Source organism: Miscanthus floridulus, chromosome 19 (assembly GCF_019320115.1).
Source record: "Miscanthus floridulus cultivar M001 chromosome 19, ASM1932011v1, whole genome shotgun sequence".
Lineage (NCBI taxonomy): Eukaryota > Viridiplantae > Streptophyta > Magnoliopsida > Poales > Poaceae > Miscanthus > Miscanthus floridulus.
Window position 1 is genome coordinate 87,593,470 of NC_089598.1, and position 71,718 is coordinate 87,665,187.

Sequence of the window (71,718 nt, forward strand, 5' to 3'; positions counted from 1 at the left end):
TGATACTTATGATCTAGCTAATCCCGATCATGAAGATTATTTCTAATACATGTAATACTATGTTATTTTGTAATTACGTTTTGTTTATTTTGCATCTCTTTCTATGTACTTCTTGTTTATCTGTGCATATTGGTTTACTCTTTTTAATTGCAGGTGATTGAACAAAGATGGTGGGCGGTGGGATGAGGAAGCTAGCGTCCTTGTACCAAAGGACAACGACCGCTGCACTAGGGGAGAGTAGGAGGAGGAGCAGCTGTAGGAGGGAGCCATTGCCTGCCGCCCTGTCGTGTGAGGAGGAGGAGGAGGAGCAGGTGCCCCAGGAGGATGCCAAGGATGTGTAGGAGGACGCGCAGGAGGACGATGACGAGGAGGCGACAACAGGGGGTTCTGCTTCCTCTAGTTCATTGAGCGTCTACTTGCGAGGTCCCGCGAGCCTCCCTCAGCGACCGATACCTCATGAGAGACGCCCACTGATTTGACCTGGGGGGGGGGGGAAGTAAGTAACTTTAGATGTTATCACTACTTTATATGATATGTTGAAAATCAAAATAGAAACTAATAATTTTTCTTAATCACTTGGGCAGGAACTGGACGATTGTGGCGAGTGGAGGTGCTCACACACGCCAAGTCAATGGCATCCTCAGTCTTCTGTGCAAGGAGCACTTCCCTGGCCTGGTTGAGTACGTCGGAGTGACGGGGCCGGCCTACTCGTTTGACCACTACGCCACCGCCCCCGATGCTGTAGATCGGGCCCACAGGGTATTCAACAACAAGGCAGAGCGGGTAAAGCAAGAGCTGTGGGTAAGTCTTCCTCGCACTGCATTGCTCAATGCATCGCATTCATTGGACATTCTTGAAATAATGAATTGATACATCATGTTTGTATGCGGGATTTCTTTAGATGCCAGGACGGACATGAGGCCAGGGCGGATGCGGTCGCTACCAAATTGAGCACGGTAGCGGGGGGGTCAGGAGGTTCCACCTCTAGATCCTCATCCTTTCCTGCCACCACCACTGCCAATGACTCACGCTGAGATGATGGCAGAGCTGTTGGCTGCTCACCGAGAGTCAGCCCGTGCCATGGAGATAATGGCACAAGCTGTCGCTGGCTTCGCCCATGGTGGCCACGAGGGCAACGGTGGAAACAGGGGTGGTGCCCACCGTCCTGAGGGACCCTCCTCTTACCAGGACTTCCACAAGACTCACTCACCCACTTTCACACCATCAGATGAGCCCCTGGATGTGGAGCACTGGCTTTGCATTCTAGAGCAAAAGTTTCTGCTGCTCAACGTGGCCGACGAGCAGAAGGTGCGCTTTGTAGCGCATCAGCTTTTGGGGTCCGTGAGTTCATGGTGGGATACCTTCCATGCCATGCAGCAGCTAGATCATCCGGCAACCTGGTAGGAGTTTACCACTGCATTCAGAGAGTTCTATATTCCTGCTGGTGTCATTAATTGGAAACTGACTGAGTTCTTGGAGCTACGACAGGGGAGTATGATAGTGATGGACTATGTGAATAAGTTCAATCACATGGCCCAGTATGCTAGCATTCCTGTGGACACTAATGATAAGAAGAAGGACCACTTCTTTCGTGGTCTCTCTTCCATCCTTCAGGAGAAGCTATACATGGCGAACTATCAGACCTTTGGGGCACTGATGAATGCCGCCATTGCCATGGAGGGCTTTCAGCGAGAGTCCCAGGTAGAGTGGAAGAGGAAATGGGTGGCTACAGGGTCTTCCAGCCACCCTCACACTCAGAAGGTACAGGTTGTCTAGCGGAGGCCCTATCAATCATCAGGTGGGCCTTCGTTTTGGCAGCCCCAGTAGACTTCTCGGACTTCTTACACACAGTACTGTGCACCCCCGCAGCAGGTGCAGCCCCTGCAACCTCAGAGACAGTAGGTCCCACCTCGTTAGGGATTTGGGAACAAGCTCGATGCTTGCTTCAAGTGTGGCAAAGATGGCCACTATGCCCGGGAGTGTCCCCAGAACCAGCCAGCTTAGTCCGCTCAACCATCGATGAACTCCAGGCTTGTTAGGAGGACCATAATCAAGAAGAAAGTGCCCAGCAGATCTGGCCAGGTGCATTTCACATATGCTGAGCAGATTTTGCAGCAGGAGCCGGTGATGGCTGGTATGTTTACCATCGACTCCCATCCAGCTTATGTGTTGTTCAATTCTGGTGCATCATATTCCTTTATGAGCATGGGGTTTGTAGAGCGGCACAACTTACCACTTATGGCCATACCGTATGCCTATAAGATCCATACTGTAGGTTCGCAAATGTTCATCAATACCCGAATGGATATAGTAAGCTTGGTATTAGCCACCCACACTTACCGCCTACAGTTCATGGTAATGCCTGGGCAAGGCATTGATGCTATTCTTGGAATGAACTAGTTACAGGTGTATGGGGTAGTCTTGGATATGAAGAAGAGAAGTGTGGAGTTACGTCTTCCTTCTTCTAAGGATAGGATGTCTCTTATTGTACCCTCAGATCCAGTCTTACCTGTTGCTGCCCATGCTGAAGCCTCTCCTGATCTTACCTCCATTCTGGTAGTATGTGAGTTCTCGGATGTTTTCCCTAAAGATCTTCCTGGGTTGCCACTAGACATAGAGGTAGAATTCTCCATTGAGCTAGAGCCTAGTACTGCTCCTATCTCTAGATGCCCGTACCACATGGCTCCAAGGAAACTAGCAAAAATGAAGAAGCAGCTGGAAGAGTTGATGGAAAAAGGTTTCATCCATCCTAGTTCTTCACCGTGGGGTTGCCTAGCTATTTTCGTGAAGAAGAAGGATGGTACTCTATGGATGTGTGTGGATTACCGCCCTCTTAATGCGGTAATAGTTAAGAACAAGTATCCTTTGCCCCGCATAGATACTTTGTTCGACCAATTAGCTGGTGCCAAGGTGTTCTCGAAGATTAATCTCTGATCAGGCTATCATCAGATCAAGATCAGGCCACATGATATACCAAAGACAACTTTCTCTACTAGGTATGGACTGTATGAGTACCTAGTGATGTCTTTTGGTCTCACCAACGCTCCTGCCTTCTTCATGTACCTGATGAATTTAGTTTTCATGCGGAGCTAGATAAGTTTGTGGTAGTTTTCATTGATGACATCCTGATCTATTCCAAGAATGATGAAGAGCATGCCCAACACCTTCGGATAGTACTGGCTCGACTAAGGGAGCACAAGTTGTATGCTAAGTTCAGCAAGTGCGAATTTTGGTTAGATCGGGTACAGTTTTTGGGGCATGTGTTGACACCTGACGGTGTTTCAGTGGATCCCAGCAAGGTGCAAGATTTGTTGAATTGGAAGTCTCCTAAGTCTATGCACCAGATTTGTCAGTTCCTAGGTCTAGCTGGGTACTATCGGCGTTTCATTCTAGATTTCTCTAAGATAGCACATCCGATGACCAAGCTGCTCCAAAAAGAAGCCAAGTTTGACTGGAGCCCAGCCTATGAAGAAGCTTTCCAAGCTCTGAAGACTTTTCTGACCACTGCTCCTGTGTTGGCCGAACTAGATATTGATAGACCATTTGATGTATACTGTGATGCCTCGAAGACTGGGTTGGGGTGTGCGCTTATGCAAGATGGGCGTGTGATAGCTTATGCTTCATGCCAACTGAAAAAGCATGAAGTAAATTACCATACTCATGATTTAGAGCTGGCTGCTGTGGTCCATGCTCTAAAGATTTAGAGGCACTATCTGTTGGGCAACAAAGTGCATATCTTTACATATCACAAGAGCCTCAAGTACATTTTCACTCAGTCTGAGCTGAATATGAGGCAAAGGAGATGGTTAGAATTGATAAAGGATTATAACTTGGAAGTCCATTATCACCCAGGAAAGGCCAATGTTGTAGCTGATGCTTTGAGTCGAAAGTCACATCAGGTTGAGGAAACACCTCTGTCTCTCAACCATGCAGAGGTATTGGCTCACATTGCATTGACCTTAGAATTGCTGGAGCAAATTATTCTAGAGTAGAGGCAAGACCCCGAAGAGATTCCTCACATCAGGAAATTGATGGCCGAAGGGCGTGGCCCTCACTTTAGTGTGGATGAGCATGGAGTAGTGAGATACAAGGATAGACTGGTGGTTCCATCCAATGAGGAGCTAAAAAGGAAGATTTTGAATGAAGCCCATCATTCAAAGTTGTCTATCCATCCTGGTAGCAACAAAATGTATCACGATCTGCGCCACTTGTACTAGTGGTCCAACATGAAGTAGGACATCACCCGGCACGTCGTGGAGTGCGACACTTGTGGTAGAGTTAAGGCAGATCATATGCGTACTCTAGGATATTTGCAGCCCTTGCCTATTTCTATTTGGAAATGGTAGGATATTTCCATGGATTTCATTGTGGGTTTACCCCGCACATCCACGAGCTTTGATTCTATTTGGGTCATTGTGGACCGTCTCACCAAGTCTACTCATTTTATCCCGATGGACACTAGATATACAACCAAGAAGTATGCCGAGATATATTTCGACTAGATTGTGACTCTTCATGGAGTTCCCCTTACTATCGTCTCTGATAGAGGGTCAGTCTTTGTCTCTCATTTCTAGGAGCAATTGCAGCACTGTCTGGGTACACATCTTCTTAGAAGCTCAGCATATCACCCATAAACTGATGGTCAAACTAAAAGGGTGAACCAGGTGCTTGAGGATATGTTGAGGGCTTGTGCCATTTCTTTTCCTAAGAAGTGGGATAAGTGCTTGAAGTTAGCTAAATTTTCATATAATAACAGCTACCAAGAGAGCATCCGTATGGCACCATTTGAAGCTCTATACGGGCAGAAGTGTAGAACGCCACTGAACTGGGTTAAAGTGGGAGACCGTGGGTACTTTGGGACTGATTTCATAAAAGAGGCTCGAGAGAAAGTAAACATTATTCGAAGCCACTTGAAGGTAGCTCAGAGCTGACAAAAGGCTTATACAGACAAGCAAAGAAGGCCTTTGGAGTTTGCAGCTGGGGATTATGTGTATCTCAAAGTATCTCCTATGAGAGGGGTGCATCAGTTTGGTGTCCATGGCAAGCTAGCCCCTCGGTATGTGGGTCTGTACAAGGTTTTGGACCAGTGTGGTCCAGTTGCTTATCGTCTCCAGCTACCTGATATTTTATCTACGGTACATAATGTGTTTCACATCTCGCAATTGAAGAAATGTCTGCGGGTTCCTGAAGAAGCTGTAGGAATTGAAGGACTTCCACTCCAGCCTAATTTGTCTTATGTTGAGCATCCTGTCAAAATCCTAGACGAGAAAGAAAGAGTGACTAGGAACTGTGTGGTAAAGTTCTACAAAGTGCAATGGCAAAACCATTTAGAGGATGAGGCCACATGGGAACAAGAGAGTTACCTATTACAGCATTACCCCCACCTCCTCCTTGGTGTTGATAGTTAGTTGTTGCGTCAAAATGTATTTCCTACCTCCTTGTCACACTAGGCACATGAAATCTCGGGTCGAGATTTTGTTTTAGGGGGGTAGATTTATAACACCTCGGTGTTACATTGTACAGTTTTTGCTAAAACATTGCATGAGCATCATACTTGTTTGTACATGGGTGTAATCTAGGGTATAAATCAATATTGGAATTTGAAACGTTCATTTGAAACATGAATCGAATGTTACATGGTATGTCACGTTGTAGCACTTGGTGATGGGGAATTACTCATGGTCGGGATCGAGAGTCACTAGCTAGTTTAGTGGGTAGCTTGGAAATCGAAAGTGACGCGAATCCGAACGAAGGACTTAGTCATTTCTTAAGTCGGAGAGTGTGTCGATGAGGAAAAGTTCGGGCATTTTTAGTGGAGGATCGGGTTAAGTCATGGCAAGGTGTTTTAGCTTAGTTTGATAGCCCTATATACCATCTAGTGCACAGAACAACTGGTTTGGCGTTTGGAGCATCAGGTTCGAGTTTTTGAGCCACTTTAAAAAGCATGCACGGCACATTGTGGATCTCCGGGCGCGGTCACCACCTCTGCTTGGCCTAGCACCGCTGCTGGCCTGTCTAGAGCGTGCTTCTACGCTAGCCACGTCCCCACTACCTCACCTATGCAGGAACGCCCGCGCGTGGGGCCCTACGCTGCTGGCCATGGCCGCCTTCCGCCATACTCTGGCGTAGCTCGTGCACTCCGCACGCGCCCTGATGCGTTGCTCGCCCGATGTCGCCGCTCGCTAGCTGTCCGACCATTACTGCCACCCGGTCCACACCACTATTGCGTGCCTGGCTTGTGACTCACGTGCACACACGCATGCACTGGGGTCCAGCAGGCCTGAAGGCTCTGCCTCCTCCATCCCATCCGCCTACGCCACTGCCCGATGTCGCGCCTGCTTGCATGTTCGGCTTGCCCGAACCGATGTCGACACTCACCCAAGCATGCTCACGCGCACTGCCTGCACAGCCTTCACTGCTCCTGTTGACGCAGCGTTGCTGCACGCGTGTGGGACGGTGGCCTCACTACTCCTTCATGTCCGTGTCCGCTGCCACGCTCAGCGCTGAGCCAAGCCGTCCTAACTTCCCTGTTTCATAGTCACCGTGTTGCGACAACCGCCCCCTCCGATTTCTCCATAGTGAAGCCGCCGTAGTAAAATTAACCCCGCCCTTGGCTCCGTGGTGTAGCCCAACGCACAACCGACCCCACCTCGCTGCTTGTGTCCCCGCACAGTGCTTCAATTTGGAGCTACTGCGCCACTGGGTCCTTAAGACCGGGTTGGCATGCGCCATCGGTAAGCCACTTATCCTGAGCACCTTGTAGCAATTACTTACACCACTGGCCTCGTCTCCCCCTCCTAAGTACCCTATGCGCCTCGCCCAAAGCGCTACTGTGGCCCAGCCTTCCCTGACGTGGCCGTGCCATCGCCGTGCGCCGCCGCACCGCCTGTGCGCACGCGGCCAGCTCGGCTCAGGCCATCTCCGAATGAACCACCGCCTTGAGGGGTTCCGTGGTGAGTCACTTGTACTCACTAGCTAACTCGCTTGCGCTGTTTTCGTTGTCACTCACCGAAACGCCCCCGCCGTGGCTGCAGGGTACCCGCCGACGTGGTCCGACCTCACTACAGCGTTCTGGTTCGCGCTTCCTTCGCCCGGCGCTTTGCGTTCACCCCTATGTAAGGGTTGGCTTTGTAGTTAGGGCGGGGAGGGTCTGCTGTGGCCGGCATAGCTGCCGGTGCCAGCGCCGCCGCGCCGGAGTGCGCGCGCGGATGTCGGGGGTATCGTTGTTGTGAAGGAAGGTTTTTCCGAGGGCGTATCCATAAAACAATAGACTAGCGGAACAGTACGCTTAGCGTTCATGGGAATACAGAGTAGTCCGAGGGTGCTTTTGCATATTGGCCAGAGCGCACGGGTCCTCCCCACCGTGGGCCGTCGTTGCCGACTAGGCCACGCCCTCGCATGGGCCGCGCCATGCGCGCGTGTTGCGCCAGGGTGGGCCGAGCCGCGCAAGTTGGGCCACAAGTTAGAAATTGGTTTCTTAAATTTCCAGTAAAGTAGAAATGCTTATTTAATTTAGTTATGAGCTAAACTTTGATAAATTGTAGTAAATTCGGTAGATGTCCAAAAATAGTGAAACCAAGTTTGTTAGGTTCACACAAATGTCATCTATATGTTACTGTAGTTAGATTACTGTTAGCTATGACAATGGTAGGTTCATAAATTCAAACTAGATAGCTAGTATTATGTAGCGTAATATTTGTAGAAATTTTTGTGGTAAATTAGTGTTAGCTATAGCTATGAAAATTTTACAGTAGACGCACTAGATTATTATGTGCTTTCTATAAATTTTGTAGCCCTAGATTAGGTTGCTAAATAGAGTAGCTATTATCCTTGCTTTATCGTATATAGCGTAAATCAGCACTAGGAGTAAGAATATCTATAGTTGCTATAACAATGAATGTCGTACTTCATACTTGTTAATAGTAGCAATAGATAACTTAGTACCGTGGTTGGTAGCACTAGCTTAGTAGTTGGACAGATGTACTTTCATTTTAAGAGTTGTTGTTGCTATGTTACTAAGTGTTGAATCATCATTTCATGTATGTAGATCACGAGTTAATAGAGTTCGTGCCCGTCGACGACCAGGAGTATGAGGAGGTGATCGAGGAGTACGAGGAGGAGATCCTTGTGCAGGAGGGAGCCCCGGAGCCTATTGGTGCTAACCTTACTGACCCGTCACCTGCCCAAGGCAAGCCCCGGTGCATAACCCCTATTTTATGATCACTGAATATATATATATGATGTGCATTTAAGTTACAGGAATTTTATGGAAACTACATGTATAAATATATCTACCTATGAGTCGTACTAGTACAGGTCGAGTAGCTGCTATGCTTAGGATATCGGTAGCGTGAGTAACCTGCCGTTACTCACAAATAGGTGATAAATATAATCACTCATGATAAACTGTGTAAAGGTAAATGGTGACCGGGCAGGGATATGGTTTGGGTATTGGTGGGTGTAAAGGGTTGTGTCCTATGGCCAACAGGGCATAGCTTGGTTACACTTTTTCCCTGTCTATGTTGATTAAGGACCGGTTGTTGCATATGGCTCTAGGCAAGTCACAGATCTATTGTCCTGAGCACATACTTGGGTATGGACGCAGGGAAGGTTTATTGCTCTCTTATCGTGGATCTAGCTCTTCCCAAACCGACTGATTGGAGGCGGAGATGGTGGGGGTCCTTGCACCGCACTAAGTCTAGGACTCAGGAGTGGGGGCTTGGAGTCCAAGTTTGGACGGGGACCTGGAAACCCAGGACAGGAGAGTGATGAGTTGGTCCTACTTGTACCTAGGGTACAAGCAGGGCGTGTGTCTTCGGGGCACCCAGCTGGGCACATTGATTCACGAATCGTCGGAAAATCCGGTACGGCTTGTCTACGGTTTAGCACCGTAGTAAGAACTGAAAGTTGAAAGGAGAAGAAATGGAACTGATTGCTCAACTCTTGCTTGAAAGTAGAACAGGTGCTTATATAGACTGGCTAGATGATAACTTAATACGGCTGATAATAATAACATAAATAAGAACTCACTATTAGTATTGCTTTCTGCCAAAATAAACCATCAAACCATAAAGCTTCTCATATTCCTTGGAGTTGGGAAATTATTCCCACTAGTCAGATAAGTCTTGTGAGTATATTGTGTACTCAGGGTTTATTTACCCTTGTTGCAGGTGATGCATGAGAAGTACCTTTGTGTGGAGGATTCTTCTGGTGGGCTCAGACGGATCCTCGTTCCTAGCGCTACATATTTATTTTAAATTCCGCTGTTTATCATTCCGCACTCTGACATTTGGTATTGTAATAATGTACTTTTAAGAAACTTTGATGTATGAAATGGACAAGTATTGTAACTCGTTCTCATTATTGGATCCTTGGAAAATGTGGACCTTTTGAGTTCTCCCTTAGGGTGTGCCCGAGGCTTGATTCAATTGATCTCACATTGTTCATCACATATTGAGTCAAGTTATGAAGCTAGGTGCACATCCTATCCCAATGCCAAGCCAAGAATTAGTGAAGTCCAAAAGTGCTACAACATACAAGTGTCATATTCAAGTTATGGTGATTCTTTGGATATATTTGATGGCTTGCAAATAATTGAGTTTAAGCTTGCTAGTTGGATGATCATGAGCTAACCAAGGTATATCTCTTGTTGATCATTTCATTTGTGTGCATATGAGTTGATTGAATTCGATAAATATGCAATGTTGCTTGCTATAAGATGATTGAATGGATAATTGCTTAGTAATCAAGTTTGGATTGATTAGTGTTGGATAAATTCATGAGATTACTTTTGGTGAGTGGATTGAATGAATTTATGTCTTGTGAAAGTATTCAAACAAGTTGGTTTCAAGTTTGATTCATATATGATGAAGTATAGCTCAAGTGATTGAAATCTGTCCTATATTGAAAATCTGAGTGAGCTATGATCTTAGCCATGTTTGAGTGATAAAAACTTATTGGATTGGCATAAAAATTAGTGTACATGCTCTAGACTTATGGTATAAGATTCTATAGAAATTTCATAAAAGTTGGATAAGAGATGCTTCGGTTTTGGAGTGGATCTTGTTAGCTATAGCGTAGTAGTTTTCAGCATGTAACAGTGGTGTAAGAATTAAAATCTGGTAGCAATATAAAAGTCAAATGAAGCTCAAATTTTTACAGCTGCTATATAACTTAGTGAAGCACATCTGCACTAAATTTTGTGGTATTTAGATTTGTACTTTGGGATATATGAATTTTTCTTTGAAGAGTACAGAATCTGTCAGAAAAGTAACAATTATTGGATTTATTTGAAGTCACTTTAATTGAAAGGTCCTCAAGTTAGAAACATGTTTACAAGTGGTTGAGGTACCTAAGTTTGGTTTTGGATTAATTTAGAAGCATGACAAGCAAAGAGTACAATGCCATTTGATTGTGGAGTGTACTATGCACACATTTGGTACTCAAATTGGAAGATCAAGATCAAACTCAAGATGAAGATAAAGATTCAGTTCTATAGATTATTGGAGATCATTTGGTAGAAAGAAAATGATTTAAACAAGTAGAAAGAAAAGGACTTAAAAAGGGGGAATCAAGGTTATTCATCAAGTTAAGTCCATCACTTGGATCAATCAACAAATTCATTTCAAGTGAGTGTCAAGAATGGTTCTTGGAGAGAGGTCACTTCTCCCTAAGTGTAGGGGCTTGCTGCCTATGTGTAGGTAAACCAAGTGTGGTACTTGGAAGGCTAACATGGAAGTGATGATCTGAGGAACATTTGAAATGCTTAGTTGAAGCAATCAAAAGGGTTGATCAAGAAAAGCAAGCAACACCAAAAAAAGAGCTAGTCATGGCAATTCAAGTGGTATTCCAAATAGTTCTCTCATGCAAGTATTGATCAAAAGATGAAGCAAGCTAACCACAACAAGATAGTGCACTTAATCATAAGTGGTATTCATTTCATATGGGTAAAGAATGGAATTCAAAATGGTATCTATTGGTCTTCACCAAGCTTATAATTGGACTTCACATTGTTGTTAGAGTAATAAATTGGAATCTATGTGACTATCCTCTACTCCAACATAGCAAAGGTATTATTGTAATGTGTATGATTATTTCATCCCTTACTAGTATGCGATTAGTGCATATAGTACATGCTTCATAGGATCATGCATAACAAATGAAATGTTTAAATTAGCCTACCACCATTGCTTAAGTGATTAGTTGATCTAGTGGTTAGTATATGAAATTGTTCATGAGCTAGTGAACCCAAGTACTTGATTTAATTTGGATTGCCAACAAGTGACAAGTGCAACATTGGCAAGACAACCCTTGCAACAGGTGTGAAGAAGCTTGTCATTGGTTCAAACCAGACTTGGAAGCTTAGGCAAATCATTTTAGTTCAAGTCAACTTAGAAGCTCATGATAAGTGATAAGAGTACAAGTACAAGACAACAATGCAAATGGATATCTAGTTTATTTATTTCAAGTGGCATCTAGACTCAAGTATTTCATCAAGTATTCACAAGTGATGTCTATATCAACTCACAAGTGATATCCTATAAGTGGTACTCATGAAGATAGCAAAGGTTCAAGAAATGGTTTTATTGATAAATCCAACAAGTGATTCCATGATAGAAAATTCTTTCAAGTGGTATCACATCTACATGTGGTATCAATCATGCAAGACGATGGTTCCACAAGTGATCCTCAACTTTAAGTGATCATCAAATGAAGAATGAATCCCTCACCTACAAGAGCTTAAGTTTATCAAATGAATGACCCATGCTATGATATAGGGGGAGGTTTCCCACAAATTGGTATCAAAGTCGAAGATCCTATGTGTGGTATCTCAAGGGCTACAAGTGGTGTCATTCTAACAATCAAGTGATGAACCATCTACCCCAAATGCAAACCTTTGTATCAATGAGAAGCACACCTTTTATGGAAATTCATGACAAAGGAGGAGAGATTGTACAAAGATATGAAAGCTTTGGGAGAGATTGAGACACAGAAGTAGAGGTTGGAAATGGACATGGACAAAGAGGGAGCAACATTGAGGAATTAAGAAGGATCAAACTTCTTGGACAAGAGAAGCACACAAGTAGGGGGAGCAAGCTCATGAACTTTGATTAGTTGCATTTGAAATGTGCATAGTCATGTGCTTGCTTGCATTGCATAAGCATTTAAATTCAATATGCATGCTTATGTGGTGTATGCTAGTTGTAGAATTTGATTGATGGAATGAAAACTAGCATGCATAGGATGATAGCTAGACACTTGGTATGCTTTTCAAGTAATGCTAGTACCTTGCTTTTAATGTTGATCTCACAAGGTATCTAGTGCTTTTATTTCCATGTGATATCTAGCTAACCATGGTGCTAAGGATAAACTTAAAGGTGCAACTCCGATTGGTATCACGCTTCAAAGGTTTACTCTATACACCTTAGCATCATTTGGTATTAATTACTCTCCCATAATACCAATCTATGCATACGTGCGAGCCTCAAACCAAAAACTCTTAGCACATATGTAGGGGGAGCTAATACTACCAATTAGGGTTTGTGGTACTTGTCCAAAATCATTTACGCATGGTAAAATTGCTTGGGCAAGCAACATGAATCCAAAAGAGCTTAATTTCTATATCTTTGTAGAGTTGTCATCAATTACCAAAAAGGGGGAGATTGAAAGGTCCTTGTGTGGTTTTGGTAATTGAGAGACAACCTAGGTGGACTAATTGTGCTTATGTGAGATACATAGGTGATTAGTCCACAGGTACATGTGTGTGAGCAACATATGCCATGAAGGTGGAAATGGCTCAGAGATGTTGCAAAGCTCACACATGTGATGATGTAGGAGCTCATTGCACAAGAGATATGACATTGAGTCATGTGATCAAGGTGGAGAAGATCAAGACATGACTTGGCTTGATGGACCGGTTGCAAGCGTGAAGGGCAAGTTGGAGGCTTTGGAGCGATGGACCGCGTGGCGGTGAAGCTTGAGCAAGACTTGGCGCCTATGGACGAAGGCAACAGTGAAAAGCAAGTGAAGTCAAGATCAATGAACCAATATGATCACGTGATGATATGAAGTGGATCATGTCATCGTGGATCGTGTTGGTGCATGTGTTGCATCGATATTGGAGGAGATGGAATGGAATGGGCAAGGCAAAGGTATAACCTAGGGCATTTCATTTCACCGGTCATAGGTGTGTAGAGAAGTTGATGACCGGGTTTAGGATAGATGGTTGTACTATCAAGAGGGGCAAACGTGTTTGCATATTGGTCATCTAGTGCCACTCGAGTGATCTAACTTTGCATCGTCGCTAGGATCGAGTGGCGTGGCAAGTTGAGTGGCTAATCCTTTGGAAAATGTTTGTGAAAAGCTAACACACATACACATGGTGGTGAACAATTGGTGGTGTTGGCACATTTGCAAAGGAGAAGAAGTTGGAGTTGATGAGGATCAACTCGGTGAAGAAACAGAGGCGAGAAGGTGTCACTGTGAGTGACCGGACGCTGGCCTCGATAGGACTGGCATGTCCGGTCAGTGAAAGTAGAGAGCGTGTGGTCTCGGTCATGTGACCGGATGCTGGCGCGAAGAGCAATCAAACCCGTAGAGCCTACGTCCGGTCAGACTGACGTACGCTGACATAGGCGGCGCTGGATTTGGTGCGCGGGCGCAGAGCTGATCGGACACTGGTCTGCATCCCTTCGGGCGTGATCGGATGCGTCTGGCCACAAAAAAGAGGCTTGGGGAGCTCTCTGGAAACGACCGGACTCAGACGTTGCAGCGTCCGGTCATCCACACTGTGCTGCGTCCGGTCGTCGTATGATCGTTGGCGCACGAAGTTATCGTTGAGATTGGGTAGCTCCGGTTGAACGCAGAGCGACACATGGACGGCGTAGCGTGATCAGACGCTGGTCTGTGTCCGGTTGTGAAGCACCGGACGCGTCCGATCACAAAACAGAGGCTCGGGGAGCTCTCTGGAAATGACCGGACTCAGGCGTTGCAGCGTCCGGTCATCCTCGCGGTGCGTCCGATCATGACTTAACCGTTGAGATCGGGCACTCAGTATTTGAATCCAGGGATGACGTGGCAGCCATCCATTGACTGGACGCTGGCAGGGTGCGTCCGGTCAATCTGACCGGCACGTCCGGTCAGCCCGAAAAATGCCCAGCGAAGGGGTAATGGCTAGTTTACCCCGTGGAGCTATAAATAGAAGTGTTAGTCGGTCTTTGGTCGATAAGCTTAGTAGAGCTGAGCACACTAGAGCCTTGGTGACTTATGTGGTAGTGCTTGGGAGCCCTCTAACTCACTTGAGCTTGATAGTGTTCATCCGATCGAGTGAGTGAGCGATTCTAGTGCGATTGCATCGTGAGGTTGCATTGAGTGGCACTAGGTGATCAAGTTGTAAGCCGGTGGTGCTTATTACTCTTGGAGGTTGCCACCTCCTAGACGGCTTGGTGGTGGTCTCCGTCGGAGCCCACAAGAAGCTTGTGCGGTGCTCTGGAGAAGAGCTTTGTGAGGGGCATTGTGCTCGGCCCGCGGGAGCCACGAAGAGCAACTCTAGTTGAGCGTGTTATTGAGCTACCATCACTTTCGGGGTAGGTTCTGGCGGTGCCCGACGTGTGGGCTTGGCGGGTGATGCCAATTAGCCGTCGAACCACCAAATGAGCGGTCGACACAACGGGGACGTAGCGTGTTGGCAAGCACGTGAACCTTGGGAGAAAATTCACTGTGTCAACATTGTTCTTCTCGTTGGTTTGTAATCCCGTTACACAAGCTTGTAATTACTTTCACATACATTGAGCTTGTGTAGTTGCTCTTATAATTAGTTAGCTTGTGTAGCTTGCTAGTTACCTTCTTGCTTGTGTAGCATAGAAGTAGCTCTCTTACGTGGCTAATTTGGTTTGTGTAACCTTGTTAGTCACATTGCTTAGTTTGTGTAGCTAAGTATTTGCGCTCTCTAATTTGGCATTGGTTGCCTTGTTATTGAGCATTGCTAGTGAGCTTAGGAGCTTTGTGCTTTTGCATACTAGAATTGTGTAGGAGCTCCCCGGTGTGCAAAATACTAGTGGCATAGGTTTGTGTGACCTTGCTCTTAGAATTGGATAGGTGAGCTCTACCTAGCCCGGCACCTTTGTTGCCTATTTAGGATCTTTATAAGGTCCTTGTGAACTTCGATAGAGGGGTGTAGTCTTGGCTAGACCGATAGTTTTAATTCCGCGTTTGTTTTGGTTAGCCGGCACAATTAAGTTTTAAGAAAGGACTATTCACCCCCCTAGTCCGCCATCTCGACCCTACATCGGGGCATAGGATTCCTACCCAGGCTGAGGCCGAGTTCGGGGAGTAGGCTCGGGCTGCCATCGGTCGGGAGCCTAGGGTTCTAGGGAGCCCCTGAGCCCTGCGCTGAGTCCAATGGGGAGGGTACGCGATGAGCGTACCCGATGAGTATAGCCCTCGAGAAATTGATTAACAAAAGCCACATGGATCCATACAATAAAAAAATACCTACAAAAGTTAGTTTCAAGTAAGATGAATCCAAATGTTATAATAAAAACTAATTGTACGCAGGCTACCTTGCTAGTTACTAATTTTCTTTTTAAGAACCTTGCTAGTTACTTTCGTATGATGAGAAATCTCGTTTAAACAATAGGACCCATATGGAAATTTGGACCAAGTCCCTTTCTGTTGTTGCAAGAATGAAAAAAAAGGAACTGAGCAGGCCAAACTTCAAAAGAAGCGTGGCACATTAACAACAAGCCTTGGCCAACAAACAAATGAGCAGTCCTCTTCAAAAGAAGCAAAAAAAAAAAAAACAGCACAGCTATGCTACTGACAAGCTACAAATACAACTTTAATTTACATCGTCATTCCGTTTCCATCAACTACATAAGTCTTAAATCTTTTTTTATCAGAAACCCTTAGTGGAAGATACTAAAACTCCTCTTCCGCGATAGACAGGGCGTGTATTCTACATTAGTGTATGTATTTATGTATCTATATAGTTCAGACCATATATACAGCCTCGTCAGGGTCTTCATCCCCAATCAGTATGAGCCCCTCAATGAAGACAGGAAACATGCAGCGGATCAGCTGGCAACCGGTCGTGACCACACCGGTTGGTGCATCGACGATGTCACAGGCATGGTGTTTCTTCAGGATGCCTATCACACTTGCCGTGTCCCCTTCTCTGATTAACCTAACAAATTTTGTTGCAATCTTAGTGAACAATGGTGCTTTAACCTTGAAGGCAATGCAATGATCATTTTGGAGAAAAAGAAATAGCATGACTTTCTTCTGTTTGCATGAAAATTAGCCAGTGTCACATCATTACTATGGCATACAGGTCTCAACATCTCTCATCTATAAATTTCCCTTCTACTAGGTCACAAGTTCTATAGAGAACAATGGAAAACTGGAGATCAAGGGACCAACTTGAAATAATTACAAATGATTGTGCAAAGTTTAGTAGGATATTTGAGCAAACCAATTTTGGCTTTCTTCCTATATATTATGAATTTGTGATCAACGCAAGAAACTGACAACCCGAGTACAGTTTATGTGTTTGGCAGCTCTAAATTGTGATAGGTTGACACAAACCATAGTGGCTGATCAACTTGTGTCACTTAACCTCAAAACTGACACAGGGTAAACTAATACTAGTGCAAACGTGGGAGATAGGTGAGGAACAGAGAAATGATTAGACAGAGAGATAAACTTCAATTAATGTGAACTCTGAAGATAGGGGAGGCGCAGAGGAATGATTAGGTAGACAGACAGAGATTATACAGTTTGCAGGGTATATGGACTTCTCAATTTGTTCACCTAAATTTGTGTCAAGCCACTTAACCTCCAAATTGCAAGAGAGGTAAACTTCTATTAGTGCAAACTTGGGAAAAAAATTCAGTAGTGCAAATATTGGAGTGTCACATCATTACTATGACATACAGGTCTCTGACTTCTCTCATCTATAAATTTCCCTTCTACTAGGTCGCAAGTTCTATAGAGAACAATGGAAAACTGGGGACCAACTTGAAGTAATTACAAATGATTGTGCAAAGTTTAGTGGGATATTTGAGCAAACCAATTTTGGCTTTCTACCTATATATTGTGAATTTATGATCAACGCAAGAAACTGACACCCCGAGTACAGTTTATGTGTTTAGCAGCTGTAAATTGTGATAGGGCTGACTCAAACCATAGTGGCTGATCAACTTGTGCCACTTAACCTTAAACTAATACTAGTGCAAACGTGGGAGATATGTGAGGAGCAGAGAAATGATTAGACACAGAGATAAACTTCGTGAACTCGGGAGATAGGGGAGGCGCAAACAAATGGTAGACAGACAGAGATTATACAGTTTTCAGGGTATATGGACTTCTCAATTTGTTCACCTAAATTTGTGTCAAGCCACTTAACCTCCAAATTGCGTAAACTTCTACTAGTGCAAACTTGGGAAAAAAATTCAATAGTGCAAATATTGGAAACTACCAGCAGGATATGGGAGGAGAGGGATAGCAGTTAGCAAAAGGTAAATATTGGAAACTACTATCAGGATAGGGGAGGAACAGAGGTATAGCAGTTAGGGTATATTATCTTTTAAATTCTTCACCTAAATTTGTGTGAAGATCTTACCCTTCCTTAACACGCAAATCTCCGTTGAAAGAAAACTCATTGGTTGCCATCCAGTTCTTCAAGTTTTGTGAGGCGCCCTTCTTGTCGCTGTCAAAGCTGATGGTTTTGTATTTGATCATCGGAGTGATCACGGCGCCTTCGCCGGCACGCACGTAGAATCTCTTTCCCGAGTTACTGTCAGAGATGTAGAAGTTCGTCACCCGTGCCTGCCAAAGCGATGCCAACAAACACAACAGACATCAGTTGCCACATCACTTAACTGCGAACCATATCCATCAGGTGTCAGTAATAACGAGAGTTGACCTCGGAGTGTCTGAGTTGCCACCGGCGGCGGCATCCGCAGCACCAGCCCCACCGACGGCGTTCGTACAGCTCAACAGACGTGAACACGCATCGGGCGGCATTGTGGAAATTGGCGCCCAGCGGGTGGCGACCGCAGGTAACTTGCTGCAGGAAGCAAGACACGGCGGTCATGTTAGAACAGAGCATGCCAAGCAGATTAGAGTCTCTAGCCTCTGCTTTGGTGAAGTAACAAGTTAAAGCAACGCATGCATTGCTTTGGTGAAGCAAAAGTGGTTTGGTAGCTTGGCTTCTTCAATCAAAGCCATTGACCATACATGAGACTAATCATCAGTTTTGATTGACATTCTTTGACGCATAAACGAGTTGAAGCGACAATTTTGACCGGCCAAAAAAAAAGTCAGGAACTTATACAGGATCTTAGCCACGTTCGGCACAGAATACAATTTTTTTACAACTAGTAGTTGGCATGCATGGACTGGGAGAATACCGATGCAATTGTTAGCGACAGCAGAGTCGTACGTACGTCAGGTAACGGATTTGGTAACAGTGAAGCAAGGATGGAAGGAAATAGATGATTGGTTTTGATTCCGAGATTGATTGAAGCTGAAGCAGAGCTCACCCCGGTGATCTTGACGAGCTCGCCGACGGGCATGTCCCCGCCGTGTTCATCGAACACCGTGTCGGGGAACCGGCGGAAGAACCTCTCCGCCTCGGCCGCCGTCCGCCACGCGTTCGACGCGAACACGGCCGCGACGGCGGCCACGGCGCCGCCCGCCGCGGCGAGGACCTCCCACCGGTGCCACGACACGAGGCAGAAGGCCCCGGCGCCGACGGCGGCCGCGGCCGCCACGGCCACCAGCACGTAGCACGCGAACGGGACGCCGAGCCTCGCCCTCCCGCGCGCCGGCGCCGCCACGGCCGTCCCCGCCTCCTTCCTCCTGCTGCTCCCCTTCCTCGACGACGACGACGACGACCCGACCGCCGGCGACGGCCAGGGCGCGGGCGACGGGGACGGCCCGACGAGGAGCCCCGGCGGGTGCGAGAGCTGCGACAGCGGGCCCGACGCCGGCGACGGCGAGGGCCGGTGCAGCGGGCCAGAGCTGCGGCGCGAGGAGGCCGGCGACGGCGCCTGCGACTGCGACTGGGACGCGGCGATGTCGAACATCCGGCCGAGCTCGCCCGAGCGCGCCACGTCCCCGCCCGTGTACGGCGGCGTGGCGGCCGACCCCGACGACAGCCGCCGCTCCCGCTTCCTGTCCGGCGCGGGGCCGGACACGTACATGCCGCTCCCAATCTGGTGCATCGTGAGTTCGCGACCGAAAGAAGCCGCACGGACACGGGCACGGGCACGACGATCTCGATCGCGGACCCCGAGCCGAGAAGTGGAAGAAGCGGCAAGATCGAAGAAGAAGAAGAGGAGTCCAATCCACTCCCGTCGCGGCGTGATGTGTGACTGACTCGCCGACTAGGCGACTACTAGGGCTGCTGCTTTAGGGCGCAACGTGGTGTCGTGATCGTCTTATCAATAACAGAGTAGGGAGCACTGCAGCGCACGCACGCGGACACGGAGCGCAGCACAGTGCTGGGTGCGCTCCGGGCTGCTAGCGGAGCCGCCGGCTAAGCTTACTCGTCGCGTTTGCTTGATCGCGAATTCATGCGAGGTCGGCACGACACGGACGGGTGCCATCGATCATGGCTAACGCTTTCAGTACAAAGCTCGCATTTGAATACTTGGTAGCAGAGTAATACGGCCGGAAGTGGCGGTAAAACTAAGGATCGCCAGCCACCCGCCTCCCGCGTTCTCCAGCTCGTCTGCCGGCGTGCGGGTACGTGGCGCGGTGGCACACGCAGACATCATTTTTCATTTTAGTAGAGGTTTTAGTCGTTGTCAGTTCGAGATACTAGCTCTTTTGGCGTGGCTTCTGAAACTTTCCCTTGAAACAGTGACAGAATCGATTCAGAGCGCAGAACAGCCCGCCACCGTGTCAGTGTGTAACCTATACAGCTCCTCTACGCTTATGTCCGGGCAGAATAGTGGTTATTTGGCCGGTTTTCGTGATTTCCATGAGACAGCGACGCGTGAGAGCACTTGCACAAATTGCACGCTTTAATCGACCGGATTACCGCGCCGATGCGCTTGATCTCCAAGTGGACGAGGGGGCGGCGAGACAACGACGCCATTGGCGGTCGGCAAAGCTGCCCGCGCGAGGCGAGTCCCGCACGGTGCACGCCGGCGGACGTGTCGCCGCCAGATAAGCCTCCCGGCGACGCACGTGGACGCGGCCCGCGCCGTCCCGCCGGCCACGCGGACGACGCGTGCGCGCGGGGGCGGCCGCGGCCGCGGCTGCCGACAGTTGGGCGCTGCCGACGCGTGGACGGTTCCTCGAGGGGGTCCTGCGGGCGGAGCGGACGGTGGAGATGTTCGGAGGAGGGGCTCGGTGATGGGGACGCCCGGGAATAGGAATGAGGGCGGGGACATCTCGTGACGCGGTGACGGAATCTTTCGTCGCTTTCGGAGATCACAGGTGGCTCGCGGGGCCGCCGAAACACCGAATCGGATGAGCAAGTGACAATGGGACCCGCATGTTCGTGCAATACCCTCACCACCTTCCACCTAATGCTTAGTTGCGATATGCAGTGCTCCTGCAAAATTAAAAAAAAACTAGTTGCATCGTGTTATTGGTAAATATGAACCTAGAGTAGCTTTAAGGTTTTGTTAGACTAAATAAGATCTTGATCCACAGCTCGTCCACTTTCTTGATAAATGACTTGGTGCATTATTTTCTTTCTTCCTTGCCGCTGAGTCCGAGACATATCAAAAAGATCTATAACTAAAAAGTGATTGGGATCATCCTGTGGTTACCGGATGACTAGAATAAGTGAATGTAAACGAAAAGATACAAGACTAAGAGAATGAATGTTTTATTCCTTTGATCTATTGTTTTCAAGATTATACATGATTGCAGAGGGTGCCAGCAAGGACGAAGGGGAATGCATTTTTAAGGTTAGGCAGAGAAGTGCTTGATCAGGTTTAGTATAGATAGAAGTACTATCAAGGGAAGCTTTCTTGTGAGCTAAACGGTTATCTAGTTCCACTAGGTGAGATCTAACTCGCGTTGCATTTAGATAAGTGGTGTGGAAAGGAAGCAAGAGCAAAACCTTTGAAAATGCTAACTCGACGCTAAAGGTGTTGGTGGTCTTGCAAGACACCATTGGGAGTTAGCCATGTGAAATGTAGTATTGAAACAGAGCTCGCTGGAGGTTTTCAGTTGCCACCAGATAAGTCTTGTACGCGTCGCGCAGAATCCTGGGGCTGCTATCTACTCTTGTACGGCTCCCTCAGACGATCAGGAGGTGATGACGAAGACCACGGCGAGACCACGTCACGCAGGACGGCTGGCGAAACACCGCCGTGCCCACACTACCGCCTTGACGGGCATTATGACACCATGTCACGCCATGCCGTGCCATGAGCACAAGACCATGATGACAGTCATGCCAAGGTGTACACCACAAGACGGTGTTGCTTGCAAGCCAAGTTAGCTAGGCTGTCTCCCTCAGGCTCACGCCCCTTCGGTCGGGAAAACCTCCTTCTTTGTAACCTGGCCCCGGACTCTATATAAGGGCAGATAGAGCACCCTTCCAGGCATCTCTTCATCATCTTCACAACCTCCAGACTCCTGAGGCTTCCCTAAAGGCAGTTCATCTTCTAGCTCTAGCTCTCCTACCTCTTCCACCATTCTTATACCCCCCATTGTAAGAACTTCAAAACATTCAAGCGAGAAACACGCACTCGATCATCTCTGAGACTGGACGTAGGGCTCCGATCTGAACCAGTATAAATCATCGTGTCTTTTAGATGCTACCACCATCTTCCTAGAGCAGCGTCGCAACCGTATAAATTCACTAATTCAGTTTACAAAACACCGACAGTTGGCGCGCCAGGCAGGGGACAGTCGCGCACTCTCGTTTGTTGAGAAGGAAGCGATGGCTCCCCGCATCGTCGATGGATTCGCTCATGGAATGGCCCACGACGGCCACATCCATCAAGAAAACCATGAGTTCACCGGCGTCGAAGGGCCAACGCCCACATCCACCTTCAGACATGGCCTGGACCTCCATCTAGGAGCTCTGGACCCCGTGGCCTATGGCAGACACACTCTCAGAACTTCCCTCAGCGGAAGCATCCCAGAGTTCGTCTACATTGGGGGGTCAGTACCCTCTCTCATCACCGGCCATGGCTAGGTCTTCTGCCTAGGAAACCAGAGGCTAATGGCTAATGGCTCATGGCGAGCTCACCTGTGGAATGGCCCCCGGCGGCCACATCCTTTCAGGAAATCAGGAGATCGTCCGCACCGACAGGTTAACACCTGTCACCAGCCTCTACCCCATCCAGGCCCACCATGTGGGAGGCCTAGATCTAATGGCAGGGTCACACCCCAAGAAGCACCTCCGCCACCAGCGAAACACAGCAAGTTAGGGCGCACGTGAGCAACGAAATCACCCTCCACCACACGACAACATTGTTAGCAATCAGGTGGCCACCCATGCGCCATGCCTTGCAAGGCCAAGCCCGGAACTAGGGTCCAATCCCACATGATGGATCAATCATCTGTCACAGCATCGTGAACTATCAGCTTTCACATGGAGGCACGTTCATCCGAGGAAGCGCGGCCCCTGAGCGCACAACGCGCCACGTCGAGCGGACTAAACTATGTCGCCCTCAGAACCTGCTTCCGCAACGATAGGGACATGACGACTATGATGTCGTCGCGCCACGAAGGCTCATGCACCAACATGAACAAGCCCTCCTAGCCGTGGACTTCAATAGGCCAGATACGAAGAAGCCATCCCCAGGGGCTCACGAGCCCGCTGAGGATGATGAGCCGGCAAGGATCGACCCAAGGCCACCCGAGAGGTTGACCAGCGCCGACTACGACTGTTGCAACCGATAAAGAAGCGCCCTCACCAACTCGTGACCTAGGGATCGCAGCAACTCTGCCACAAATAGGCGCTCGGGGGCTCACCGCGACCCGAGCAACGACAGCCAAGTTCATAATAGCTTTCGGTACATCGGTCAGTCATGTCAACTTTGACCTTAGCCTCTCTACCTAAGCACATCCACATACACATGTAAGCTCTCCCATAGTCGTAGAAACCCAGAGTTTGCTTGTAGAGTTGACCAAAGAGCACGATACCCACACAATTCATCCAAGTGTTGCTTGACTCCCGAGTGACTCGATCTGACTTGCGCCAGCAGCTAGACACGACTCCCTCACGGAGGCTACATACATAGACATGCCCAAAAATATCCCAAGGTGTAGCACAGCTTGTCATCATCCCAGCGACCCATTTCGAGTTTTTCCCAATTGTATCTCGCGCCGCGATGAATCAGTGACCCGCTCTTCAACTTCTCATTCGCACTAAAGGTCGCTCCGGCCAAGCCACGTGGACCAGCTACATGGCAAGGCGAAGCACCTGCGCATGAGTTTGGAAAGGAACGAGGTGCTGTCTCACTCAAGGCAAAGAGAACAAAAGGAGGCAGAACACTCATCCCTTACTCGCTTTTCTTCTCGCATCACATTGGATCTGCAACCTTTTCCCGATGTCTTGCCACGCGGTCGGGTTGCGCACCTTTTAGCCCCATGGGCCAGCCTCTAGGCTAAAACACGCACCTACACGCACAAGACTAAGGGCAACGACATACATTCTTAGCTCGAACTAGAAGAAAATGGGAAAATAGCAAAGTGACAAACGAATGCGCCAATCACACATCATATAAACAAAGCATGAACATGTTCATCACAACAAGGTCACCCATACAACATAAAACATTTACACTAGAATCTCCTATACACTGAAAGTCTAGAACTGAAGACGAATAGTGGTAGCCGGCACCTTGCTCGCAAGGACCTCTGCACAACGAGTAGTGGAATTGCCAATAGCAAGGACCTCTGCGTCGGACTTCCTTGATGAGTACCCTTGCCCCACAACATCTTAATCCATGCCATCCTAGGCTGACCAAGCAACGCCAAGTTCATGGCCTTCCCCAACTACACCTACCTCAAGCTCAAGATGCTCGGTCCTCATGGGATCCTCACCATAGGAGGTGACCTTCAACCCACCTCTGCGAATGGGAGAACTATGACATCGTGATAGCTGCATGCCAACCCTGGAACCTCGACTCACTTGGGCGCAACAACTGGCACCGTGCAAGAGTTAGGATCTAAGAGCCAACCCCTAGGGGCTAGGCCCGAACATGACTTCCCTACACGGTAGGGGAGCACGCCGAGGTCGTTCTTAGCAACCTCAGCCGCGGCATGCAACAAGACCCGCAATGACTCGGCATGAGGATGACGCGATCGATGGGCTTCGAAGGGCTCGCAACACAGCACATTCCTCGATTCGATGAGTCATGCGTGCTAGGCCTCGCCACGCCAAATGCCGTGAGTATCAAGGGCCATAATTAGCAATGCAAACGCCCAGCATTTGCATCAAAGTCACCTCAAGATGCGAGTCTCCCCAGATAAATCTTTGTACATAACTATGGGGGTATGACCCCCGATACCCATAGGGTTGTACATAGGCCGAGCCGCCAGGGGAGGCTCAGCTCACAAAGACTACGCATGGGTCGCGCTACAAGTGGAGGCCTAGCTTACATGACGACGCCACGTGAAGCACGACACAGGTCGGCGTGCCTCATAAGACTGCGTGAAGATCCTTGGTGATCTAGGAAACCTGCTCGGATATGCTAGATCCTGTAATATCTGTAACTTCCTATCTGGTAAATCGATCAGGATAGAAACAACCGATCTGTAACCCTACCCCCCGGGCTATATAAGGTGGGTAGGGACCCCTCTTGTTTGCATCTGATCATACACAAGTACAACCCACCGAAAGACACAGAATGTAGGGTATTATGCCAAGCCGGTGGCCTAAATCTGTCTAATCGTTGTCTCTTGCGTTCTCTGTCACCGTCCGATTCCCTCATGCGCACCTCCACCGATTCATCTACTACCGTGGACATACCCCTCGGTAGACTACCGGCTATATTTCATCGACAATAACCATCCATGAATCCTTCCCTGCTTTAGGAGATCGCAGTACGCACCAATGAGTGCATGTCGAAGCGACACTCCGACAACATGTTCGATCCCCAGTGACCCATGTCGATCAGCATGTGTCAGTCAACACGACCCACTTGTGGGGGCTACATCACGGCATATTGCACATCGATGCACATCCATGGGTCATACAAAACTGAACCCCAAGAGCTAGCTCTAGGCAAGGCCACACACCCGCCCATAAAAACGGAAGAAAAGTTGTCATGACCTAAGGAAAAGAGGTCAAGGAAGGGCGTGTTGCCACCGGATTTGTCCTACGACACTTCGGTCATGAAAACGGAGTTGCACTAGGCTAAGCCTCGTGGGTCGATCCCTAGGCAAGATTGCGTGACTACGGCATTCAAACGACTGAATCATCGGCAAGCACCGTAAATCGGTGTCACACAAAAGAAAAGAAGAAAGAGACAATAACTAAGAAGTCCTGGAAATCGAGATCCACCTGGCGGAAGTCCTGGCGGATACGCAGCTACATGGCGGCGAGGGCGACGCTGGCTCCCTGCTGAACTATGGCCACCACCGCATGCTCATGGTCCTCCATTAGGAGAACCTCCCGGAGGCGAGCCTCCCGCGTCTCATGGTGGCAGGTCACCAACTGCTCCTCCAATGCTGGCAACAAGATGACAAGAAGGTTAGAGGTGGCAAACGACAAATAGGATGACAAGATGAAGAGCATCCCACCCACGATGCGGGCCTAGGCATCAGCGGCTGCCGCCTACGCGGCGGCGGTCTCCCTCTTCGAGGCCTTAAGGGCCACCCTAATGGTGTTGAGGCAGTGCTCTAACTAGCCCACCTTGTGGGTGGCATCGAAGTAGCGCTGGCAGTCCTCATCTGTCTCATGGATGAGCCCACGAAACTCACACCAATCATCCAAGGAAGACAACGAGGAGGACAATGAACTCGACCCCTCTGAGGGCGGGGTCACGGCACGAGTGGCATTGGCGCCCCTCTGGGCACGGCGTGGGAGGCAGCCCTGGGAACATGCACGGTCAATATAGGTCAAACCTCAAATGAAAATATCATCTGAATGCTTACCCTTGCTCATGCAGGCAAGCCCGAAGACGCGGTGGTGGCCCGCTAGCCTTCGGCGACTCCTACCATGGCCGCTTGCTGCGGTCCATTCTAGCTGATGAAGAAGGGACTACGAGCGCACAAGAGCAAGAACAAGGAAGTGATGGAGTAGGCGACTCAAAGCAAATGCCTCCCCCGCCATACCACTCTAGCATATTTATAAGCCACTATGGACACTTAAGATGCACGCGCGCGCACTCACATTTACTAACCGCTTAGGGAATCCCGTAGAGCAGGTGAAGCGATCGTAGGGAAGGCAGAGCGACGGTTGCCCATGCAGCAGCATGAACCAAGTAAGCCTTGCGCATTTCTACTCTTTCCATATCATTTTGATTTATGCACTCGCATTTCGTGGCACATGACTGCTCGCGAGTGGGCGCCATTATGCCACGACATGACCGGGGAGGCCAACTGCCCCCCAAGATCATGCGTAGAATGACCCACCGCAACCATGACCCCACGTCGTGCTTAGGACACTCACTCTTGGGCCAGCCCTTAGAAGGGCTCAAGGCCACAAATGGATAGGAGTAGGGTGAGATGGGCCCCTATGGCTCTAAACGGTGGTGCAGAGCCACGTGACCATCTGTCTCTGTGTTCGTGTAATCCTCTTCGAAGTCGCCCGGGTTGACGCCCTTTGGAGGGAGGCATCTTGCCCTCTAACCGCTGTGAAGGCAGTCGGGGACCGACAGGTTTGATGGCCAACAATTTATTTGATGTCTCTCGATGAGGCATAGCCGAACTCCATGTCGATTGGGGAGGATATCGGGTCCCACTCGAATTACCCATCGACCCCAACGAGGCGCACCGCTCCGACCATGTGGTTAAGGTGGACATGCCTCTCCCTGCGTTGGGTGAAAACCAACCTGCCTACAACAAGGCAACACGACCTCTCGAGGTCAGCAAGGATGCCAAGGAAAAAATAGAGTCGGGTCCCCATGACCCCGAAAGAAATCAGGGCCAAGCCTTGACCAACTCCTCCCTGCGTCCCAGGTCTAAGACCTAAGGCTAGCTTCGGGGAATCACAAACCATCAAAGGTTGGTGACCTCTCCGGGAGAGTTCCACGAAGCAGATGGCCGGGGTGACGCAGCAGTATCTTCCTTGTCATTGCAAGTTCGTGAACTAACATTTTTCCTAAAAGATCATAGACAGGAAGGGTCCCAGTAGGACGAGACAAAGGACGAGGGACAAAGGAGCAACATGCAAAACGCACGTAAGACATGCACCCCTTTTTCCATTTCCTTAAATTCCTCTGCAGAATGTCATGCTTCATGAGCAAACAAGCACCGTTAAGTCACGACGCGACTAGGGAGGCGGCAAGCCCCCAAGTTTGCGCATAGGGTGACCTACCACGCTTGTGACCCCACGGCGCACTTAGGATATTCTTTCCTAGGCCAGCCCTTAGACGGGCTCGAGGTAGCAAAAGGGATAGGGGCAGGATGAGGTGGGCCTCTGTGGCTCTAATTGGTGGTGTAGAGCCTCGTGACCATCTCTTCCTATGTTTGAGTCATCCGCTTCAAAGTCACCCAGGTTGACCTCCTTTGGAGGGAGGCATCTTGCCCTCTCACCGCTATGGAGACGATCGGGGACCAATGGGTTTGATGACCGATGATTTATAGGACGTGTCTCGACGAGGCACAGTTGAACTCCACGTTGATTAGGAAGGATATCGGGTCCCACTTGAATTACCCATTGTCCCTGATGAGGCACACTACTCCGCCCGTGTGGTTGTGGTGGACATGCCTCTCCCTGCTTGGGGCAAAACCAAACCTGCCTATAGCAGGCCATCATGACCTCGTGAGGTTGCTAAGGACCCTGAGAAAGCAGACCTAAGTCCATGCAACAAGCTCCCCTTGGGGTCCCAAGTCCATGACCTAAAACTTATGACCCGGCAGAGGTCAACAATCTCTCCTGGGAAGGTCGTCCAGACACATGGAGTTGTGATGACACCTTCCTCATGAAGCATCATCAAACCACGTGTAGAAATAACCAGCCATGATCCGGGCGTGCACGTTCTGGGCCCGCTCGAGCCTGAGTGACAACTTTTGGTCAGAGGGGAACACCCCACGATTGCATTGCTACCTAAGAACGAGGCCACAACCCGTTGATAGATGGGGAGACTTTGGCCTTACAAAGTCAGAGCACAAACAAAGGAAGGGCTTTCGAGCTGAGGGTGACTTTTCCATCCCCCGCGATGGGAAGTCAACGGCCCGCACAAAAGTCCTGACTTTGGGAATAAAGCCCTATAGCCAGACCTATAGACCCAGGGGCTCGGCATGACCTCTAGGAAGGGATACAATGTTCAAAACTGAGATCCCATGGATACGGGAAACACACGCGCAGTCAACCCGAGGAAACGAGAAAGGAAAAGGCCCAACACTACCTCGAGGATGACGCCATAGGGGGTTCAAACTGCAACCATGGTTGGACAAGGTGGAAAAGAACACCTTGAAGATTGCCTCATAGCATCACAATCCCCAAAGTAGAAGCACGCAGAGGGGAGAGAAGGGTTGAATGGCCTCCGGCACGAAAACATCTCACCGTGTCATCATGATGCCGCGACAAGGCGTAGTGACGACCGACACCTAGGACCCATCACATGGCATTCAACGGGAGATAGACGTTCTCCTAGAAGAACCGACTCGCTCCCTACACATGCTGATGAGCCAGGGGAGAGGCCCAAACCTTCCCTCAACCAACGGCCACCATGGGTGCCCGAGCCACTCAAGCACTGGTAGAACCACGACCGCATGGTCATGGGGCCAACCTCCACAACATCTCGTTCCCCCCTGTTTGCAAACTTCCTTCTAGCACCAGCTGTTGGAAGGAGCACCACCGGCTTCTGCCCACCACAAATGACCCCTAGCGGGTCGCATGCTTAGAACCTCATGGTTCTCTCTGGAATTCTCTCCCCTCGCAAACTCAGCCTCCCAAAGAGGCTAAAAGCAATACATAGACATGGTTGGAGGTAGGTCAAACCGTAGGAAGGTCCCTGTTTATAGGACCAAGGGCGGACTGAGCAGTCTAAGACCCTCGTGCCATGTGGTGCACCATAGGAGGCCACAACTAATGTTAGATGCCCACGTGAGGTCAGGGAAATTAAGATCCTCCTAAAGGTGGAGCCGGTACAGCATCGAAGAGAGCGCTCGGCCCTGCCTCAGTCACGAACCCTGATACACAGCACACTAACACGGCAGGGCTCAGCAGTCACATACCGCATCATTAGGGCATCCTAACGGGTGGGACATAACAGCCACCTACCGCATTGAACACACTAACCTATAGGGGGTCGAGCGATGAAGCTCAGATAAGCCATGCTACGAACCCACACTCAGCACACGCACATCTCAGCGCTTTCACGATCACTTCATGATCGCAAAAACGCTTAGGGGCTACTGTCGGGGTTATGATACCCCAAGTATCTCAAGGCACCGATTAAATAGCCGCTCGGGTGGCCTATGGTACACCAGCCAGTATAAGCCCAAATGATTGAGACCCAGCTAAGCTAAGTGGATCGGGTGGAACGCTAAGGCTGGGGGTCGCCATGACCCATCCATCTGCCTTAGCCGCACGCTGCACGAGGACTCACGACCGACCACCGTCCTGGTCCTTGGTAGGAACGGGGAGAGATCGAGTCTAGCCAAGCGTGCCTGCTATGATAGGAGCAGGCACACCACACTGACCCCGCCCACAAGGACCGAGGTGACAGCGGTCACTGTGGTCCGGTCAGATGTCATCCCTGCGCCACGTAGTAGAGAAAAGACAACATCGCCAAGCGATGATGGTAGGTATGGAGAACCACCGTCCAAATACGGCCTGACAAGATGTATGTACAATCCCACCCACTATGGGATGGGATCCACGATGATGGCCTTGACATAGAGGCCATCCAAACCAACCTGGTCACGACCTCAGAGCTCGGGATTGTGGCCACCAACTCCACAAGCAGCAAGACGATCAACGATCTGGGGGCTGCTACCTACTCTTGTATGGTGCCCCCAGATGATCAGGAGGCGATGACGAAGACCACGCCGAGACCATGTCACATAGGACGGCTGGCGAAACACCGCCGTGCCCATAGTACCACCATGACGGGCACTATAGCACCATGTCATGCCATGCCACGATGTGAGCACAAGACCATGACAACAGCCACGCCAAGGTGTACACCACAAGACAACGTTGCTTGCAAGCCAAGTTAGCTAGGCCTCCTCCCTCAGGCTCATGACCCTTCGGTTGGGAGAACCTCCTTCTTTGTAACCTGACCCTAGACTCTATATAAGGGCAACCAGGGCACCCTTCCAGGCATCTCTTCATCATCTTCACAACCTCCAGACTCCTAAGGCTTTCCTTTAGGCAGTTCATCTTCTAGCTCTAGCTCTAGCTCTTCTACCTCTTCCACCATTCTTGTACCCCCATTGTAAGAACTTCAGAGTATTCAAGCGAGGGACACGTACTCGATCACTCTGAGACTAGACGTAGGGCTCTGGCCTGACCAGTATAAATCCTCGTGTCTTTTAGATGCTACCATCGTCTTCCTAGAGCAGCATGGCAATCGTATAAATTCACTAGTCCGGTTTACAAAACACCGATAGGCTGTGTCTGTGCTGTGGTGGTCACTGAAGTTCCTGGTGGTGGGACACCGAACATTTTTAGTACCGGCTAGAGCTCTCGGCGTTGGTGACTAGAGAGATTTTGGGGCCACCAGAAATCTCGAGTGGTGGCCCAAGGAAGCGCACAAGAAGAAGTGGCCCAGTGGGCCATCTAACCAGAGGTGTAGAGCATTCACGGATTTCTTTGTTGTGCACCGGAGTAACGATGATCCAATGGTCAAGTCACTATTTGAATTCGACCAGTGGGCACCAGACATTTCCGGTGCCGTCACATAAACTGCAATCAGGTCACAACTACTAGTTTGGCTTGTAGGGGTTATAAATAGGGGTGTGGTCGGTTGACAGTTGCTTATTGGTGCCCAAAGGTGTATCCCCCATCTATTAAAGTCAAAGAGAAGCCCTCCACTCACTTGTTCTTAGTTGATTGTGAATCGAAGTGAGATTGAAGTGATCTAGTGCATTTGCTGGAGAGAGAGATAGCACCTAGTCACACTAGGGGCTAGTTAGGAAGCTTGAGGGCTTGTTACTTTTGGAGGTTGCCACCTCCTAGATGGCTTGGTGGCTTGTGTACTTCATCATAGCATGCACGGAGATTTTAGGCATGTTGTTCTTGTCTCGTAGGAGATCGTGAAGAGCAACTACTAGTAGAGTGAGGTGCGAAGAGCGCCAAGTGGTTTGGCCGAATCAAGTGCTAGAACTCACATTGAGACTTGAGAGCACACATCAAGGGGTGAGAACAATATTGTGGGATTGCCACTAGCAAGAGGATCAACGACAACCTTGGGATTGCCTCAACGGGGATTAAGTGATTGGCAAACCACTGAACCTCTGGATAAAAACCATTGTGCAAACTTATCTATCCCGCTCAATTTGCATCCCCTACACTAGCTTTTATTTAGTTGTTCTTATACTTGTGCTAGTGTGTTTGCTCTTGTTAGCTTGTTTAGCTATAAGTAGTTGTAGTTCCCTAGTTGTGCTTTTGTAGTGTAGCTAGATGAGTAGTGCTAGTGTAGCTTGGCTTTGTGCTTGTTGCTCACTAGCGTAGTATGTGTAGGATCCTCCGGTTGCTTGCTTGACTAGTGTCATTGGTTTGTGTGACCTTACCAACTAGAATTATGTAGGAGAGCTCCCACTAGCTCGGCACCTTAGTACTTGTTTAAGGTCTTTTGTAAGGTACTAGTGATATAGATAGAGGGATGTTGTCGAGGCTAAACGATTATTTTTCTTTCTGATGCTTTTATCGACTAGCCGTTGCGATTAAAATTTTAAAATGACTATTCACACCCCTCTAGTCAGCCATCTCGACCTTTAAGCAGCCCGCAGTAGTGCGTTTTGCATATGCTACTAACTTCAGACATGAGTCCGACAGTTGGGTGCTGCACAAATTCAACGAATGAACGCTCATCTAAGTGGGACGACCCAAGCATAGGTAGACCAATAAGAACATCCTCAAACGTGATTCAAATAAGGAATAACGGCATGGGTTTGTAAATGATTAAGGAAGAATAAATCGGGGACCTTCTAGTATTTTAGGGTTTTCGATTTTTCATTCCTAAACCACAAAATAACGTCTTTTTAGGCACCAAATGGAAGCTCTTGAATCTTAATTTGAATAATCTCAACTTAAAAGCATTTCGAATCTCATTTTGGAAAACTCATGAACTTGAATTAGAAATTTGAATATCAAATCTCAATTGAAAGCTTGTAAACTTAATTTGAAGTCTAATATGTATGCTTAGAACCCAACCTCTCTAGTAGTTCAAAATATAAGGTGTGAAATGCGTGGTCTAACTCAAAAAGGTCACTAAAGTTATACTTTACCTCATAATTTCTCTTACACTATAATGTTTATAGCAACACAATCGTAACCATAAGAATTTGTTTTCAAAAGAAAGATAACGATGTTTATCTCTAGGTGTAGTTTATCATCTGAAGTAGTTTTAAAGTTCACTAGGATGAATTGAAAGGTGTATTGTCTGTCTTATTTTGTATTGTGCAGATTTTATCAACGCAGCCAAATTAACAAAATTAGAACATTTGTGCGATTTACCTCTTTAATCCATTGTCAACAAGTGTAGTTTTTTATTTGGTTCATTTGGTTGTGCAAAAATGACATGATCTTTGACAACAAAATATTACATTCTTAATTGCAGGTTATTTTTAGGAGCATTTACTGAACACACTTCTAGACCATCCTTTAAAAATAGTGCGATAGGCCAGCCTTGATATGGCATATAGGGGCTGTTTGGTTGTAGCCTTGCAAGCAGCTCAGCAGCCAGACAACAATCCTGTCCACATGCATAGAAAAATGAACGCCTGGGATGAGTTGCTTGGACCAGGCAGCTTCTCAGACCATGAACCAAACAGCCCCATATAGTATATAACAATAGAGATTTTCGTTAGGGATGGGTAGTTAACTTCTAATAGAATTTAGGTGTTTATTTGTATAAAAAAAGAGACTTGGTGTTTATTTGCACAAAAAAAATGTTTTTGGTGTTGTTCTTTGAGAGCAAGTTGTTTTTATCCGATCTAATTTTAAAATAATGGACAGTTGCCTATATAACTTATATAGAGGCCAAAATAATATTTCTTTTTTTTAGAAAAAAAAACAACATGGCACGAATGAGTAGCTCAGCTGGTCTTGTTCACCCGGTTTCATGTCTTGGATTTGATATGGATGGCATTTTAATTTTGAGTCTTCAACTCGAGATCTGAGTCTCTGTAATGTGAAAGAATCACAACTGTTGTCCTTTTGTTTTCCAGAGAATATCAGTGATGCTGCATTTGCTGCTGGTCACCATGTCGCCCACTGAGGCCACAAAATATTTTTGCCAAGGGAATTTTAGGCCAAGAATCGATGCCAAACTATGTGTTTGGTTACTTTATTGTTGGGCCATACTATTATGTCACAGGGTACAAAAGTCCACATCACTGTGTTGGGCTAGATTCGAGCCTTCGAAATCCACCCAGAGCAAAGATGTTCGGCCCTTGAAACCGCCTCCGCCTTTGCCGTCTCCCCCTTGGCCAGAAATGGCGAGATATGACAATATGACGCATTCGCTGATGCCATACGATCGGCGGCACGTCGTCCTTGCCACAGAACGCACTCCATGCCGACCGTTGAAAGCGCAAGTGCGCAACTACGTAGAGAGAGCGCGCGCATATCTGCTCACCGTGCCTTTCCCGACGCATTTTATGCTTAGCGTCTCGCTGCAGGTCATGTCATCCCAAGCTTTTTGCCCTTTTTCCATTGCAGATATCTTTTTTCCCCGTCACTTTGTTTGTTTTTCCGTTGGAGATATCTCTCTCTTTCTCATGTGCCGCGGAAGCTGGGGTCGATCACCGATCAGATGAGAAGCAGAGCATGCACCGATCGATCCAGGCGCTGGAAGAGACGCCGAAAAGGTGCGGCCTTTTCTGAACTGCATCTTCACGAGAGATCCTTGAGCACCTTAACTCTCTCCCTCCTCCGGCCTTTCCCCGCCCGCGGTCTGGAGCCAACAACACCAGCGCTTTCTCAAGGGTGCCAGAGACAGAGAGGAGAAGAGAGGAGGACTCGAGGAGGAAGAAGAAGAGCTTGCTAGCGTCCCCTTCTTCCCGCTGCGCGTGCGAGCCTTTATTCGTTTTCGCGCCATTTGCATCCTCCAAGAAGCTAGCTAGCAGCGGGCAGCAGCTGGGTCCGTGCCACGCGCGCATGCATGCTTTGTGGATAGGGTAGTCGGCAGCACGCAGGATTATTGCGTAGGCATCAGTCTGGGCGTTCCTTGCATCGGCGTGGGAGTTTGGGATCTTGTTTAGCTTGATGCGTGGTGAAGATACTTTGCTTTAATTTGGTGTGACCTGTAATTAAGTAAGCATCGTGACTGTGGTGGTGGTGGTGGCGGCGCGGCGAGCAATGCCCGTGGCGGTGGCGCGGGCGTCGTCCGGCTTGTCGCACCGTCGTCGATCGTGTTGGTAGCAGCAGAGCAGCGGTACCGTCGCCGGCCGGCATGCCGTGTGCGACGTCGTGCTGCGAGTCTTGATACAGCTGGCGCCCCACATGCTCTCGTGCTTCCGGCTGCCGCGGCCGTTCGGCGGCGGCGGCGGCGGGGACGCGGACCAGCAGCAGCCCGCGGCGGTGTCTCCCCGTCGGGGCCCGTCGCTGCCGTTCGCGGCGAGCCTGTTCGCGGCGTCCCCGTCGACGTCCGGGCGCGGTAAGAGCCCGTGGCCGCCGCCGGAGGCGGACGACATGGAGAAGAAGCGGTGGGACAGCATGGAGTCGTGGTCCATGCTGCTGGACACGGTGATGGGCCCCGGCGGCGAGGACAGCCGCAGCGGGCGGCGAGAGGAGTGGATGGCCGACCTGTCGCAGCTCTTCATCGGCAACAAGTTCGCGTCGGGCGCCAACAGCCGCATCTACCGCGGCATCTACAAGCAGCGCGCCGTGGCCGTGAAGATGGTGCGCATTCCGGAGCGCGACGAGGCCCGCCGCGCCGAGCTCGAGGAGCAGTTCAACTCCGAGGTCGCCTTCCTCTCCCGCCTCTACCACCCAAACATCGTGCAGTTCATCGCGGCGTGCAAGAAGCCGCCGGTTTACTGCATCATTACGGAGTACATGTCCCAGGGCACGCTGCGGATGTACCTGAACAAGAAGGACCCGTACTCGCTGTCGCCGGAGACGATCCTGAAGCTGGCGCTGGACATCTCGCGGGGCATGGAGTACCTGCACGCGCAGGGCGTGATCCACCGGGACCTCAAGTCCCAGAACCTGCTGCTCAACGACGAGATGCGCGTCAAGGTGGCCGACTTCGGCACCTCCTGCCTGGAGACCAAGTGCCAGGCCACCAAGGGCAACAAGGGCACCTACCGCTGGATGGCGCCGGAGATGACTAAGGAGAAGCCCTACACCCGCAAGGTGGACGTGTACAGCTTCGGCATCGTGCTCTGGGAGCTCACCACCTGCCTGCTCCCGTTCCAGGGCATGACGCCCGTGCAGGCCGCGTACGCTGCCTCAGAGAAGGTTAGGTTGGGTTGCTTCCGTTTCAGTTGATGATCTGTGAAAGAACTGAATCTCTTTGTCTTTTGTGATTGGTTGATTGCTGATTCCTGACTGGGTGTGTTGATCGATCATCAGAACCTGCGCCCGCCGCTGTCAAACTCGTGCCCGCCGGTGCTCAACAACCTGATCAAGAAGTGCTGGTCGGCGAACCCGGCGCGGCGGCCGGAGTTCAGCTACATTGTGTCGGTGCTGGAGAAGTACGACCACTGCGTGAAGGAGGGGATGCCGGTGACGGCGCACCAGGAGCTCAGGCTCTGGCGCTCCTTCGCCAAGATCTTCAGGACGGGCTGCATTACCAACAACTTGTCCATACCGGTGCATGCGTGATCCATCTTCAAGATCTCCTGTAGCTGAATTGCTGCTGCTGTTTGTCTCTGTTCTGCTTAATCAATCATAAAACCACAAGAGCCTAGGAAATACTACTAAGTATATACTAGTATATCGATCTATCTGTCACAAACAAAAGGCATAAAAGACGTCCGGCCGGAACCAAATGTAACTCTGGATCAAATGTGTAAATTTTATCTCTCTGATCTGACGATCATTTAAGCATCAAAAGAATCGACGCATCCGAAACAGACAGAGCAACCATGCTACATACAGTACATCGAGTCGTTCTCGACAATGGGAGGAATGCTATGCTATACACGGCGATTAATTAGTAGCAACATTTCTAGGCATCACAGGAGCTCCTGGTAGCACAGGTCCAGCGTCTTCTTGGCGAAGAACTGGTTCACCTTCTGCGTGGGGTGGAACGAGTCCCAGAAGAAGTACTTGTCGGCGTCGCCGCATGTGTGGGGGCTCTTGTCGTTGCACAGGTAGGACATCTCCACCTTCCCCGTCGCGCAGCACCCCTCCTCCACGTTCTCCAGCCCTGCCATGCCAATCCATCAGGTCAGCTCGCATTATTGCATCGCATGCATTGGAGATCTATCTATCGATGTACACTGCTCACCCAGCGTGGAAGGGTTGGTGATGAGGTCGAGCATGTTCTTGTACACGTCAATGTAGGCGACCTTGAGCCGCGGGCGCGCCGCCATGACCCGGCGGAGCATGTCGAGCACCTTGGCGTTGTAGTCCCGCGCCACCTGGTTATACTCCTCAAAGCACCCGCCGCGGAGCGCGTTGAGCGTGCGCTCCAGCGGCAGGCAGCCGATGGGGCTGAGCCCCGCGAAGGTGACCCGGCGCGCGCCCAGCGTGTGGATCTCGCCCAGGAACCACTCCGCCTGCGCCACCAGGAAGTCCTCGAACGCCCCCACCGTGAACTCCGCGAACCGCCCCGTCACCAGCAGGAAGTAGTTCTCCAGGAAGTCGTTGGTGCCGATGCTCACCACGTACAGTGCGTCGGAGACGATGCGCCGCGCGCTGGCGCGCCCCACGTGCCGCCGGAGACGACGCTTGTACTCCTTGAAGTACTCCACCTCCTTCCACAGCGGGATCACTGACTTCACGGTCGTCGTCGTCGTCGTCGTTCAACCGGCCGTACCCGGGGAAGGAAACCAAACAGGTTTTAATTTATCAGTCAGCAGCATCAACCATGATATATCGGTGCAGTGCAAGTAATTAAGATCAGAATTGAAATTAATTGCAGGAATGAATCGATTCTGGCTGGGATCCTGATCTGTGCAGTGTACATGGCGATCGTCCTCTGTGGTAGATGGCTAGATTCAGAGCTTGAATGCTCCCCACGACGCTCGCTCAGGGAAACAGGACGCGTACATTTTATCCATTCAATTCGCGCGTCAGTTCTTGTGGACTTTGTCAGCTGTTTGTGGCCGTGGAGGGATGTTTCTCCCGAAATTGCTGGGGACCAATAAACAAAATTTCTACTGGTGTACTACTATAGTTACTCTCATAATTCCACAGGAATAAACACCACAACAAATTCCCAAGTGCCCCACCAATAACTTCAGCTTTAGCAAACAATGTGCTAGGCTGCTGCTACCTGTAGCTGAATTTAGTAGAGCAGCGACGAACAGTTCCATAGCCTCTTGAGCACGTGATTAGATGTCAGAACAAACTAATGGAAGGGAGAGATGATTTCATTTCAGGGAAACAATACCATTTACCACCACAGTTTTTGGAAGTAATCATTTCCGTCCTAAAATAAGTACACTTCTATGATATTTTCAAGAGATCAATGTAACTATAAAATTACATATAAGCAAGAAGAAGAAAGACAAGATACTGGTGCTCAAGAACAACCGATTGCTTGAAGCTGCTAGACTGTATCAAGTATTCAAGTTGTTTGGTCGAGTTGTGTTGTTCGGGTTGTTGCATCAGTTGTACATGACAGAGTTTGGTAACTGACACATTATGGCACTCTTACCTTACGTAGTATGAGGAAGATTTGGCATAGGCTGAAAGCCAAGGACGATCTTCAACGATCACCTTCCATATAAGATCATGTTGTTGTAGAGTCGTTTATTATGCTAGTGCTCGTAAAAGGGATTTTCTTTTCCTCGCTGAAAACCGTGGGTTGTTTTTATTCGGTCGAGTTATTAGTTGTATTGTGTTTAGCCAAGTTGTTTTTAGAGCGAATAGTGGAGTTGGGAGAACTAGTTGGTCAATCATGGTACCAAAGTTACGAGGACGGTGGGTGTGCACCCCCATTAGTTATGTGGTTTTTTAGCCCAATTTTCAATAAATAAAACTAGACCAGCACTTAATTTATTTTTATTCTTCTAATAAAAATTGTGGCCCTAAACATTTTTTCATCCTTTTAAAAAATTACATACATACTCATATCTCTATTCAATTTATTTTTCTTTTTCAAAAGACCTCGTATGTTGACATGGTTCCAAAAAAGATCTACGACTTTGTAACAATTTTTTTATCTGATATCCTTTAGAGTCCCAAATATTTATTTTAAGTTCTTTAACATTGAAATTCATTTTTTTAACATTTTTTAACTATCTCGGATGTTGACGTGGTCTACACAAAAGTTGTAGCCCTCGATATGTTCTACACCTTCTAGTTGGCAATCTTTTTGTCATGGCTGTTTAGAGGCCCAAATGTTCATCTTAAATTCTTACTTTTTGAAATTTATTTTCCTCTTAATATTTTCAAACGACCTATGATGTTAATATTGTCCATAAAAAAGTTGTAGATCTCAACATGATCTATAACTTTTTAGTTGATAATTTTTTTATTTGAGATTATTTAGAGGATCCATTTTTTGTTTTATTTCTATAATTACGAAATTCATTGTTTTGAATTTTTTTCAAACAATATCATACGAAGACATGCTCTATACCAAGTTTGTCGTACTCAACAAGATATAGAACTTTCTAGTTGAAATTGTTTCCATTTGAGACCATTTAGGAGTCCAAATATTCAACAAAGATGACATGGCTAAAAAAACGTCACATACGCACCACATCAGCCAAAACCATCCTCGAAACTACCTTGGACTATTTTAGCGGTAACGCTGGGCGTCCGGACGTCGGATGCTACGTGGCTTCACGTCATTCACATATTCACAAATATTTGATACTTCCACACTGCCTTTAAAAAAAATCTCCCACTCCGCAAGCTGCCAGCCGCAAGCCACACGCACGTTCTGCTCTCCTCCTCCATGGCCACACCCTAGCCTCCATCCCCCCCCCCCCCCCCGCCTCCTGCTCCTCCTCACCGTGGCCCTTGCCATCGCCACGACCTTCGTCCTGCTCCGCTCGTCTCTCACCGTCGTGACCGCGGCGTCCGCTACCACGCGGCCGCTCTCCAAGCTCCCCTAAGCCCATGGTTTTGCTCATCTCCTCGGATGGCTTTCGCTGCGGGTACCAGTACAAGGTCCCTCTTCCACACATTCGTCGCCTCGCCGGCGTCCTCCTCATCACCTCCTCTTGCGGCTAGAGACGGCAAGGGCACCGTGGCTGTGCTGTACTTCGTGACCGCCTCGAGGCTTGCCACACATGGTGGTCGCCGTCCACTAGAGTGTCGCGCCAGATATGTTGCAAGCGTATATTTCAAGTGTTTCAGGGGTTTCATATGCATGTTGCAAGTGTCTCATGTTGATGTTGCAAAAGTAGATCGTGATGTTGCATATGTTGCAATGACTATACACGTATGTTGCATGCTTCAGTTCCAAATATTTGATCTCTTTTTTTAGACGTATGTTGCAAATGTATTTATTTGGATATTACATATGTTTCACACATATGTTGCAAGTGTTTTATCTTGATATTGCACATGCTTTTGCAATGGCTTCAAGTGTTTTCAGGTGTTTTTATAAGTGTTTCAGACGCATGTTTCAAGTGTTTCATCTGCCTTCAGACATATGTTGCAAATGTTTCATCTGGTTGTTTCAAAGGTAGATTAGATGTTGCTGCTGGGGACCCATCTGCCACAGCAGACGTCCGGCTGGGGAAGTAAAGGGGGCGCAAGCGATCTCCGTGTGGGGTCAGGAGGCGCAGGCAATGTTTGGACGGGCGTGAGCCCCTATGTGGGCGCGTAAAACGGAGTGCAGGTGCGGGCATCCGAACACGCGCGTCCATCCTAACATCCGGGCGCTAGCACTGCCGCTATTTTAGGGGGTAATTTGTCCAGCTTTGAAAATGAAAAGGGTATGTTGTCTAATATTCGTGTTCTTTTTTAAATTCGACAACAATTTGAGGGCGGCATATCGGACTTTACTTTTTTTTAACAACGGCCACAACTTAATGCTTATTTCACTGATGGAGTACCCGTTGCCCGTCGCCCATGCGCTGGCTTCTTCATTTGTCCGGTTCGGCTTATCTTATAATCCACACTATTCAGCTTATTTTTTTTTAAGCCGGAACCGTGTTTTTCTCTCACAACAATTCAGCCAGAACAGTGTTTTTCAGCCAATTCAGCCAAGTTTCATTAAGCCGAATGAGGCCATGGATCTTGTGTTCATTAACCCCGCCTTCTCTTTTTTCTAAATTTCCGTTGTTTTATTTTTGTTTTGTACCTTCCAAAAGTAGATACTTGAATTCAGGTCAGATCTTCAGGATCAGGAGGTGAGGGTACAAGGCTTGAACAGAACGCAACACAGCGAGGACGGCATGAACAGTGAAGATCGCAATGCTGCAGATTTAGATCGCTACACGTCTGCTAACCAACCGTGCTACACCGGAGTTCACGACGGGTCGCAGCCTGAAAGAAAGTGAAAAGCAATACCGGCAACCATTCGAATTCGACGCACTAAATGCGGAGGTTTTAATGCCTCTGCAGTTGGTTGCCAAGAGGAAGAAACCAAGAAGGCTGTTGCAGACCAAAAAAACAGCAGATGCATCACACATTAGCAAAGCCCCATGGTTAGTAGCAGTCTAGCAGAGGAGAGTGACAAGGACCATTAGTTAGCGATCCGTTCGGCTGGTAGCTTGTTCCAGCTTATTCTCCTCACAGAACACTCCAAAACCATCCGAAATTCACCGTGCTACATACCAGCCGAATGTGATCGTCCGTGCAGTCTAATCAAGGATTCAAGGTTTGAAATGCTCCGTTTCTTGAGAAGAGCAGAGACTGAAAAATTCAAGGATTCAAGGTATGGCCCCCACGGCCTTAAACACCGGCCGTAGCGTCCATCAACCATCCGTCAGGCCGATCGAGCGCCTTCAATTCACGGAGCTCCAGCTGCACTGCAAGACCACTGCAGACATCCTCTGCCATTTCGTCGCCGTCGTCCCGGAACAAGCTGACGAAAGGGAAGCACTGTAACTACTCGGCTGCCGTTTGCAGCCCTGCAGGGGCCATGGAATCTTCTCCCCTGCAACTCTTCCTGCCATCTTGGCCTTGCCACAAAGGTCATGTTTGCTTCTCTTAAAATCCGTACTTTTCAGCTTGTTTTTTTAATCAAAACAGTGTTTTTCTCTCACGACAAATCAGTCGGAACAGTGTTGCGGCTTGTTTTTTCTGCGAAGCGAACAGAGAATTGCTACCTTGAGGTGTGCTGCCAAGCGCATGCACCAGGCACATCTCTGGTCTCCCCTTCAGTCGTGCAGAGCCAGCGGCAGATCAAAGGGGAGGCTGTCGGGGCTACCAGCGCCGGTCCTATGATCTTGAGGGCCCTTTGACGAACTCGTCATTGTAGAGCCCTGCCTGGTTGCCGCCGTCGTGCGCCGTTCTCGGTGGTGTGGCTCGTCGCCTCGTCCGACTCCACATGTGTGCATCGGGCACTCGGGCGTCAAACACGCGAGTCACGATCTACGATTAGAGTGTGGCACTGTGGCGCGGCTCCTCGCCTACTCTCCGTCGTGGCCCCATGGTGAAAACTGGCATTGGGAAAGAAAGCCAAAAGCCAAGGCTGTCGATCTTCTGGCCAGTTCTCTACCTCTCTTCTCAGTAGTTTGTTGATGTCTAATGGACTATAGGGCCAGGGGTTTGTATACCTAGGCTTAGGCCCCTCCTCCGCCTGGGCCTTTGGCCGTCGCACCCCATGCCCTCCCCCTAGGTCCGGCACTGGGGGCTACAGCCCCATAGTAAGCCTAATTTCTTCATCAGACCACGGTTACTTAGCCTCAAATCACAATTAATATCTAGTCATAACCCTAAATCTTTATTATTTAGCCCCTTTGTTCCCGTCGTGCATCCGCCACTGTGCATAGCGGCGCCAGCATCTCTGGTCTCTCGGCCGAGATGGCAAGATTGTTTTTTTTTTCTTGTTGTAATTGCTAGTAGTATAATCTACTAGTTTTAATCATGGCAATTGTGAGTGGCTGTGTGAGCGAGCGGTAGGTGGCGTACCAGGACGCCGGCGGTCTTGTTGTCGAGGCCGGTGCCGGCGGAGGCGAAGCAGACGCCGTGTGCGAAGTCCTGGATGCCGTAGGCGGGGTCGAGGTAGGCCGGGACGAGCGGCGGCAGGCCGAGCGCCTCGGAGATGAAGTCCGGCGGCAGGCGCCCGTTGCAGAACCGCCCCGTGGGGTTGGCCCCGCCGGCCATGTCGCGTCCGTACGGCGGGAAGTCGCTCTTCAGGATGGTCCCGATCGCGTTGTTGTTGCCCGTGTCCACCGTCGAGTCCCCGAACACGATCACCGCCGGCACCTTCGGATGGTTCGGCGACGACGGATCGGAGCGGGCGCAGCAGCAGCAGCAGGACAGGGCGAGCAGGAGCGCCGCCGCAGCATGCTGCAGCGGCACGCTGGCCCGGCGATTGCCGCGCGGGGACGCCATTGCATGCGGCGGAGCAGCGGAGGTGGCCGGGGTGCTCGTGCTTGTACGGTGGCAAGGCAAACCGCGCGCGGCTGTGCTCTGCAGACTGCAGCTGCGCGGCCTGTGGGCGGGCGTTGTTTGGTGACTGGTGGTGCTCATTAAATAGCAGAGGCCGCGAGGCGGCGGTGGGTCCTTCCCCGCCGGGCTGACGAGTGACGAGCGCACCGTACAAATAACCAGTGGGGCTTTCAAAGCTACGTCAAGGGACGCATGATCGGACACTTTGTTGGATGGTGAGATCCTGCTTCATTGGGCGCTCCCAAAAGGAAAAGTAATCGCACGACCACACCTCGCGGGCGAACGCGGAGTAGCTGGGGAAATGGTGGAGGCTGGAGGAGAATGTGAGCGCTAGGTTAGGGCTAGTGGGTTAGAGTATTCGTGAGCTCAATGCAAAACATAATTTTTGGCCAAAAGATTTGATTTTGTTTGATTTTACAATCTTACATTACTAATCAGAGGGCCCTAAGCATCTCCATCCTTCCTAGTCCATGATTTTTTTTGGAAGAATGAAAAAAAAAAAAACATCCCCAACAACTTCCAAACTCACATCCTAATCTTTTGGCATTTGACGAACACCCCCCCCCCCCCATAGCGCGTAAAGATCCGCGGACTCTAGATCATGTGTATCGATTCGAGGTCTTTCCCCGCGCGGTCTTCTCCTTCGCGCGCTAGAGTTTGCTGCAATTGTTCTCCTTCGCGCCAAACCTCGCCATCCAGAGGAGACGATCTTCGCTGCCGCCGACCAAGAGACAAGGTAATCCATCGATCTACTGCTCGCACTTTGCCGGATTCTGGTTTTTTGCCGGTCCTAGGGTTTCCTGCCGGCCGCGGCTGCCGTTAGGATTGGCATGCCCGTTGCTGGCCGTGCCACGGGCAAGCACAATCGGCCGCAACCGTCGCCTGGAGGCCATGGCCAAGCATAGCTCAGCGATGGCCCCTCCAGCCTGGCTGTTGCCGGCCGTGGATGGCTACGGACCGCCCTTGGGTGTTCCTTTGTGCCTGCGCGTGGCCGAGGATGTGTTGGCCTGCTGCTGCCTCTCTGTGCCAGGCCGGTTATGCCGCCTTCAAACACGCCGTTGGTTAGGACTGCTCGGGCACGCCTTCTTTGGGCTCTCTTGAGCTGGCCACGCCGCCTTCGACCACGTCTCTAGCTATGACCACTCGGCCATGTTGTCGATGGGCTTCCCCAAACCGGTCACACCGCATTTGACCATGTCTGTGGCTAGGACTGCTCGGGCACGCCATCGACATTTTTTTTAGACTTGGAGATTCATTCATTCATTGGGAGCAAAATTACAATCTGCAGTCAATGCGTCTAATACATAAGCTGGAGCATAAGTCCACAAACCAGCTCGTGTATCAGCCGTGACCCTCTTAGCTAACGAGTGTGCTACCTTATTACAATTCCTGGGTATAAAGGAAAAATTAAACTCAAGAAACACTAGGCTTAGCTCCCGAATCTCCTGCAGAACCGTCGCAATGGTTGATCTCTGACTAGATCCCACCTGCCATAGCTGAATGAGTTGTTGGCAGTCGGATTCCAGCCAAACTCTCCGAGCTCCAAATTGAATCGCCAGTCTCAGCCCATCCTGGCAGGCTAGAGCTTCGACAATGAGGGCATCAAGACAGTGATCATACCACTTTGCACTGCCTCTAATGAAATTACCAGAGCTGTCCCGGAGGACTGCCCCGGTAGCTCCCTGCCCTGATCGGTCATACAAGGGCCCGTCTGTGTTGCACTTGAGCCAACCATCTTGAGGACATTCCCACCTCGGTTGCTGAGTTGCTGGTCGAGGTGGCGTTTGGTGACGGGTTGCTTGTCCAAGATCATAGGCCAAGTCCGCCACCCACTGCACCGCCACCCGAACTGACGGCAGTATCTCACCATGTCTTCTCTTATTACGCAGCGTCCAGAGCGCATACATTCCGATCATGATGATCTGCTGCCCGTCTCCGGTAACTGCTCTTCCCTCTGCAAGGTCATGAGCCCAGTTGTCTTGATGCAAGGCCGGGAGCTTCACACCCGTATTGGTTTTTGTCGCCTCCCAGAACACCCTTGCGATCGAACACTCCAATAGCGTGTGCCTAATGGATTCAGATTCCGCACCACATACCTCACAGTTTGCAATCGGCTCCACATGCTTGCGATGCAGTACCTGGCGAGATGGGAGGAATTCATGAATCACCCTCCACCAGAACACCTTTACTTTTGGAGGTATCTGCAGTTTCCAAATTTTGCCCCATACTGAACTTCCGGAGCCATATGCTTCCAAACCCGCCGCCTCACCAATGCGTGCCTCATCAAGCAATCGATAAACCGATTTGACTAAATAGCAACCATGTTGTTCTGGTTCCCAAGCCCACACATCTTCTTGTTGGGGTCTTGTCGGAGTGCGCATGATTGCAGCTGCATCCACCGGAAAAAAGATCTCCGTAATGAGGTCTGCATTCCACTGTCCATTATCCGACAATAGATCGGCCACCTGCTCAACCTGTTGCCCGTCCTCCGGGGTGATCGGTTGACCTCTGAAATGGTCTAGGAGCCAACGATCCCTTCAGATATGAGTCGAGGCCCCACTGCCAATCCTCCTAATCAGCCCCTTCATCAACACATCACGCCATCGACATGCTCACCCGAATCAATCACACTACCGCTAGCAATGTCATCGACCATGACCGCTCAGGGACGTTGCCGTCTCACCCAGATCGTCACATCTGGTACACGCCTCTATTTGTACTAGGTAATGGTGTACCAAGCAATTCCTATTGTGTTTGGTTTGGCAATGCACAAGAGATATGTTGCAACGAACTATTAACTCCAGAATTAGACATTGAACCATATAACATACTTAAATTTTGTAATGGTTCAAAATTGCTAACATTACATATTTTGGCCAGAAGCAGTCAGAAACAGAAGGCGTAACACATATGGGTACAGGGAAGATGGACATAGAACCAACTAACCAAAACTGGATGGTCCGATGGCCAGAAGCAGTCAGAAGCAGAAGGCGTAACACATATGGCCAGAAGCCGAACGGGGCTGTCCAGAATTCGTTTGACCCTCGGGAACAAAATTCAATGACATACTATACAATATAGTTGACTTGATCCGATGGACCAGAAGATGAAATTTGTGGTTGAGGCACATATTGTATGAACACTGCCGGAAACAGTGGCTTTACCATGTGCCACAGGCACTCGGCAAAGGTTTTATCGAGTGTAACACTCGGTAAACAGCACACGACAGTTAAAACCTACGCCGAGTGTCGTTTGCCAAGTATAACACTCGGTATACGCTTTGCCGAGTGCCCTTGGCACTCGGCAAAGCTCCTGTATCCCGTAGTGACCTTGAGTGAGCAGCAGTTAACTAACTCGCCGCCGGTAGTGCCAAAATCATGGTGGCTCCAAATAGGAACAAATATGAGCAATTGATCCAACGGCTTGCTTACCAGGAAAAGAAGCAGTGATCCAGCAGCACGGTTAGCTTTGGGGGCGTGTCCTCCACCGTCGCGTGCTCCAGGGGGCGTTGGATGCCGTGTTTGTGGTGAAGCCCACGGCCTCCGTGTTTGTGTTGAGCCGCCGAAAGAGCTCAGCTCAGTAGGCAGGGCCGTGGCAGAGGTGCGCGCGCCGACGTTCGTGGTGACGACGAGGTGGCTCCGAGTACGGGAGGCCAAGCACCGGGGGCTAGTATGGGCGGGCGCGGGCGTGGGGCCGGCGGCGTGGTGTGGGCGGGCGCCTGGGGCGACGAAACGGCGCCGAGGGCTAATGTGGGCGGGCGCGGGCACGGGGCCGGCGGCGTGGTGTGGGCAGGTGTGGGCGGGCGGCGCCAGGGGCTGGTGTGGGATTGGGGTGTGTTTGAGTCTGTGCGTGTGTGTGCTGCCGGGCATAGGATTGGGGTGGTTACGAGGGAGGTTTGCCGAGTGCCCGCGATCTAGCACTCGGCAAACCCCCGTTTTGTTTTTTTTTTCAATACCTAAACTACCGCGTGTGTGAGGCCCGCAAAGCTGTTTGCCGAGTGTCCCAGATTTGACACTCTACAAGCCCCATCTTTGCTGAGTACCAGATTAGGGGCACTCGGCAAACCAAGTTTTTTTATTCATTTACCTTCGTATCCTCCTTTTCCTAAACCCTAAAATATTGTGCATAGGGCCGGGTGAGGGGAGTTTGCCGAGTGTCCCAGATATGACACTCGGCAAACCCCATCTTTGTCGAGTGCCAAACCAAGTGCACTCGGCAAACCCACTTTTTTTTTCATTTTCCTTCGTTTCCTTCTTTTTTTCATTTGATTTTTCTACGAATATTATTTCATTATAATATACCAAATCTTAACATGGAGTATGTAGAGAGTAGAAAAATTTTCAAGGCTAGAAGTGAAAAAAACTTATTATTTCATGCAGCTGTAGCTCAAATTCAATGTATATCAATTAAAATTCTATAATTGCATTTAATAAATTAAAATTATCAAATGGATCTAAAAAAATACCAAAATTACACATGAATCAATCTATGTTCTCTATTGCCTATACAAAAAGTTTTGAAGTCAAACCCCAATTCATCCGTTACTTTGACTCAAAATCTTACCAAATATTTCTCAACGCTACGATTCTTCTTCTGAGATACTTCGGTTTGTAAACATCGTACGTGACAGATTATCTGGAACCTTCTCATTTTTTTACCATGGCCTCCACGTATGATATCAGGAGATCTTGACAAATCTCATAATTTTTAGACTTCGTTTGCTTTTTTTAGAATTTAAAAATCATTTGGCCACACGTTTGTGGTCGTGTTTCCTGAACAAGATGTTCAAAATTTCTTTTCATGTCCTGGGTAAGGCCTCACACCGGACTCAATAACATGAATATCATTTTTCTACTCATTTTATTCCATTGTTTGAATCACTTGCAATTCAAATTTGACTTATACCAAAAAATTCCTTGAAAAGCAATAAATTAATTAAATATAGCAAACGGATTCAGAAATATACCAAATCTTAACATAAAGTACCACATGTTGTATGTAGAGAGTAGAAAAAGTTTCAAGACTAGAAGTGAAAAAAAAACTTTTTTAATTTGCCGAGTGCCAAAATAAAACACTCGGCAAACGAACCGATTTGCCGAGTGCCAGATAAAAACACTCGGCAAAGATTCTCTTTGTCGAGTGTCACTAACCGACACTCGGCAAAGTACTAACCGACGGCACCCTAGTTGACGGCCGTCACATGTGGCGGTCTTTTGCCGAGTGTCTTGTTGTTGTTTGCCGTGTGTTTTATTTCCTGCACTCGGCAAATAAGTTTTTTGCTGAGTACAACTATTTTGTCGAGTGTTTATCTGTAGGCACTCGGTAAAGATATTGTTTGTCGAGTGCCTAAAGGAATGCACTCGGGAAACCACCAGACATTCGACATATATACTGTTTCCGGTAGTAGAAGTATGTAAGATTACTTTTTCAGCATCGAAAACATAAATATATGCTTGTTGCTACCGAAAGGCTACTTCTCCAGCTTGGCTTCCATAAGCTTATTTATATGCTCAATCAAACCATCAAATTTGTTATTAACATAAGCACTAACCGCATGATTAATCATATTCCCAGTATTTTAGCCAAGTGTGGACTCTGTACTCACGTTGTCTTTTTGCCTCAATTCGAAGAGGGCCGAAGGCCACATTTTTTTTTATCTCGGTGACTCCGCCCTGCTTTCTATGGAGAAGTGTGATAAAAATTGCCATTGTTCTTCCTGCTTGAACTGTTTTGTATGCCGCTTCTCTTCTTTTTCAACCTGAGCCATGTGCTCTTCAAGCGTCTTCTCACTAAGTAGAGAACAAACTTTTGATTTTAGACTCTAGTCCCGGCCAATTAGTCTCGATTGGAGCCACCAATCGGGACTAAAGTCCCCTGCCCAACGACTAGAGATGCAGGTCAACGGCTAGAGCCGCAGGCTTTTGCAGGAGGAGACTTTTAGTCCCGATCTATGGCTCAAATTGAGACTAAAGATCATCCTCTAGTCCCGGTCGGTGGTGGCTTCAACCAGAACTAGAGGTGCACCATTTAGTCTCTATCGGGTCCACCAACCAGGACTAAAGATCCACACCATATATCCCGGCCACTTCCTCAATCCCAGCCACCAGCCTGAGGCAATCCCGTTCAAAATTTGCGCCTGTGCTCTTGCTTGGGGGAGCAAGAGCAGTTCATGCCGGCTGCCGTCAAGCATCTTCTTCCAACCATTCTTCTAAAGGTTAGCATCTTCTTCCATCCATTCTTATTTTCTAAAGGTTAGCAGCTTCATCTTCTAATCTTCTTCCAACCATTATTAAACACTTATAGTTTTCTAGATCTTTGTTAGCAACATTAGTTCTCGATGAGAGTTAATAATCTTTAAAAAAAAGTCCCAACAAGAGTAGGGTGCAAAATGGTTGCAAAATGTTTAAGTTTACTTATATATATATATATATATATATATATATATATATATATATATATATATATATATATATATATATATATATATGGAGAGTATATTCAACTACAAAATAAGTTATTCTGCGGCCACCTCTATTTACGATCGATAATGTCAATACATATTTACGATAGTTGGGTTACTATAACACATAGGGATATTTACCATAATGTTATAGTAAACCACTTAATAAGAAGTTACTATAATCTCGATAATTAACATAGTAATTATCGTAACTCAAAGTGGCTACAGAATAAGTTATTTTATAGCCAGCTACAGAATAGTAGTTCTATATATATATATATATATATATATATATATATATTGATGATTTATTTTTTATATGTTTCTCTAATATATATTGTTGCATGGTATATTTATATGGACGTTCTATATTTATTGGGATGTTTTTTTAGTTTTTTATTTACGATGAATGGCGGCGGACTTCCCCAGCCACAGAAACCAGGTTTCCACGCTGACGATCTTCTATTTGCACCATCGTCAGATAGGGCCGTTCCGCCTCACCCAGACCCATCAATAATATGGAATATTTTAAGTTTTGCGTGCTAATATAATTTTTGTGTATATACATTCATTCATGGCATCATTGTTGCATACATCACATACTATAAAACCAGTCAAGTGGCTAGAAGCAGCACTATGCCTGCTTGGGGTGTGGGACATCTTCGAGACAACAAGTGATGTTGTGAATGATGAAGGAGGTGAGTTATGGACATGCAGTCTCGCCTTCGACATCTCCATTAGGTACAGTAATGAGGTGCGCCAGGACATCATGTAGACTAGACGATAGTCGCCGACCAAGATAGGTGCCCAGATCGATGTCGTGCTGCTTTCTTTGTAGGCAATTGAGCGAATTCGCTACCATATACCTGATTTCTTGTCCTTGAAGATAGAAGCTTTACATCAGCATAGCCTGGATGTGTCGCGAGTAAGCGAGAGGCATGCGACATTCAACCAAATGGATGTGGTACGTCGAGTATGATATGACAGTAATGTTTATTTATTCTTATTATTATATGGGCGCTTCCTGATATTTTTTGTTTGTCCACTTATAGGTTTTGCTCTATGATTTCACCTATGCTACATGTGGCTTGCAGCCCATTCTCACATAAGCTATTAAGTGACTGGGGTACGCCTAAGACTTCGTGGAAGCGATGGGCCAGAGGGCGACAGCTGGCATCCAGTATTGCGTGAGATTTAGGCAGAACTAATCCATCGATAGTCCGTTAGTATGCTATATCTATGGGATGCCATGTCCTCGAAGTTGTGAGGTAATAGAGAGTGTTTTAGTGCGGGCCTTGCATTACATAGACAATGATCTAGGTTACACAATCCAAGATATATACTACTGGCAGTGGAGACAAGCTAGGATTGTAGCAGGTTAGGATCCATGTGTTAGTTAGGTTTATTTGTACTGTTATGTTTAATTAGGTTTATTCGAATGGTTATATTTAATTTGGTTTATTTGTATGGATATTTTAATTATGTTTGTATACAAGTTAATTTGTTCATTAGGTTTATTTGTATGGATATTATAATTATGTTTGTATGGATTGAAATTTAACTCATGTAGGATTGAAATGCATATGTAAATAAAAAAATCAGAGAAATAAAAACACAAGGCATTATGTAGGAATAATAAACAGAAACAAAAAAAGCTTTTTTAATCCCGGTTTGTACTACAAACCGGGATTAAAGTGTACCTTTAATCCCAGTTTGTGTTACAAACCGGGACTAAAAGTCTCCCACCTACCACCACTGCTCCTATCTACCACGCCGCTTGATCACCACTCATCGCACCTACCACCCCGCTACTTATACTTACAAAACCGGCCACCGGGCGCTATTCATCTCCTAGGACGACATGCATGTAGTGTTCTATTACGCCCAATTCCATCCCAATTCATCAGTTGTTGTTCGCCCAATTTCCTATCCACATAAATGGCCACTATATGGGAGAAAGTCCTCAACATACAAATTTTATTATGCATAGTCAGCAATGATGCACACAAGAGGTACTAGAAGAATGTTTTTGAAGATGGAACAACGCCAAAGCCTGGAGAAGCTGGGTGTGATACCCGTGCAACGTAATTGTTGCATGGGCTGTCTATTATGTTGATGGATCCATCAAATGCGATGTGCTCTGGACTGTCTACAGATTGTCTATCCATGCAAGGCACGAATGGGCTGTTCGCAGGTTGATGGATCCATCCAAGGCATGAATGTACTGTCTTCCGAGAGGCATGGGTTCATCGGAGCTCGCGCAATTACCCCCTTCGTCTCCAAATAGGCATAGTTCATCATCCACCTCTGGCATCCTCTGGCACCTATTTGACCCTACTTTGGTGCTAGAAGAATATTTTTGAGGTGGTTATTTTATAATGTGTTGGTACACTTTGATTGTAATATTGACCTACTCAAAGCAAGGTCTTTGTTATTGTATATGTAATTTTATTGTTAGGTCTTTGTTATCGTATATGAACACCAAATATTTATTCTAAGGTTCTCTAAGATCTTTATTATTGTTTTCGAAGTCGTATGCGTCTCATAAACGATCTTGGATGGAGAAATGTCCAAAATAAAAGTTATAGATCTAAAAAAGTTAAACAACTTTGTAGTTGACAACTTTTTCATTTGAAGTCATCTTGTCAAGGAAAACTATGTTTGAATTTCTAAAATTTGAAATTTGAATTTTTAAAATGACCTTAAATGGAGAAACAACCAATACAAAAGTTGTAGATCTTGAAAAGTTATGCAACTTTGTAGCTGACAACTTTTTCATTTGGAATCATCTACTAATTTGAAATTCTGTTTGAAATTAATTTTTTAAAGAAGTTTGATTTCTCTTTTTAATCTCTGGCTAAAACTTGTAACTAGTCTTTCTCCATGATACTAACTTCAAATTTGATGATTTTTTTCCTAAAATTTTCTAAATTCATGTTCTATTAATTTATTGTGTTCTTACCGCTTTTATTTTGGTCATCTTTTCATGTCAATTTGTTTTATCAATTTAAAATTTGATTCTCAAAAAATAGCAACTTGAAATAGCATTTTGAAGAACTGATCAAGATCTACAACTTTTATCTCGGTCATTTCTTCGTTCGACAAAGATGTAGTGCATATTGTTCACAAAATTACATCTAGGATGTAAATTTGTGAATAATGTGTACTACCACTTTGCAGATGAAGAAATGACCAAAATAAAAGTTGTAAATCTCGAAAATTTACTCAACTTTGTAGTTGACAACTTTTTGATTTAAAATTATTTTGTCAAGAAAAATTATGTTTGAATTTCTAAAATTTGAAATTTAAATTTTTAAAATGTCCTTAAATGGAGAAATGACCAAAACAAAAGTTGTAGATCTTGAAAAGTTATGCAACTTTGTAGTTGACAACTTTTTCATTTGAAATCATCTTGTCAAGGGAAACTATATTTGAATTTCTCAGATTTGAAATTTAAATTTTTAAAATATAATTATAATTTATAACATATGTTATTAAACATTTAAAGCATAAAACAAAAGCATTATAAATAGTATATGAAAGCAATTTTGTATTGCAATTTTTTGAGCTATATTTTTTTACTACGTAATTTCTAATTTTCACCTATTTATGTTAAAGAAAATGTTAAAAACTGTTGCATGGGCAGGAAATGAAACTGTCGAGTAGGCAGCTGTTTCGGCGCACGCCAAAATTGGTCTTTAGTCCCAAGTTGGGCCACCAACCGGTATTGAAAGATCTCTAGTCTCGGGTGGACGCCCAACCCGAGACTAAAGGTGACAACCTTTAGTCCTGGGTTGGGCCTCCAACCGGGAGTAGAAGCCTTTTAGTCCTGGTTGGTAGCCCAACCCGGGACTAAAAGGTCTAACACTATATACTGGTCGCTTTTCTCCTCTTCCTCCTTTCAATCGCCGCCACCAGAGAGATCTCTCGCGCGTCCGGATCCGCTACCCCGCCGCTTGCCACCACGCTGCTCGCCCGTCCGACCTTGTTGTCGTCCTCGGCTCCGGCGCGCGCAGCATCGCCCCCTACCTTGCCTTGATCCATCCGGCCTCATCCACGTCCTCTCTCCCTGGCGCGCGCGGCGGTGCCCTGATCCTCGTCTTCGGCGGCCGGCCTTGCCCTCGCCCTTGTCTCGCTCTGGCTGGCCTTGTCCTCGTCCTCTCTCCCCAGTGCGCGTGGTGGCGCCCTCGTCCTCGTCTCCGGCGCCGGCCAACCTTGCCCTCGTCCTTGGCTCCAGCGGCGTGCTCATCTTCGTCTCCGGCGGCCGGCCTCGCCCTTGTCCTCGGCTCCGGTGCGCGTGGCCTCGCCCTTGTCCTTGTCTCATCTTCGGCGGCGGCCAACCTCGCCCTCGTCCTTGGCTCCGACGGCCGGCCTCGCCCTCATCCTTAGCTCCAGCGCTTGCAGCCTCGCCCTTGCCCCCGTCTTGCTCTATCCAGGCTCGTCCTCGTCTCCACCAGCGCCTCCAGCCTCGACATTGTCTCCATCGGCACCTTCGTCTCCGGCCTCGACCCTTGATCGTCTCCAACCTCGCCCTCGCTTGCTGTTGCCATCAGGTTCGCCTCGCCTCATCCCTTCTTGTGCTGTGTGAAACTGAGCACAACCCTAACTTAAGCTAATATGCTTGGCTAGCCCGATCTAATTTAACTTGTAATTGCTTTAGTGATATATTTTGATCTAATTTGACTTGTGTGTGATATGCATTTTGGTATATGAAAAATATTGACTTCAGTGATATATTTGAATTTTGATATTTTATATATATGGAAATTCTTATGAATATATGAATTTTGGTGTATGAATTCATATATTGACTCTAGAGATATGAATTTTTATATATTAACTTTAGTAAGAACAGATGGCTGGACGTCTCCCTGAACCGATTGTTCCGAGTTGGGGCTATTGTATTGCTTGGGGATTCGAATCAAGTTTGTCAGCTGTACCATTCAATCATCCTAGCATAGTAAGCAACAATATATGTTTTAATACATTAACATGTCTTAAATACGCTTGTACACAATATATTTTTCAGATATGTATATATATTTGTTTTTTTAATGTACCATAGGTAATTGAGCCAATCATTTGGCTTGAAGAGACACTTTCATATTTGAGGGTTGAGAGAGTGGATTTGAGAGCTTTGATGTAGATAATGATCGATTGGTCCAATCTCGAATTGGCTTTTCCATCGCCGCTAGGAGGGGTAGAGGTGTTGTACGAATCTCAGAGGTGGGAGTAAAAGCACCTGAGAAGAAAATTGCGATTAAATATGTTGTCAAATCATGTTTGAATAAGCTTGCGAATATTGGGTACACCCTGCCTACACTATCCTCCATAAATATGTTGGCAATAGATGCGGGTTCGTATCATGATGTTGCGGGCTTCTATACAAGGATTGCTTGAACCAACCGAAATGATGTGGTAAAGTCGAAGTCAAACTCATAGCTTATATTCAGATTAGTTGTTATTCAAAAGCTTTGTTCTCATATTCATTTTTCCAACAATTACAGGTTGAGGACTATGACTTAACCTATGCAGGTTGTAGCTTTAAAGCCATTCTAAATCAGACAATGTAAGCAATGGGTTTTGATTGGAAATATGCCAATGAATGGCCAACACTCACTACGGAAGGATTTCAGGAAAAGCTGATTATCACAACTGACCCACCGACTTTTCGACCACCGCTTACCGTCGTTAGTGGATCTTGTGCTCGTACTTTTGAAGCAAGGGAGAGTGCACTACTTAATGCGTTGCTCTACGTCAATAATATTTGTGGATACAAAATCAGTGACCTATATTTCGCCGAGTACATAATACGACGTAGTCAAACTTAGCGGTGATCTACTTGCGCTTGCATGAACTTGGTGTGTAATTGAACTTTGGGGTTGGACATCTAGTTTATTGTAATGACTTGTTTTAAATTATTATGGTTTATATGAACTTGATGAATGGGGATGATCATTGTAATATATAAGATCTTAATTAGTTCCATTCTTATTTATGTATGACGTACAATAGCACAACATATAATACGTGTACGAAAACTATTTGAAACGAAAACAAATTGAATGGAAAGAAACTGCAAAAGAAAATAAAACAAAAAGAGTAATATTTAGTCCCGGTTGGTTATACCAACCGGGGTCTGGAGGTGCCCGCCCTTGGGCTCGTCCTAGAGGCCCCTTTAATAGCCCCCATTCAATCCCGGTTAACAAATCCGGGACTAAAGGGCGGACCTTTAGTCCTGAATTGGCACGAGGGTGTTTCAACCGGGATTGCTACCCAGTCCTGCACTAGTGTCCGCTCATTAGCCATGATTTTATCCAGATTTGTCCTGAAGATATTGTCAGGATCAAATTCTTTGGGCTTGGGGATCTCGGTACCTAACATGGTTGTTAGTTGTTGTAGATGTATCTTGATCTTCTTCCCTAGTGGAGCTACAAAAAGTGGGTTGAATTTGAAACACACCGTTACACATGAGCACACCCTCGTGCAGCCATAGAGGTGCTTCTCGCAGCGTCCCTGTGAAAACGTATCGCCCCATGTACAATACCGGACCACCGACCAACGAATGCTCATCCAGGAGGGATCCCACTGGGGCAAGCGCACTTTGGGTTACCCTGACATCAACATGTCGGTTATTGAGACTCCAAACATAGTAGAGACGAAGGAAGAACATCAACTTAGGGTTTGGATAAGTGTAGGGCAAAAAAGAGTAAAAGAGATAAAAGTTATATTGATTGACCGATTGGACGATGTCTTAGTTGTCCTTGACTGTTTGTATTTATTATAGGGTAGATGGTTTATCCTTGAGTTAGAGCAAGTTTAATAGTTGAGACAAGCACTTGGCTGAGACTAACTCATACAGTGATTTGTTTCTTCACATGTTTCAATACACATTATTTTATTATGTTGGACCCATTTGTCATTCACCATTTTTCTACAGCCTTTTCTTTCTCTCTTCTTCTGCTGGGCTAGCAAATAAATTTGGGGTTCTTGGAAACTGTGTTGAGCTAGTCGCCAAGTCCAGCGCCAAGCTGAGAATTCTCTCTCATCCGTTCAGAGATAAAGCTGACGTGTATGGCGTTTCGACTCTTATTCACTACTACAGAATGGACCTGTTGTCCCGGGCGGTAACAGCCTTTAGTCCCGGTTACCGCGCCGGGACAACGATCCTGGGACTAAAGGTGGAACCTTCAGTCCCGGGTCATCGAGCCGGGATTAAAGAGGGACCTTTAGTCCCGGTTGGCACCAACCGGGACTAAAGGCCCTCCAGCCGAGCGAACCTGGCGCACCCTTTAGTCCCGGTTGGGGTTACCAACCGGGACTAATGGTTCACCCTTTAGTCCCGGTTGGTAACCCCAACCGGGACTAAAGGTTCCTTTTCTTTTTCTTTTTTTTTTGTTTAATTTGTTTTCAGTTCAGTTACACGTATTTGTTTAATATATAATATGTTTTTATATACGTATTCTACGTTGCTAATATAAATACACGCATGCATATAATTACATCTAATTCTCATCTTGAGCATTATTATATTCGAATAAAGTATGAAACTATATATATTATAGATATATATATATGTATATATACAACACTTTCATAATCTTGTTCTCGAAAATAACGATATCAATAAACATTTAATTTACATCATTTATTCCTTAAGATCAAAGTAGAACTCGCCGTTGGGATTTAGCACTTTTTCTAGAAGATATCCTGCTATTGACTCTTGAACTGCTTTCAGATGGTCTTTTTGCATGACCCTTCGTTTCAACCATTCAGTCTTCATTTGAAATAAAAGGAAAAGTATTAATACACATATATGTATATATATTCATTTAAAAATAAATAAAAATTGATATATACGTACTCTGAGGACATCTTCAGGAGTTCTTCTTATGTGCGCAGTGATAAATTCACAAACGTAGTATCCACACAAGTTATTACCTGGTTCCTGCCGCAAACACCACTGTACGAGAAGAAGATTATTCTCATCATCTCACACGTAAATTGAAGTACGATATAGTAATTAAACACGTGGGGAAGTGTATATAGTACAACTTACTGGTATTTCAACTACATTAAGTGGTGCCTTGCAATCCTTGCGATGTTGCCGAATAAACTCTTTCCAAACCCTGTGCGACCAATAATGTACGATCGTTAATAAATTATGGCAAAGTCTATTCAATAATAGTTGTGCGCGAGAGATCGAAATTACCCCTGGATAATGTCTATCATATCTTGGTATAGTGCCCGTTCTTTTCTCAACGAGTCAAAGATTAGTAACCGACTTGAGTTTAACTCAATGACAATGAGTATCCAGTGAAAACTGCATTGGTTTATACACACACGTACATGCATATAAGTTGTATTGATATTACATAAAATGTGTAGACTACATTATTATTAACACTTACTCAAAGTTGTACGGGAAAAGTATTGTTGTCTTGTTGTGCTGCTTCACGAAGAACTTCATGATATTCGTCTGTGCTTCAGATACCCAGTGGTCCTTGACAATAATATCGGTTTTGAATACGATATAAGGATCAATGAAGCCAACACTGGTGTCTTGTATTCTTTGGAGCTCTGACATCTGGAATCTATATATAAATATAAGTTACATGTGAGGATAATTATATACACGTACGCATGGAAGTGAGTTTATTAAATAAAAGTAAGAATCACTTACAAACAAAAGGAGCTCATGATTGATTTGTCCAGAGCGTCCAAGTGGAATAGTTGATGCAATTCTTCGAAACTAATATGTAAGATGTCATCGCCACGGAAGTAATGATGGTCTCTAAATCTGACAAAGATCCACTGCTCACCCCTGCCACACGCCTGCATGTACCACTTGTTGAGCAAGTACATTTGCGTACCCAATTCATTCAGAGCCGCAGGGTTGTACAGACTTTTGCCATATTTATAAGTCTTCCAGGTATCAACTTCCAGGTTCTGGATTGGAGCTTTGCCCGTCAATTGATCCAAGGTTAAACCAGTATCTTTAAAAAAAGCATTAAGGGCTTGAACCGACACTTCTCCAGAGTTGTCTGGTCGATAGACTTCTATGTTGGAACCATATTCATTAGCAACAACAAGATTTTGCATTGGTTGCTTCTGTTGTCCGAGCTGTGGGACATCCTTCCCTGATGCTCTTTTCCTTTTCTTATCTGCATCATGTGACTTCACGAGGGAGCGGTCATAGTCTGATAGTGGCGAAGGCTTACGAAGTTCAATCATCTTTTTCTTGTGAGCATCGACCTTCTGCCTCAGCACATCTCGTGGTATGTAAAAGTACGGCTTCTCCTTAAGCTTTGCTTGACTCTTGTTTTTGATATCTATAAAAAAATCTTTTACTTTTTTGTCTTCTTCAGCTGCTATTTGCTCATCAGTCTTTTCAGGAAGTATTTCTTGATAAATAACTCTTTTTCTTGGGGTCTTCTTTGCCGCCGGGACCTTAGACGTCTTTGTAGTGCGTCGCTGTGGAGGGGGTGGGGGCGGTGTTGGAGATCGGCGTGGAGGCGATGAGGCCGGTGTTGGTGGAGACCGGCGTGGAGACGTTGGAGATCGTTGTGGAGGCGGTGGGGCCGGTGTAGGAGTTGGAGATCGTTGTGGAGGCGATGGGGCCGGTGTAGGAGTTGGCGATCGCCGTGGGGATGAAGTCGTCTCGCCCCCCGCGACGCTGTGATGAGATGGGGAATGAATGATTAGGCTAGGCTGGGGAGAGACCCTGCTATAAAAACAATTTGTGTGTCAATTATTTTTGAAGCCAATAGAAAATTAATGGAAAATAATATTTCATTCACTTTCATTCGTACCTAGGGTGAGGTAGGGGAAGCGGTGGCGCCCTAGGAATGATGATGAAGCGTTTGCGCCATTGAATAAATGTCTTCTCTGTTTCTCCTAGTGTCTTCTCCCCATCACCGCCTTCAATGTCAAGAGGAACATTGCTGTAACCTTTGAGCACTCTATCGACCGAGACGCTAGCATATCCAGGTTGAATAACTGACCCATGGATTCTTGGTGTCTTCGTTCGGTCTATTGGAGATACAACCCCGACAGCCACCATGATTGATGCATTACCATCTGGAATGTGCAGCTCACATTTTGTTAGAGGCTCGGTAATGTCATCAACAGGGAAGCGCAACCCAGCGTCGTCTTGAATAACTGGCAGCTCCGTAGAAGCACAACTGCTTTTCATCTGACCAACGGGGCTAATGGTGACTCCCGGCGTTGATTGCGATTGCATTTGACTCATTGCTAGCTGCACTTGCCTCTTGATCTCCTCCTGCATTCTTGCCTCAAGAGATTTTTCTCGTTCACGTGATTCAAGCAATGCTTGTCGTGACTCATCAACAAATTGCTCCAATGCACGAATTCGTTCTGCCTCCTCATCCTTCTTTCTCTGGCGGCTTCTGTAGGTATCCTTGTCTGCTGGGAATGCGTGTAGCCACGGAACCGCCCCATAGCCTCTTGTTCGACCACCGTGTTCGGGATTCTCTAGGGCATATGTCAATTCATCCTTCTCTCTGTTGGGCTTGAAAACACCACTATCAGCTTCTTCCCTAGCACGAGCTAGTCTCTGTGTTGCTCTCTCAATTTTTTGGCCGAAAATTAGCTTGCCAGTGTCTGGGTCTAGGCTTCCCCCATGAGCGTAGAACCAATTCTTCGCGCGTTGAGGCCAGTTCTTTTCTATTGTTTCAGGTATGATTCCCTTGGCAGTAATCTCTGCTTCTAGGTTCTGCCACTTGGGAATAGCACTCCTATAACCACCTGATCCCATGCGATGATGGTATTGCTTCTGTTGGGCATTCTGCCGATTCCTCATCACACGTTCCTCACTGTCTTGAGATGTCTTGTATTCTACGAAGGCATCCCAATGGGACTCCAACTTGACAAACGCCTTAGCATTGAAATTCGGCGTAGCATTCTTCAAGATAAACTTTTTATACAATGTCTTCTTCCAACTCTGGAACAATGTTGCCATCTTCTTCATTGTCCAATCCCTCACTAGCTCCTTCAAAGCATCATCTGCTTGTAATATGAAATGCTGAGTGATATCTCTCCAAGCTAGGTTCTTATCACGATCAGATACAAAACTAACATTAGGAGCGGATATCTTCTGCTTCCATTCACGAGCACTAACTGGGATCCTATCCCTTACAATGAACCCACATTGATTGACATATGTCTGAGCATGTGGTCCCAATGGTTTGCCGGTGTCGGTGTCGAATTCTGATATTATGAAACGGCCCTCTAATGGCTTTTTTGGCCCTCGGACTTTCCTACTTTTGTCGGTGGTTGATGTAGATCCAGAGACCGGCTACATGAGTAGAAACACAACGATTAACAACAAATATACGTACGCATGCATCTATAAGAGATGATAGATAATCGAATATACCTCGCCAGTATTTTCTTGCGCGACAATTTGTTGATCTTCAACCACCGGCATATTCAGGATATCCTCATAATCAGCAAAGTACTGACTCGTGTCATCTACATCCACATTGGTGCCGGCGTTGATAATATCCGCCATTATGTCATCACTCAAGTTATCATCCGGAGCAGCCATTTGTATCTTCAAGATAACACATAGATAGAATTATTATGGTACATAACATAAGTACATGTGATAACACATATAGAATTACTAAATCCAATTAAATATAATAACACATAATATTTCATAAGGATAAACAATAATAAGGTATAGGCTTTGGAATCGAATCAAAAACACTTTCGATCCAAAAACATGGAAATAACTACATGTATATATATACACATAGAATGATACAATATATTTTCTCTCTCTCTCAACACATAGAAATAAGTGCATATGTCTATATCTCTAGATATGCATGTGATAACACATAGAATGTCTCTCTAGATACAATTTTCTCTCTCTCTCAACACATGAAAATAAGTACATGTATATATACATATAGAAATAATTAATTAAGTACCATATGTATACATATAGAATCTCTCTCTAGATATATATATATATATAGAGAGAGAGAGAGATAGAATATATAATTACTAAATCCAATTAAATAAATCTAACATGAAATTAGATAAACTAGTAATAGATAATACATTTTAATCTAACATATATCAAAAACTATAATAAAAAACTATCTAAAAAAACTATCTAAATAAGTACTAATTAAAATTTAATACATTTTAATCTAACATATATCAAATACTATAATAAAAAACTATCTAAAAAAACTATCTAAATAAAGTACTAATTAAATTTTAATACATTTAAATCTAACATATATCAAAAACTACTAATTAAATCTAACATTTTAATCTAATATTGGCCGGCCGAGAGCAAGCTAGCTCTAGCAGGCTGGGGATCGAGGCGGATGGCGCGGGCCGGCAGGGCGTGCTGGCCGGCCACGTGCGGGGCCGAGCTGAGCACCTCGATCGCGCGAGGACGACGTACGGCGGAGACGGCGGGGCTCGACGACGAGGTCGCCGGGCGCGCGGGAAGCGGTCGATGGAGGGGGCTCGGGTGCGGGCAGAGACGGGATGCGGCCGGGCGGATGGCGCGGCCGGGCGGGGGTAGAAGACGACGGCGGCGCGGCAGAGACGAGCTCGATGTACGGCCGGGCGGGGCTGGGGCGACGGAGGCGAGATCGAAGATGGCGGTGGCGGCGACGATGATCGACGTGTAGATCGAAAGGTAGAAGATGAAACCGTTCGATATATATAGGCCGGGACCCTTTAGTCCTGGCTAGTAACACCAACCGGGACTAAAAACCCTTTAGTCCCGGCTGGTATTACCAGCCGGGACTAAAGGCCCAACCCTTTAGTCCCGGCTCGCCTTACAAGCCGGGACTAAAGGGTTTTTAGTCCCGGTTGGTGTTACTAGCCGGGACTAAAAGTATTTTGGGCGGGCACCGAAATTGCCGCTCACCCTTTAGTCCCGGTTCTTGGTCTGGGCCGGGACTGAAGGCCTGAAAATTTTGGCAACCCGCCAGCGTAATTGGAAAGACCTGGGATTTTGATTTTGTTTAATACTAGGTTAATCAATTAATTCCATAGCAACTTCAATACTTTGCAATATTTATTTTAAAAAATTCTATTGATTAACTAATTATTTATTGTAAATAGGAAAATTTTGTAACCTATAGTTTTTAATTTCTTTTATGAATATAGAATATAAATGTTACTAATACTAAGTATTTTGTTAATGCAAAAATATATTTGTAACTTAAAATTAATAAAACTAATATTATTCGATAGGAAATTTATTATCACATTATTGTAACGTCAATGTTTCAATTTTTTCTCGGTTTTTGACCAAAATTGACAGGAAATTTTTGTTAAACCTATAAAAATAAAGAAAATATAGTATTTTTTGTTGTACAACTTTTTCAAATGAAAAAATGGCCTATATAAGGATTGTTGTTTTTTCAATTCGACCAAAATTAACAAACTTGGTATTCAAAACTTTTCAATTCGAAGTCATTTAGAGTCCATAATACTAGGGTCAAAGTGTTGTTTTTTCATTTGACCAAATTTGACTTGGTCAAACTTGCTCAAATGAGACACTAAATGACCTCAGATGAAAAAACTCTGAATACCAAGTTTGATCATCTCAGCAAGATCTACAATTGTTACATAGCTCATTTTCCCATTTGAGAAATTTTTATCAAACACTAGTCACAATTTTCCTTATCTCTTATAGACTTTCTAAAACTATGTCACACACTTGTGAAAATTGAACTACATTTTGTTCAAGCTTTCTCAAATGAAAAAATGGTCTATATAAGGATTGTAGATATTGATGATATGAACAAACTTGGTATTCAAAACTTTTCAATTTTAGACAATCTAGGGTTCCGAAAACTAGTTTGTAGGCGTCGAAATTTAAAAATCACAAATTTGAACCGTTCAAACTTTCTCAAATGGAAAGTTGACCAAAACAACAATTGTAGATCTTTTTGAGTTTAACAAACTTGGTATTCAAAACTTTTCAATTCGAAGTCATTTAGAGTCCATAATACTAGGGTCAAAGTGTTGTTTTTTCATTTGACCAAATTTGACTTGGTCAAACTTGCTCAAATGAGACACTAAATGACCTCAGATGAAAAAACTCTGAATACCAAGTTTGATCATCTCAGCAAGATCTACAATTGTTACATAGCTCATTTTCCCATTTGAGAAATTTTTATCAAACACTAGTCACAATTTTCCTTATCTCTTATAGACTTTCTAAAACTATGTCACACACTTGTGAAAATTGAACTGCATTTTGTTCAAGCTTTCTCAAATGAAAAAAACTTGGTATTTAAAACTTTTCAATTTTAGACAATCTAGGGTTCCGAAAACATATTACATAATATCCGTCTCTAAAACATAATATATTAAACATGCATCGTTGTATCATGCGGGCACAACAGTGAATTTCTTCTTGACGTATGACCCTTGGTTATGATCTTGTCGTAACCATGGAGTGTCTTCATCATTTAACATGATGCTTGGATCTTTCTTCACTATGAAGGGTGGAATTCGGACATTTCTTTCGTAATCTTCTGACATGTCTGACTTGTCTTCAATTCCTACTATATTTATTTTCCCAGAAAGAATTATGTGGCGCTTTGGCTCATTGATCATTGAGTTGATGTCTTCGTTTTTTCCTCTCTTTGATTTTGTAGACATGTCTTTCACATAGAACACCTGACTCACATCGGCAGCAAGGACGAATGGTTCCTCTTTGTATCCAATATTGTTGAGGTCCACTGTTGTCATTCCATACTCTTTGTCGACTGTTACCCCTCCTCCGGTCAGCTTCACCCATTGGCACCGAAACAAAGGGACTTTAAAATTAGGTGCGTAGTCTAGTTCCCATATCTCTTCTATGCGGCTATAATATGTTTGTATATTCCCATTTGGATCTGTGCCATCTATGCGAACACCACTATTTTGATTGGTGCTCCTTTTATCTTGGGCAACTGTGTAAAATGTATTCCCATTTATCTCATACCCTTGGTACGTGAGGATATGCCACGATGGCTGCCTAGCCAACAAATACAGTTGCTCATCAATATTGTCATCGCCTTGACATTCTTTTCGCAACCAACCACTGAAACTTTTCATGTGCTGACGCCTAATCCAAGCTTCAGTCTTCCCTGGAAACTTGGATCGTAAGAACTCCTTATGTATCTTGATGTACGGATGCATCAATGACGAGTTCTGAAGAACTGTGTAGTGTGCTTTATTGAAATAATCGTCTTCCATGCCAATATATGTTTTCTTCCCTAAAGTTCCTTTACCACTGAGTCTCCCCTCATGTCGTGATTCGAGAACGCCAATCGGAGCAATGTCAGGAATAAAGTCAACACAGAACTCAATGACCTCCTCTGTTCCATAGCCCTGGGCGATGCTTCCTTCAGGCTTAGAACGGACTTTCACATATTTCTTCAAGACTCCCATAAACCTCTCGAAGGGGAACATGTTATGTAAGAACACAGGTCCAAGAATACTAATCTCCTTCACCAAATGAACTAGGATGTGTGTCATGATATTAAAGAAGGATGGAGGGAACACCAACTCAAAGCTGACAAGACATTGAACCACATCGTTCTGTAGAGTAGCTAGTTCCACTGGATTGATTGCCTTCTGAGAAATTGCATTGAGAAATGCACATAGCTTCACGGTGGCTAGACGTACATGTGGAGGTAGAATTCCTCTTAAAGCAACTGGAAGCAATTGCGTCATAAGCACGTGGCAGTCGTGGGACTTTAAGTTTAGGAATTTTTTATCTGGCACATTTATTATACCCTTTATATTGGAGGAGAATCCCGATGGGACCTTGATGCTGCTTAGACATTCGAACATGCTGTCCCTCTCTTCTTTGCTAAGCGTGTAGCTAGCAGGACTTAAGTAATGACGTCCATCACCTGTCTTCTCTGGATGAAGGTTGTCTCGTTCTTTCATGCACTGCAAGTCCTGGCGTGCTTCAAGTGAATCCTTTGGCTTCCCGTACACACCCATGAATCCTAACAGGTTCACACAAAGATTCTTTGTCAGGTGCATCACGTCGATTGCGTTGCGGACCTCTAGGACTTGCCAATAGGGTAGCTCCCAAAAGATGGATTTCTTCTTCCACATGGGTGCATGTCCATTAGCATCTTTGGGAACAGATTCACTGCCTTGTCCCTTTCCAAATACTACTTTCACATCCTTGACCATTGCGAGTACATCTTCCCCGGTTCGGTTATGAGGCTTCTTCCGGTGGTCTGGCTTACCTTTAAAATGCTTCCCTTTCTTTCTTACTTGGTGGTTCAAAGGAAGGAATCGACGATGGCCAAGGTACACGACCTTTCGACATCTTTTCAAATATATACTGTCAAGGTCATCAAAACAATGTGTGCATGCATTATATCCTTTGTTTGTCTGACCTGAAAGATTACTTAAAGCAGGCCAATCATTGATGGTTACGAACAACATTGCTCGTAGGTCAAAGTGTTCTTGTTTGTACTCATCCCAGACACGTACACCTGGTTTGTTCCATAAAACTAGAAGTTCTTCAACTAATGGCTTCAGATATACATCAATATCGTTGCCAGGTTGCCTCGGACCTTGGATGAGGATCGGCATCATAATGAACTTCCGCTTCATGCATAACCATGGAGGAAGGTTGTAGATACATAGAGTAACTGGCCAAGTGCTATGACTAGTGCTCTGCTGTCCAAAAGGATTCATACCATCTGTACTTAAGGCGAACCTTAAGTTTCTAACCTCATTTGCAAACTCTGAAAATTCTCTATCTATCGCTCTCCACTGGGACCCATCAGCTGGGTGTCTCAGCATATTGTCTACCTTACGGTCTTCTTTATACCACCGCAACAACTTTGCGTGGTCTTTATTTCTGAACAAACGTTTTAAGCGTGGTATTATAGGAGCATACCACATAACCTTGGCAGGGATTTTCTTTCTAGGACGTTGTTCACCCTCGACGTCACCAGGATCATCGCGCCTGATCTTATACCGCGATGCTTTACATACCGGGCATTCATCCAAATTCTCGTATTCATTGCCATGGTAGAGGATACAGTCATTAGGACATGCATGTATCTTCTGGATTTTTAATCCCAAAGGGCAGACAACCTTTTTTGCTTCGTACGTAGTGATGGGCAATTCATTTGGCTTCGGAAGCATCTTCTTTATGAGGTTTAATAAATTCCCAAATGCCTTATCGGATACACCATTCTTTGCCTTCCACTGTAGCAATTCCAGTGTTGTACCCAGCTTTTTTTGCCTCTCTTCGGCCGTCGGGTATAGCAACTTCCTATGATCCTCAAGCATGCGCTCCAACTTAACTTTCTCTTTTTCACTTTCCCATTCTTGTTGTGCATCACGAATGGCATCGCCAAGAGCATCACCGAGATCATCTTCTACCGCTACCTCTTCTTCATCTCCCCCCATTGTAGTATCATCAAAGGCACCATACTGAGCAATAATGTCATCAATGTCTAAATCTTCTCCTTCACCTTCTTCCATCATGACCCCGCTTTCTCCATGCTTAGTCCAACATATATAGTTTGACATGAAACCTGACTTAAGCAAATGTGAATGAAGACTCATTGAGCTTGAATATTCCTTTAAATTCTTACATAGGGCACATGGACAGCATATGAAACCATCCCGCTTATTTGCCTCGGCCACACCTAAGAAATAGTGCAAGCCCTCTATAAAGTCTTGGGAGCGGCGATCGGCATTGTACATCCAATGGCGTGACATAATCTGTATTACACGACAAATTATGAAAACCTTGAACATAATTAAGTATTTTATTACACAACATAAATGACACACACACAGTTGATTAATTAACTAAGCCTGGCTACAACGTAAGCAATCCCAACTATCACTAAACAAACTAAAACTACAATGCACTTCAGTAACATAATTATTTTGTGATCGTACGCAACTAAAACAGACAAATCATTCTTCTGTTGAATATCAATAAGCTTCTCCTGCTGGCTCACTGCCTCATCAGCAGCATCCGCTACCTCAAGCGCACCCAAATTCTGCACGTATGTAGCATAATCTTCCTCCCAGTACCAACCATCGCATCCATTGCCCTCCCACTGAAATTAAAGCCAAAAAATATTTAGTCAAAAATATTCAAGAAAAGCAGGTCAATTAGCCATAATTATAAAATGCGTAAGAAACTCACATCGCGATCCGGGCACTTGTAGAAAACACGACCCTTGTTGGGTCCCTGTCTCTTGACTCGGTACTCCATCACAATCTTATGCTTACACTTGCCGCAGATAATGAGAGGGAGTTCTGGCCTCAGTCGTTTCGCAACCGAACGAGAGGCCGAGGATCCAGTAACAGTTGTCATCTACTTTCTATACTTATTTTTGCAAACTAGTGTAAATTTCATATTTTCAAATATCCATCAAATTATAGCTCAAAAACATGTTTCAATAAATAACCATCCGTACTAGTTGACCTTGCTTACGTGATCATCTCGGCGAGCATTTCTCCACCGGACGGCACCGTACTTGGCCAAGGAAGAGCTCCGATTCTACGAGAAAGGGAACACGGTTTTCCACGACCGTTGCCGCTCTCCCTCGTAGAATCAAAGCTCCTCCTTGACGTCCGTTACCGCTCGGCAGAGAACATGCTCGCCGAGATGAACACGGTCCGCAAGTTCAACTAGTACGGATTTTCTACAATTTTCTAACAATTTTCTAAGTTTTTCATTTCATGGAAAAATTAATTCTAAGATCACGTAAGCCACCGGGGACGAGAATGGCGCGTGCTCCAGCGAGGACGAGCGAGGCGTGATTTTGATGAACTAATTTAACTTTTGTTTATCCAAACATATATGCAAATCATCATGTGATTTTGAGCTAAAAATGACATATAAAATCATAATAAAGTCCAACATATAAAGTTACACATGCATCTACATTGCAAAATGAGATAAGCTACTGATAAAACATAAGAGGATTAAGTTTGTTACCTCCAAAATCGAAGAGCAACACCAATGGAGGGGGAGAGTGCAAGAACAACAGCAAGCTGAAGAACAGAGGCAGTGAGTTTGAATAATGGAATGGCTCGGGCTCGGGGAGGAAGAATTGAGCAGAATTATAGGCCGGGATAATTAGTCCCGGTTAGGGGTCCAAACCGGGACTAAATATTAATCTTTATTCCCGGGGAATAACCCAAACCGGGACTAAAAGCTTTAGTCCCGGCTGGTATTACCAACCGGGACTAAAGGTAAACCTTTAGTCCCGGTTGGTAATACCAGCCGGGACTAAAGATCCCTGCCCCGCGGACGACCGTTGGGCAGGGACCTTTAGTCCCGGTTGGTATTACCAACCGGGACTAAAGGGTCCTTTAGTCCCGGGGGCAAAAAATGCCGAGGCTAATGCTAAATTAGGACATCGTTCTAAAGTCTGTTCTATAGTAGTGATTGTACCTGCTCTTAGAGTCCAAATACACCAAGTTTTATAATTAAAATTGACTCAAACTCGATTTAGACTCCCCCTCGCCGACCATCCGGTATGCAATACTACATCACCAGCTGGTTTTGTCGGGGAGAATCTTCTAGAGGCCATGATTCTATGACCCGATTCCAAATTAGATGTTCTACATATGTATTTCGATGGTCTCGATAATCGCTCAATGGTGAGGTCCAATCTTTTTTCTACAGAAGAATCTCTCGGTTTTTTCCAGATTTGTCAATTTAATTTGGAGCCGTCGCTTTCGCGACTTTGGTGCGCCTCTCATGCCTTGATTGCTTTGCCCGATCGATCCATGCATCCACATGCGTCCCTTAATTTCCCAGGCCAGTTGCATGCATGGATCGTGACTGAAACCGGCAAGGCGGCAACCACATCTTCCAGCATGAGAGCCCCCACCAACTAGTCCATGCTAAGTACGGAGTAGGTAAGGAGAGCATGAGCAACAACAACCCGGCCTCCAGGAAAACTGAACCGATCAAACAACAACGATATCGAGGATGATGCAGCGTGTGCGTGTACTTGCCGTGCGGCGCCGCACCAACTGCGTGAGCAGGAGACACGGCGGTGGGTGGTATCGGTTTCGCGTCGCCGTCAGCCCGTCGGCTTTGATTGTGCAGTTACCAGTTTAGTAGGATCATAACGACAGAAGCAAGCAGGATTTGCGTGTCCACTGATCGACCACTGCACGGCCGGCGTCCATCCATGGCCCGGATGTCATGTCGATATGATGCTGTTTGCTGCATACTACGTGCAAATCAAAGCTATATATGTGCATTGCTTGGACCGCCAAATTAAAAGGCACCCAGATCGTGCTCGTGTAATCTCTTTTTCCGTCTCTCTCGTTTCTTGGAGTCAAGTGCCGGGCCGGATGCACACGATCGGACGGGCAACCGTGCTGGGGACTGGGGTTGTGCCGTTATGGTCATGTCATACCGGCGATACTCGGTGCCCATCAGCCCATGCCCCATGGCTGTCTGTTGCTGAGGCTCCTCCATCCAAGCATATGGTAGCGTGCAGCCGGAGTTCCGTACTCGTTGGTGCAAAATTTCATGACTGAAGAGTAATAATGGGAAATGAAGGAGTAAGCTTGCTGACGTCCTTCTTTCTCAACAGAGAAGCCATAGAGCATGAAGGAGAAAGGTAGCTGCTCAAAATCAAGAGGGTCTTCTCACCTCTCTTTCCCAACTCCGACGAGGTTAGAGTTAATTATACAGTTTGGAGCGGAGAGTTTCACTACGAAAGATGATAAGAGCCTATTTGGTATAGATTTTTGAACAACTGCAGGAGCCGTTTTGGTGCCCAGGTTACCAAACAAGCGTCTTTTGGTCAGCTCCAGCTGGAGAAAACCAGCTTTCACTAACTCCTATCAAGGTCCACAAGCCAAGGTACAAAATTTGCCCCTCTAGTTTATGTTTAATAGAAATCACATCAGTTTTGCCACCGCCTCCCCACATCCCTCACACAAGGTATAGCTCGACTCACGCGGCTTCTGTTCGGTCGTTGTCACAATGTTATATAACCAAACCATAAAAAAATGCTTGCCAACAATTCATATTATTTCTTTTTGTTTCAAGAACACTCACATATTAAAATATATGCAAACATACAAGTCATTACACCAATTCAGAAAAGCAAGGGGCATATTGTATCCTGTCTCAGCCATTCATGACCCGACAGAGAAGCTGTTCAGCCCAGCGTTTTTCTGAAGCAGTCTCAGCTCCATCAGAAAAGTCACGGCTGGATGTTTTGGCCATAGTTAGAGCCGAGAGGGCATTGAAGGGAAAGACGGGTAGACCTGAGTGGCAGCGGTGGCGGGCTTGGGATGGAAATGGGAACATCGCTCTTTCATCATGTTTATCGCCTATCGAGCTGGTATAGAGCCGAGAGGGCTTTTCCCTCCATGATTGCTACTCCCTCCATACCCAAAAAACCTGACGTTTAGGACATGATTGCGGTAACCAAGGATGATTAATTAGGGGTTAGTTTTCCATCTTTGCCCCTAATAAATATGGTTGCGGGTGCTATCTTTATGAGAAAGTAACTCAACCCAACTGGCTAGTGCGTGGAGGCATGAGTGCCGCGACTCGGGTTCGAACCCTGGCAGCCACATTTTTTTTGTTGCCCCCTTCATTTTGCATGGGCGTGCATGCCACTGTTCCACCGGCGTGGCGCGTCCTTTTTTCGCGCGGATGGAAGCTGGAGTCGCTTGGGGGCCTGCATTTTCGCTTGGCGCGCGTTTCAGGTTGTTTGATTTTCTTATTTTGTCTGCACGCTCGGATGGCTGATGGTATGCGCTCATTTCGAATGAGAAGACCGACGTTTGAGCTGCCTGTACTCCACGCCACTGGCTTATTTATGCGGCAACTTGCTTTCTCTCTTCTCCAACGCCATTTACTCCCTTGCCTTCCCTGCCTTGCTTGGTGCTACTACGCCACCATGGACTAGCTGTTCTCCTTGCACATCTACTACTATGGCATAATGGCTGATTACTTCTCTAGCTTTGATCTCAACGTTCGTGTAGAAGAAGAAGAGGACGGCAACCTGCCGTGGGATCTCAACGACGGCAGCGGTAACCATCTATTATTAGTTCTATTTTGTTTTGTTGTTTCTGTGTGCGCGATGGCAACCTACCGTGCACTACCCCAGATCTGGACATCACTGCCGGTTCAAAAACCCCCTTCACTGCCGGATTTTGAACCGACAGTGGCATACCGGCAGTGATGTGGGGTTGACATCACTGTCGGTTCTTAAAAACCGACACTGATCTACAGACAATAGTGTCGGTTCGTGGCTCCACCCGATAGTGT

At 46.6% G+C, this 71,718-nt stretch overlaps 3 protein-coding genes across 6 annotated transcripts; 1 reads left to right on the forward strand and 2 right to left on the reverse strand.

The window, feature by feature from the left end:
- Positions 1–15,665: 15,665 nt before the first annotated feature.
- On the reverse strand, positions 15,666–19,748 carry LOC136527546 (uncharacterized membrane protein At1g16860-like). 3 transcript variants are annotated; one of them, XM_066520317.1, is made up of 4 exons: positions 18,447–19,747; positions 17,924–18,067; positions 17,621–17,826; positions 15,667–16,183 (listed from the first exon to the last, which is right to left on the reverse strand). In XM_066520317.1, exons 1-4 carry the CDS (start codon positions 19,224–19,226, stop codon positions 15,991–15,993), a joined length of 1,323 nt encoding a protein of 440 aa, XP_066376414.1. In that variant the 5' UTR covers positions 19,227–19,747; the 3' UTR covers positions 15,667–15,990. The 3 variants fall into 3 exon arrangements, with proteins under 3 accessions (XP_066376416.1, XP_066376414.1, XP_066376415.1); XM_066520318.1 differs by having other exon boundaries at positions 15,669–16,183; positions 18,543–19,744; XM_066520319.1 differs by lacking the exon at positions 17,924–18,067 and having other exon boundaries at positions 15,666–16,183; positions 18,543–19,748.
- A 14,882-nt stretch (positions 19,749–34,630) lies between these two features.
- Positions 34,631–36,283, forward strand: LOC136526866 (serine/threonine/tyrosine-protein kinase HT1-like). Of its 2 annotated transcripts, XM_066519439.1 has the most exons (3): positions 34,631–35,227; positions 35,330–35,725; positions 35,840–36,283. In XM_066519439.1, exons 1-3 carry the CDS (start codon positions 34,766–34,768, stop codon positions 36,089–36,091), a joined length of 1,110 nt encoding a protein of 369 aa, XP_066375536.1. In that variant the 5' UTR covers positions 34,631–34,765; the 3' UTR covers positions 36,092–36,283. The 2 variants fall into 2 exon arrangements, with proteins under 2 accessions (XP_066375536.1, XP_066375535.1); XM_066519438.1 differs by having other exon boundaries at positions 34,631–35,725.
- Positions 36,265–42,898, reverse strand: LOC136526867 (GDSL esterase/lipase At4g26790-like). Its single transcript, XM_066519440.1, has 3 exons — positions 42,473–42,898; positions 36,720–37,209; positions 36,265–36,638 (listed from the first exon to the last, which is right to left on the reverse strand). Exons 1-3 carry the CDS (start codon positions 42,896–42,898, stop codon positions 36,445–36,447), a joined length of 1,110 nt encoding a protein of 369 aa, XP_066375537.1. The 3' UTR covers positions 36,265–36,444.
- Between the last annotated feature and the right edge of the window lie 28,820 nt (positions 42,899–71,718).

What these genes read in the sequence shown, in the direction of transcription:
- LOC136526867 (XM_066519440.1), bottom strand. Translation starts at nt 42,898, where the DNA reads ATGGCGTCCCCGCGCGGCAATCGCCGGGCCAGCGTGCCGCTGCAGCAT. An exon ending in ACAAGACCGCCGGCGTCCTG is followed by an intron (nt 37,210 to 42,472) that starts GTACGCCACCTA and finishes ACGACCGTGAAG; the next exon opens with TCAGTGATCCCGCTGTGGAA. An exon ending in CACCAACCCTTCCACGCTGG is followed by an intron (nt 36,639 to 36,719) that starts GTGAGCAGTGTA and finishes TTGGCATGGCAG; the next exon opens with GGCTGGAGAACGTGGAGGAG.
- LOC136526866 (XM_066519438.1), top strand. Translation starts at nt 34,766, where the DNA reads ATGCTCTCGTGCTTCCGGCTGCCGCGGCCGTTCGGCGGCGGCGGCGGC. An exon ending in CGTACGCTGCCTCAGAGAAG is followed by an intron (nt 35,726 to 35,839) that starts GTTAGGTTGGGT and finishes ATCGATCATCAG; the next exon opens with AACCTGCGCCCGCCGCTGTC.
- LOC136527546 (XM_066520317.1), bottom strand. Translation starts at nt 19,226, where the DNA reads ATGCACCAGATTGGGAGCGGCATGTACGTGTCCGGCCCCGCGCCGGAC. An exon ending in TACCAAATCCGTTACCTGAC is followed by an intron (nt 18,068 to 18,446) that starts GTACGTACGACT and finishes TGCTTCCTGCAG; the next exon opens with CAAGTTACCTGCGGTCGCCA. An exon ending in GATTTGCGTGTTAAGGAAGG is followed by an intron (nt 16,184 to 17,620) that starts GTAAGATCTTCA and finishes AAAATTTGTTAG; the next exon opens with GTTAATCAGAGAAGGGGACA.